The following is a 72,089-nucleotide window of genomic DNA, read 5'->3' as shown; positions in this document are numbered from 1 at the left end:
CATGACCCTTTTCTGAGGTCTAATTTTCACATGTATCAGCATTTTATCTTACCAACACTGTATTTTAATTGACTATTTACATGTTTGTCTTTCTCTACAATAAATTCCTTGAGGACAAGTAGAGACTGTGCTTTCATCAGCAACTTGTAGTACTTGAAATATACATGGCCACAAATTAATTGTTTTTAATGAAATTGAAATTGAATTAGATATTCATCCCTAACCCCATAGCCTTGACATAAACTCAAAGGAACCAGTAAGAACATGCTTTTAGTTAACAATTTCTTTGTATGTTTTGATGACTAATACCTGATGAGTTTAAATGTCTAGGACCTAATTCAGTAATGACAGAAATGTGTAGACAAATAAAATGTAATGCTTGTCTCTCGACAAAGAAAGATAAAATAATTCACATTCAAAAGTCATGTATTTAATTGTAGAATTTATAACTAAAGGATTTGTTATGATTTTGATGTTAGGTTTTCTTTTCGGAAATAAAAAAACTGTTTAATATTATTTCAAACCAGATATAGAATTTCTGACTGTCTAATTAAAGAAAGATGATTTACTGCAACACCTATTTAGTTTTTCAGTTACTTTGCATTTAGTTGTCTGAGTATATTATGTTGCTCTTTGATGTCACCTCATGATAAAAGTTGATACTTCCTTTATGGAAAGAAAGGGATCAAAATTAAAATAGATTTCTTGCCCACAAACCTTCTCAAATATATAGGGTATAGAGAGTGTTATTAAGTCTCCCCAGATTTTTTTTTGTATGTGTGTATGTGTGACAGGCAGGGGTGGGGTGATAGAGAAAACGGGAGTACTGAGGGGAAAAAGATGGTACTTTGTAGTTTTCCTTAGTCCTTTTATTAATATTGTTTGGTCACTACAACTATTCCCCAAGTGAAAAATTAAAATATTTCCATCTGGAGTCATCAGAGAACAGTTAAATCTATAAAGTAAGACTTTGCACCTTTTAAAGACTTCATGTATGTCACAAAAAGGTGTTTGGAGTTAAAATAAATCCCAAAGTCTGGATTTGCTCTTAGATTTTAACAGTTGAGTCAGCATCCTTGAAAACTTCTTAGGTTTTTACCTCCTCCTACTGGCACTAAAGGGAATATCACTGTTAACACCATCAGAAATTTAAAAACAGGAATTTTTTTTTCTTTGAATATTTAGTAGACCTCATCTATAAAACCATCTTAATCTGATATGTATTTTCTGTAAATTAGTAAATTGCTAATTAAATTTCTTTGGAGGCTCTAGCATTATTTAATTACTAATTAAATTATTAAATTTCTTAATTGTTATGGCCTTATAGTATTCAATAACTATTAAAGAAATGTAATCAAAACATAGCATTTATAGTTATTTATTTATATTTATTATTGAGTAGAGTTATATTTTATCCAGAATAGCTCCATTTCATCTATGTTTAGTGTATTGGCAAAAGAGAATTCTTCAATATCTCTCAACCATTTCTTTGTATAAATCACTGATTCTCATTCTAGTATTATTTACATACACCATAGTATTGCTCAATCTATTTTATCTGAATTTCCTCAATTCCAATTCTTATTTCAAAAAATATCACTTTTTCTTCTCCAAGAGTTCTTTTATTTTCTGCTCTTGTGTTTAATGTTGAGCTTTGCATACTTTGAGTGTCTGAAACATTATTTTTTCTAATTTTTAGACACATTATCTCATTTTTTAAATAAACGTTTTATTTTAGAACAGTTCTATATGTACAAAAAATTAGCGAAGATAGCACAGAGAGTTTCCATATATCATCTATATCCAGCTTTTCCTGTTACTAACACCTTAGTGTAGTATATTTGTTACAATTGGTGAACCAGTATTGATATGTTATTAAAGGCCTTGATCACCTTTTAGTCCCAGGAGTGCAAACTAGCAGTTGAAACAAACTTCATACAATTTGTGAAAAAAAATTCTTTTTTTTATTATTATTATACTTTAGGTTTTAGGGTACATGTGCACAATGTGCAGGTTTGTTACATATGGATCCATGTGCCATGTTGATGTGCTGCCCCCATTAACTCGTCATTTAGCATTAGGTATATCTCTTAATGCTGTCCCTCCCCCCTCCCCCCCACCCCACAACAGTCCCCGGAGTGTGATGTTCCCCTTCCTGTGTCCATGTGTTCTCATTGTTCAATTCCCACCTATGAGTGAGAACATGCGGTGTTTGGTTTTTTGTCCTTGCGATAGTTTACTGAGAATGATGTTTTCCAGTTTCATCCATGTCCCTACAAAGGACATGAACTCATCACTTTTTATGGATGCATAGTATTTCATGGCTCAAATTCCTGAGCTCAAGTGATTTTTCCACCTTGGCCTGCCAAAGTGCTGAGATTACAAGCATGAATTACCTCAGACTTATTTTATAGGTGAGAAAATTAGATGCAGATGTATTAAATGATTAAATGACCATGCCGATGTCTTGATCTTGAACTTCTCAGCCTCCAGGACTGGGAGAAAGAAGTTTTTGTTATTTAAAAATTACCTAGTATTAGATATTTCATTATAATAGCACAAACAGAATAAGACAATCACATTTTTACAAAAATAATGACAAGAAATATTTTATGAAAACAAAAAATGGAAGCAGAAAAGTCAGTTTTAACTTAGATTTCTAATACATTAGTAACTACATTCATTCTACAAATCACGTTATTCCTCTCCCATGTCTACTTTTGATAAAATATAGACATGGCTCTGAACACGGTAAATGTAATTCTTACATTTTAAATCATTTTTAAACAAAAGAAAACAATTCAAATTTCTTTTTAGAGACAGGATCTCCTGTATTGCCACTGGAGTGCAGTGGCTATTCACAGGTGCAATCACGGCACACTGCAGTCTAGAACTCCCAGACTAAGTGATCCTCCAACTTTAGCCTCCCAAAGAGTTGGAATTACAGGTGAACACCCCAGCACCAGCCAAATTTAAGTTTACATTTCTACATAAGTTTGTATCACATTAAGGTTATTTTAGGCTGGATATGGTGCTCATGCTTATAAGCTGTATCACATTAAAGTTATTTTAGGCTGAATGTGGTGGCTCATGCTTATTTAGGCTGGATGTGGTGGCTCATTCCAGCACTTAGGGAGGCTGAGGTGGGAGCATCACTTGAGGTCAGGAGTTCGAGACCAGCCTGGACAACAAAGCAAGACCCTGTCTGTATTTATTTGTCCTTGCATTGCTATAAAGAACTACCTGAGACTGGGTAATTTATAAATAAAATAGGTTTAATTGACTGATAGTTCCATAGGTTGTATAGGAAGCATGACTGAGGAAGCCTCTGGAAACTTAACAATCATGGAGAAGGTGAAGGAGAAACAGGTGCATCCTACATGGCTGGAGCAGGAGGAAAAGAGTGAAGGGGAAAGTGCCATATACTTTTAAACAACCAGGTCTCATGAGAACTCACTATCACAAGAAAAGCAAAGGGGAAATACGCCCCCATGATCCAATCACCTCCCACCAGGCTATTCCTCCAACACTGGGGATTAAAATCTAACATGAGTTTTGGGTGGGGACATAAATCCAAACCATATCACTTTCTCTACAAAAAAAGATTTTTAGAAATTAGATGTGTTGGCATGCACCTGTAGTCTCAGCTACACAGGAGGCTGAGGCAAGAGGATCACCTGACCCCAGAAATTCAAGGGTAACAGCAAGCTATGATCATACCACTGCACTGCAGCCTAGGTAACAGGGCTAGATCCTGTCTCTAAAATACTACTACTACTACTGCTACTACTACTACTAATATTTTTAAAATAGTTACTTTACATGAAAGAACTAGTTTTATCATGCCATAATGCCTTTGGAAAACTTTTATCATCATATATCTATGTTAATGAATATTTTACAGTTTGCTTACATAAATCTAGTATAGATCAAACTTTCCAACAAGATAAAACAATTAATATAAATATTTTTCTGAGAGCAAAGATATTCAATACTTATTATTGCTACATTTGCAAAATGACTTTCAAAAACAAAATAGTCACCTGACAAAGGACTAATATCCAGAATCTCTACGGAACACAAATATCTCAATAACAACAACAGCAAAACCAATGAATACTATGTAGCCATAAAAAAGAATGGTATCATGTCCTTTGCAGAAATATTGATAGAGCTGGAGGCCATTATCCTTAGCAAACTAACAGAGGAACAGAAAATAAAATAACACATGTTCTCACTTAGTATTCCATGATGTGCATGTGTGTGTGTATAGTGTGTGTAATACACCATGGAATACTACTTAACCATAAAAAGTGATGTGTGTGTGTTCATGTGTATAGACATAAGTACATCTATTTACACATATATATACACATATACAAACCATGAAAATGTGTTGTGTGTATGTCTATATATACACACAAAACATGGAATATTACTCAACCATAAAAAGTAGTGTGTGTGTTTATGTGTATAGACATATGTATATATATTTACATGCATATATACACATATACAAATCATGAAAGTTCCATACACACACACACACACACACAAACACACACCATGGAATACTACTCAACCATAAAAAAGAATGAAATCATGTTTTTTGTAACAACATGGATGGAGCTAAAAACCATTATCTTAAGTGAAAAGTGAAATACCTCAAAGACAAAAAGTCAAATACCACATATTCTCACTTATAAATAGGAGCTAAATGATGCATATACATGAACATAGGGATTGAAATAATCGTGGAGACTTGAAAAGGTGAGAGAGAAGTGAGGAATGAGAATTTACTTAATGAATACAATGTATACTCTTTGGGTGCCGGCTACACTAAAAGCCCAGACCTCACTGCTAGGCAGTGTATTCATGTAGCAAAACTACCACTTGTACCACTTAAATTTATAAAATAAAATTTTAAAAATAATTACCCACAATAGTTGGTAGTACCATTTGAGCAATATCTGAAAACTCACCATTTGTGATTGAATCTCTACTGACTACTTTTTTGTTGTTGGTTTATTTATTTAATGAACTTAATTTTTTAAGAATATTTTTGGTTTTACAGGAAAATTGCCAGAAATGATGATGAATTCCCATGTACCTTTCCTTCTCCCATAGTTTCCAGTTTCCCCTATTATTAACATAATGCATTAGTAGAGTACATGAGTTACAACCAATGAACTAATATTGATACATTATCATTAACTAAATGTATAGTTTACATTAAGGATGACTCTTTGTCTTGTAAAATTACATGGGTTTTGATAAATGCATGATGTCATATTTCCACCATTATTTTATCATGCAGAATAGTTTTACTGTCCTAAAAATGTCCTCTGCTCCACCTATTCATCTCTCCTCCATTTCTCAAACCTTGATCTTTTTACTGTCTGCATAGCTTTGTCTTTTTGCCTATAGTCGCATCCATTTCAGACTGGCTTCTTTCTATTACCAATATGCATTAAATGATTTTCTCTGGCTGGATAACTCATTTTTTATTGCTGAATAATATTTATTGTATAAATATGCTACAGTTTTTCTATTAAAGGACATCTTCATTGTCTCTAACTTTTGGCAATTATGAATAAAGCTTCTGTAAACATTCAGTGCAGGCTTTGTATAGACATATATTTTTAACCCACTTTGGTAAATACCTAGGAGCATGATTGGCATATCGCATGGTAAAACTATGTTTAGTTTTGTAAAAAATTGCCAAATTATCTTTCAAATGACTGCAACCATTTATATTCCTGCCAGCAATAATGCAAATTCCTATTGCTTCATATCTTTATTAGCATTTGGTGTTGGCATTATTTTGGATTTTAGCCACTTTAATAGGTGCATAGTCATATCTTATTATTGTTCTGATTTGCAGTTTCCTAATGTCATATGATGGTGAGATCATTTCACATACTTATTTACCATCCGCACATCCTGTTTGCTGAGGGGTCGTCAGATCTCTTGTCCATTTAAAAATCAGATTTATGAAAAAAAGAATAGTGTTTAAATTTATTAAAAATCATGATTACAATGAAAAAGTTTGGAATAACAACATGAAGCCAATAGAAACACCTTGAAATTAGTTCTACTTCCAAATAATACTTCAAAATTCTTTCAAAAAGACTAATTATCTGACCTCAGACTAATGCTTTTTTCTCTATATTTTCTAAACAACTTTTGGAATAAAAATATAGTAAGTACTTTTGATTATTGATAAATAAATAAATGGGGGAGGGAAGGAGAATGAACTAAAATACTAGAGATTTCTGTGATGTGATAAATATCCAGCAAAATGTTCCATCCAAATATTAAAGTCACATTTTATATATTCTTCGGCAGTTTGTTACAAAGCGTGGGGGTGATTTTGTTTTTAGTCATGGTAAAAAAATCTATTTCATAAATTTATGTGTTATAAAAGCCACTATTACGAGGTAATGCTATGAACAATATTAAGGGATTAACTGCAATATAATCTTTTTGGAATTTCATGGTGGCCATAAACACACTTTATTTGTTTCACTAATCGTAAGGTACTTCAGATTCTGGTAGAAGAGTTTCTAATTCCATTTGCCAGTGATTTACATTGAATACATACTGTCTGAGCTATTACTCTGACAACACATCACCACAAATATTTCCTACATAATTGTGTTCCCCTTTTACCTGGACTACTGGTACCCTAACCATAGCAGCAGGGTAAGTGCAGGTAACTGCTGTCATACCTTCTGTGGATCTAGTTAATATGTGCATATGACCAGATATCCTCAGTTCCGTAGCAGTTAACATTTTATAATACTCAAATGCTACAAACTGGGTTGCACTGTAAGAAAATATTTGAATCATAGTTGTCTCATTATCTTTATACAATCCAAGGTCCTATCTTTTGAGGGTAGGACAAAATGCAGAAGATGTCATTTCTTAGTTTAATGACTTCTGGTGAACCAGGCTTTTTATCTCTTTTAAAATAGGATCCAGAGTGTGTATTGTTAAAATAAACACAGTTTCTGGAAAATGACTCTTCAAACAAAATGATAGACAGAGTTATCCACAACATATTATTCAAGCTGATGAAAGACAATCCACATAAAAAGTTAAATAACATGAGAATCCCCTGCACTGGACTATACAGTTCCCCATATATGAGAAAGGGTGAATTCTAATGTATAGCATTCGTGCCACAGAGAAAGTGCAGTGCTAAGACTAAAATTTAAAGCAGGGTGCTTGGGTGGGGAGGAGTTGTTTTAAATGTTGTGGTCAGGAAAGTCCTTTCTGAGGAAGTGGCATGTGAGTAGAAATCTGAGTAAGATAAATGAGCTAGTCATAGAAGTATTTTGAGGAAGAGCGTTTCTGAAAAGAGGGCATAGCAGTTGCAAATGTCCCAAATCAAAGGCTTGTCTTGAGTGTTTGGGAAGAGAAGGAGGCTGGTCTAGATGGAGGAGAGAAAGAGGGAGAGTAGGAGGAGATAAGGCAAGTAAGGGGAGCCAGATCAACACATTTATCTTCAGGCCACTGGAACTTACTTGGCTTTTCTTGGAAAACTCATCACAGGGTTCTGAGCAGAGGAATAAGAGATCTGACTTTTATTTTTTATTAAAAGATTTATCTTGGCAGCTGTGTTGAAAATAAAGATGGGATTGGAGATATAAATAAGAATAAAAGCAGAAAGAATAATTAGCAGCTCTTACAACTAATATCCAGGCAATGGCTAATGCTGATTTGGACAAAAGTGAAAATGATGGATTTAAGAAGAAGGGTCACAGAGCAGACAGGATTCGCTTATATGTTAGAAATGGTAAATGAGAGAGAAAAGCAAAGGATGACTCCAAGATTTTGGGGCTGAGCAAGCCAAAGAATATTTCAGTTAAAATGTACCCACTTGCCCTTCCACCTTCCACCTTGATATTGGACTTCCCAGCCTCCAGAACTCAAAGAAATATATTTCTTTTCTTTATAAATTAACCAATCTGTGTTACTTTGTTACAGCAACACACAACTGGTTATGACAGGGGCTATTAAGCAGAAGGAATTTTATGAGTGTTCTGGGTGAGTGTTATAAAGACAAAGTGCTTCCTGATATCTGGTGTTCCTCCTTTTCTTGGGCGTTTGGAAGACTTAGCCACCTTAGAGTTAAGTGGAGTCTTGGGACTTTCAGACCAATATGCTATAATCCCAAATGAAATGACAGGATGTGACTCCTCTCATTTCTCCTGTCATTCTCTCTTCCTCTACTATAAGCAAACAAACAAAAGCATTTCTTCAGAGATTCTTAATCTGGGATCTGTGAAGAGAATCAGAGCCTGTGAACTCAAATGAGAAAAAAATAATTACCCCTTTATTTTCAATAACCTCTAAATTAAAATTAGCACTTTTTAAAAATTATGAAGATGGCAATAAATGACAATAATATTAGCAGTATAGATAACCTTGTAACGATTGGAAATTAGATCTGTCTTCATGTCATGTGAGATATGACTTTCCTTATATTTCTACATTATAAATATAAAAATATTAAAAGTATATTACAGCAGTAAAAGCTTTTTATTGAAAAACCTAACATCATTGTTACCTTTTTTATATATGTTTGTGTGTGTATACATGTTTATGTTTATACTTTTTTTGACCAATGTTTATTTAAGGAAAATTGTTTACATACCCCAAATTAAGACAACTCTTTTAGAAAATTATGCCCTGAAAAAATATTGAGATATTTTCCAAACAAAATTGATTATCATTAGAATAAAATATACCTTGTTTAAAAAAATTTTAGAATGGTTTATTACACAGTACTAGCTAACTGATAGTTATCAACTAGTACCATAAATGAATATTCAACTTTCTTTTTTTTTTTTTATACTTTAAGTTTTAGGGTACATGTGCACAATGTGCAGGTTTTTTACATATGTAAACATGTGCCATATTGGTGTGCTGCCCCCATTAACTCGTCATTTAACATTAAGTATATCTCCTAATGCTATCCCTCACCCCTCACCCCAACCCCCAACAGGCCCCAGAGTGTGATGTTCCCCTTCCTGTGTCCATGTGTTCTCATTGTTCAATTCCCACCTATGAGTGAGAACATGCAGTGTTTGGTTTTCTGTCCTGGAGATAGTTTACTGAGAATGATGGTTTCCAGTTTCATCCATGTCCCTACAAAGGATACGAACCCATCCTTTTTTATGGCTGCATAGTATTCCATGGTGTATATGTGCCACATTTTCTTAATCCAGTCTATCATTGTTGGACATTTGGGTTGGTTCCAAGTCTTTGCTATTGTGAATAGGGCCGCAGTAAACATACGTGTGCATGTGTCTTTATAGCAGCATGATTTATAATACTTTGGGTATATACCCAGTAATGGGATGGCTGGGTCAAATGGTATTTCTAGTTCTAAATCCCTGAGGAATCGCCACACTGACTTCCACAATGGTTGAACTAGTTTACAGTCCCACCAGCAGTGGAAAAGTGTTCCTATTTCTCCACATCCTCCCCAGCACCTGTTGTTTCCTGACTTTTTAATGATGGCCATTCTAACTGGTGTGAGATGGTATCTCATTGTGGTTTTGATTTGCATTTCTCTGATGGCCAGTCATGATGAGCATTTTTTCACGTGTCTTTTGGGAACCAAAACAGCATGGTACTGGTACCAAAACAGAGATATAGACCAATGGAAGAGAACAGAGCCCTCAGAAATAATGCCACATATCTACAACCATCTGATCTTTGACAAACCTGACAAAAACAAGAAATGGGGAAATGATTCTCTATTTAATAAATGATGCTGGGAAAACTGGCTAGCCATATGTAGAAAGCTGAAACTGGATCCCTTCCTTACACCTTATACAAAAATTAATTCAAGATGGATTAAAGACTTATATGTTAGACCTAAAACCATAAAAACCCTAGAAGAAAACCTAGGCAATACCATTCAGGGCATAGGCATGGGCAAGGACTTCATGTCTAAAACACCAAAAGCAATGGCAACAAAAGCCAAAATCGACAAATGGGATCTAATTAAACTAAAGAGCTTCTGCATAGCAAAAGAAATTACCATCAGAGTGAACAGGCAACCTACAGAATGGGAGAAAATTTTTTCAATCTACCCATCTGACAAAGGGCTAATATCCAGAATCTACAATGAACTCAAACAAATTTACAAGAAAAAAACAAACAACCTCATCAAAAAGTGGGTGAAGTATATGAACAGACACTTCTCAAAAAAAAAAAAAACACCTGTTTTGAAGTTAATAAAGGGATGGTGTGTGGGGGCCGTTGTTTGAACTAAGGCATTACTGCAAAGCATTTGTTTGTTAGTAACCATATTAATTGCTCTGTGATTAGGAATAATATTTTAAGCACTTACATATTTTAATTTTATATTAATTTTATATTTTAATATATATATAACTTCAATTGTTTTTCACATTAAGCAGATGTCTTTAGATAAATTTTTGAACTAAGGAATAAATACAGCTATTTAAAGTAAACCAATGTTTATTGGATTATATACCTAATTTACAAAATTTACATCAGTAGAAATAAATATGCAGTACTACAACATGTCTCTTTTGCTATTATCAAATAATATGTTGAGGTAGATGAAGTATAAGAGACAATATGTCATACTGTACATGCATAAAAATGGTATAATATAACACAAATAATTTTAATAACAGCAAAACCGAGAAAGAACTTACTATGGCCAGGAATGGGTTATTTTATGTAATCCTAACAGCCAGTACGTATCAAGTCTCTTTAAGCTTGGGAGACCACATCCATAAAATGAGAATAATATAACTATGTAGGATTTATGTTAAAGTCTTACGACTTGTGAGACATCTAAGACACAGTTTGTTAGTTGCACACTAAAAATTTGGGGTAGTTTTGAAGCTCAGTTTATGGATGTGGGTTGTTTCCCTGGGATTGAACATTCTAAATGTTTTACATGTTATTTTTTTCTATTGTCTGACTTATCTCAATAGATTGTGATGATTGAGGCTTATTTTTTTCCTATTTAGTAGGCTGTACTTGGGTGCCTACTAGGCCCTCAATAAATATGTGTGAAATAAATAAATATAATGTCATTTAATCTGTGTTCTGAAATGATGGGATTAAAAAAAATCCGAGGAAACACCCAACACCAACCCTGCAACCTAGCCACAAAAGTATGATTCTCAATGAAATTGAGTATTGGTGCAATGGTACATTTTTAATATTTATATTTGTTTATGTTATCTGAAAGTGAACATGAACCTTGTGGAGCAGGGATTAGAGATATTATTAGTTAGAATAATAACCTTATCACTCTTCGTTTGCCTTAATTCTTTCTCCTTCTGAAGAAATGTGATAAGAAACAAATGGGCAGAAGTAAAAGTAGCAAGTTAGTTACTACACTATAAAAGAGAAAACACCCAAAATATGAATTTGGGAGTTTATATAAATGTTATCCTGAGAGAGAGAGAGAGAGAGAGAGAGACCTATCTCCCTAATATAAGCAAATCATAATTGTTTTGTGAGAAAGAGAGGGTCCTGAGTTCTTAACCTTTGGAATGTTAAAAAATGTCTTTAGGTAGAACATAAGCCAAGTGCCTGTAGCTCAGAAAAGCCTGACATTTCATTGATTCTTGATTTTATTCCTCTCTGAAATGTAAACACATGCCTCTGAGAGAGTAAATTTCAGTTCCCACTGTCTGTTCATACACAGTTTAATTGCCAAGGCTTGTTTGTGAACTTAGATCACAGATTTCTTTGCTCAGAAAGCCTTAGCAATACAAAAATTTTAAAATATTTTCTTCTATAGTCCTACTGTCCAGCCGTCCTTTGACCTATGCTCTTTTCAAACATAGTATAGTTTTAGTCTTTTCTCTTTACAAGTAGTTTTCAATTCACCAAGTAATACACAGACAAGCACACACACACAATCCTATACATTATATAATTTTAAACAATTAGATTAAGCATAGTCACTCATTGGTGTCACTCAATTTCACATTCTTGTTCTGAGATACTTCCAGATCCATTTGTAAGCATTTGCCTTATATATCCATACACTAAAATATATACACATATATTAAGACACAAAAATATTGAGGTTTATATATAGACATGTATAATATATCTAAGATGTTCTTGAATGACACAAGCTGGAGGAAAAACAATGAATAGAGTGTGAGCTCCTTAATGTAAAATACAAAAAACAAAACTATTTTATTATTAAATGGTTTGATACTGATATAGTTAGGGTTTGTGTCCCCACCCAAATCTCATTTTGAATTATAATCCCCATAATCCCCACATGTCAAGGGAGAGGGCAGGTGGAGATAATTGGATCATGGGGGCAGTTCTTCCATGTTGTTCTCATGATGCTGAATGAGTTCTTATGAGGTCTGATGGTTTTATAATTATTTGATTCCTCCTGTGTTCACTCTCCTTCCTGCCACCTTTTGAAGAAGATGATTTGTTTCCCCTTCACCTTCCTCTGTGATTCTAAGTTTCCTGAGGCCTACACAGCCATGTGAAACTCTGAGTCAATTAAACCTCTTTCCTTTATAAATTACCCAGTATCAGGTGGTCCTTTCTAGCAGTGTGAAAATAGACTAATACAGTTAATTAGTACCAGATGTGGGGTATTGCTATAAAAATACCCAAAAAGGTGGAAGGAAATTTGGACCTGGGTAACAGACAAAGGTTGGAATAATTTGGAGGGCTCAAAAGACAGGAAGATGTGGGAAAGTTTGGAACTTCCTATAGACTTGGTGAATGGCTTTGACCAAAATGCTAATAGTGATATGAACAATGAAGTTCAGGCTAAGGTTGTCTCAGATGGAGTGAAGGAACTTGTTGGGAACTGAAATAAAGGTGATGCTTTCTACGCTTTAGCAAAGAGACTGGTGGCATTTTGTCATTGTCCTAAAGATCTGTGGAACTTTCAGCTTGAAAGAGAGGATTTAGGGTATCTGGGAGAAGAAATTTCTAAACAGCAAACCATTCAAGATGTGACCTGGGTGCTTTTAAAAGTATTCAATTCATGCATTAACAATGAGATGGTTTGGAATTGCAACTTACGTTTTAAAGGGAAGCAGAGCATAAAAGTTTGGAAAATTTGCAGACTGATGATGCAATCGAAAAGAGAAATCCATTTTCTGGGGAGAAATTCAAGCTGGCTGCAGAAATTTGCATGAGTAATGATTAACCAAAAGTTAATCACCAAGAGAATGGAGAAAATGTCCCCAGGGCATGTCAGAGGTCTTTACTGCATCCCTTCCCATCACAGGTCTGGAGGCCTAGGAGGAGAAAATGTCTTTTTGAGCCAGACCCAGGGCCTTGCTGGTCTGTAGAGTTTCAGAACTTGGTATCCTGTGTCCCAACTATGGCTAAAAGTGGCCAATGTAGAGCTCAGGGCATTGATTCTGAGGGGGCAAGTCCCAAGCCTTGGTGGCTTACACATGGTGTTGGGCTTGTGGGTATACAGAAGTCAATAATTGAGGTTTGGAAACCTCCCCCTAGATTTTAGAAGATGTATAGAAATGCCTGGGTGTCCAGGGAGAAGTTTGCTCCAAATGTGGAGCCCTCATGGAGAACCTCTGCTAGGGCAGTGCAAAAGGGAAATGTGGGGTTGGAGCTGCCACAAAGAGTCCCCACAAGGACATTGCCTAGTGAAGTTGTGAGAAGATGGCTATGATCCTCCAGAACCCAGAATGGTAGATCCACTGACAGCTTGCACTGTGCACATAGAGAAGCTGCAGACACTCAACGTGAGCCCATGAAAGCAGCCACAGGGGCTGTATCCTGCATAGCCACAAACTGCCCAAGGCCATGGGAGCCCACCTCTTGCATCAGCGTGCCGTGAATGCGAGAAATGGAGTCAAAGGAGATCATTTTGGAACTGACCAAATAACTGACCAGCCAGAATTGGACTTGTATTCGACCTGTAGTCCCTTTGTTTTGGCCAATTTTTCCAATTTGAAACAGGAATATTTACCCAATGCCTGTATCTCCATTGTATCTTGGAAGGAACTAACTTGCCTTTGACTTTACAGGCTCCTAGGTTGAAGGGACTTTCCTTGTCTCAGATGAGACTTGGACTTTTGGGTTAACACTGGAATGAGTTAAGAATTTGAACTTTTAAGTTAATGCTGGAATGAGTTAATACATTTCAAAACCAATCATATCTTCCCAAAAGGGGTGTCTTAATTTTAGGGAAGTTAAGCCTTTCCAAAAGGGGACTCTTTATTTCCCTTTTGGGAAGGCATGATTGGCTTTGAAATGTGAAAGGGACATAAGATTTGTGAGGGGCCAGGAGTGGAACAATATGGTTAGGCTTTATGTACCCCCAAATCTCATCTTGAATTATAATCCCCTTAATCCCTACATGTCAAGGGAGAGACCAGGTGGAGGTAATTGGATCATGGGGGCAGTTTCCCCCATGCTGTTCTCAGGATAGTGGGTGAGTTCTTACAAGATATGATGGTTTTATAAGTGTTTGATAGTTCCTCCTGCATTTGTTCTTCTTCCTGCCACCTTGTGAAGAAGTTGTCTTGTTTCCCCTTGAACTTCCACCTTGATTGTAAGTTTTCTGAGGCCTCCCTAGCCATGCAGAACTGTGAGTCAATTAAACCTCTTTCCTTTATAAATTACCCAGTCTTGGGCAGTTCTTTATAGCAGTGTGAAAACGGACTAATGCAGATACCGTTACCTGATTTTTTCCCTAAATAGAACGTTGTTTCTTCCTTTGTGCTTTCTTCTTTTGAGAAATCTGAGCTGTCATTTAAAATTCAGCTCAAATATTGTCTTTTTCATGGACCCTTTCCTCACTCTTCAGGCTTAGCCATTTTTCTGCTCTAAGGACCAGGGAGACTGGAAGGAAGAGGAGTGAGTCAGTATTGAGGGAACTAAGCCATCTGTAGAGCTTACCCTTCCTGCATGAGTGTTCACAAATAAAAGTACAAATTCCATTGTGGAGTGTGACAACCTGGAGGTTGTCAGTTATTTGGTCAGTTCCATTGTGGATGGTATTCATGTCCATTGGAGAAAAAAGGTTTTAGGTAGAAAGTCTCTTATAATGGGGATATTTGTAAATCAGTGGGTAGGAGTGAGAAGGCACTGTGTTAGGGTTCCAGATTTCTTTGGTTTTTGAAATAGGATTTTCTCCAGTAATTAGAATGACCAGGAAAAATATCTGATCGTAAAGAAGATACAATTGGAGCACACATGAGGTTCTCCTCCAATTAGTACAAAGTAGCACAAAATCCCAGTCGAGGTTAGGGACAAGGAGTTGCTTCGTGTGGATTAGCACACTTTTGAAGTTAATTGAAAAGACTAGAGCATAGTGAATTAAGTGACATTTTGAGGAAATGGTCTTAAAATGAGAAAACTAATTAAAAACCCTATTCTCTTCTACCAAGCTGTCAAGTTTACATCAAGTACTAGAGGAAATAACACCATTGTAAATTAAGGTCTTCTATCTGAAATTGATCAAGAATGGGGACTGTGAAGACATTTATTTTTCCTTTTTGTTCTTTCTTTGTACTGTGCTGTTATATTCAGTATGACACATTATGGTAGTGTTATTATTATGCGACCTTCTTCAAAATAAAGGTCTACCTTTTACTGAACTGGGTTTTCACTGGCTAGCATAATGTCTGGCACTTAGCTAATGCTAATAAAATGTTTCTTGAATTAATTTTTAAAGAGTCTTATATATTTAATTGAAAAACTATTTGAATTGAACAAAAAAAAGATACTCAGACTCATTCACTCTTACAGAACTTGATAAAACACCAGCAGATTAATAGCTTTGACTATCTCTAAACTTTTGGATCATTTTTTATTTTTCCTTTGCTCCAAGCCAGAAATTCAAAAACAAAATAACATTGCCTAGTCAATCTAGCTGCAGATATTGAAATGTGCCACTAGAGAGCAGCAGGATACTGTGTTGCCAGCATAGTCTGAACCCTCAGTCTATTCTGGGGTTGATCAGACGACACCAAGTCTTCAACAGAAAATTATTCTACTGATTTAGATAGATGAAAAATTATTTATACAATTAAATTATATGATTTTTGCCTCTAAGGAGTCCATTTTTATATAATTGGTTATTGGTAGGTGGTTTATTTTTATTTTTGTACTGACATGGCATCAGTTTTGTTCAGCTGTTTGGAAAAAAATACATAGACCATGAAAGGAAAAAATAATAATTAAGTGATTAAGAAGTGGAAGGGATCTTTTTATTTCTCATATTACAGTAATATTTTTGGCTTCTATGTTCTTTTTTATTTTTCTACAGTGACAGCATATGTATTTTGTAATTAAAATGTAAATATCAGGGAAATAATTAAGATATTTTGGTGTCACTTTGCTTGCACTGGTTGAGATTGGCCAAATCTGATAGCAAAGAAATGAAGAGAAGAAGGGCAGAAAGAGAACTCACTAATGAACAATGTCACCTGAGTTCCTGCAGTTGCAAAGCTCACATTGAAATGGAACTGCTAGTGCAAGAGCTTTCAATCAATCATGGAACCACCTGACAGAACAAATGCTGGACAAAAACCAACCATTTGTAAAAGCAATACGACAACAACAATAATGACAAAAGATAAAATACCCTTCCCCATATAGCTAGGATCATATAAGACTTTTCTGAAAAAAAAAATGAAGCCTACAGAAGGATGAAAACTAAGCCTTGAACAGTTGAGAGGTATGATGATTGTATATAGGAAGAAATAAAATACAGATAACAAGTCTTCCTAAATTAATTAATAAAACAAAAGCAATAAAAATAAAAGATTTGTTTTATATATATTAATTAGACATGCTGATTCCAAGTTCATACAGAAAAATCAACAAGAATAGCTACACTTAAACTCTTTCAAGGAGGCCTCTAATTCAGGTCTCACATGGTTGCAGGCACATCTTGTCTTCTTACCCCTTCAGGCCAGGAGTGGTGATGGCTTCCTACCAAAGCCAGTCCCTGGGGTTCTTAGCACTTCTCACCACTTTCTTTATCTTGTCTGTACTTGCATGAATAGTTCCTTCATTAAACTATCTTCAACCAGATCCTGTTTAGTGAAATTATATTCCTGCTTGGCCACAATCAAGTTTTTTGTTTATTTATTTGTTTTGTTTTGGTGAACTTGGAGTAGGGAAGGCTTTTCTATTCAGAGCTCAAAATCAGACACCACATAAGAACCTTAGGTAAGATTAACTACATAAGATCAAAACATTTCACAATGTTTGAACTAATGTACACCCCACCAACCGTATATAAGCATTCCCTTTTCCCTACAACCTTACCAGCACCTGTTATTTTTCGACTTTTTAATAATAGCCATTTTGACTGGTGTGAGATGGTATTGCATTGTAGTTTTGATTTGCATTTCTCTAGTGATCAGTGATATTGAACTTTTTAGACAGTGTAGCAGTTCCTCAAAGACCTAAAGACACAGACACTATTTGACCCTGCAATCCCATTACTGGGTATATACCCAAAAGAATATATATTGTTATATTATAAAGACACATGCACTTATATGTTCATTGCAGCAACAGCAAAGACATGGAATCAACCCAAGTGCCCATCAGTGATAGATTGGATAAAGAAAATGTGGCACATATACACCATGGAATATTATGCAGCCATTAAAAAAGAATGAGATCTTGTCCTTTGCAGGAACATAGATGGAGCTGGAGGCGATTATTCTTAGCTAACTAATGCAGGAACAGAAAATCAAATACCACATGTTCCCATTTATAAGTGGAAGCTAATGATGAGAACACATGGACACATAGAGGGGAACAACATACACTGGGGCCTGTTGGAGGGCAGAAGGTAAGAGGAGGGAAAGGATCAGGAAAAATAACTAATGGATACTAGGCTTAATACCTGGGTGCTGAAATAATCTGTACAACAAAACCCCAAGACACACGTTTATCTATGTAACAAACCTGCACATCCTGCACATGTACCCGTGAATTTAAAATAAAAGTTTAAAAAATAAAAAATAAAAAAAATCTGAAGGACAAAAACTGAAATTAAATCAAAGCATATTTTTCATTGTAAAAAATCTATTCAAAAGTAAAAAGATATGTGATAAATGAGACTAAATATTTGTAACTCTTAATATGGAGTAAGGGGGTCATGCTTCTAGTATATAACATAGCTACAAAAAATCAATTAGGAAAAGACAAAAACTAAAGAGAAATCTGAAAAAGAATGTAAAAAAAATGTAGAGAAAAAGAAAGACAGATGGATTTTAAACATATGAATACACATTCAACCTCACACATAGTAAAATAAATGTTAGTTAAAACTATGCTAGGTAACATTTTTCTAACAGATTGTCAAAAAATTAAACAATAATAACACTTTATTACAACTCCTATAAAAGACAATTGATCAATATATAGAAAAATTACAACTAATAAATATTTTGAGCCAACAATTCTAGTTATGAGAAATTAACTTACAGATATACTTGCAAACATGCAGAATAATACATTTATAAGATTATTAGTATCAGTATTGCTTATATTAATAAAAGATAAGAAATAATATAGTTAGTAAAGTCCAGTAAATACATCACAGTAGAAATCCTTTCAGAAATAAGGAAACATGGCTGGGTACAGTGGCTCACACCTGTAATCTCAGCACTTTGGGAAGCTGAGACAGGAGGATTGCTTGATTGCAGGAGTTAAGACTACCCCCTTTGATCAGTGAGACCTCATCTCTACTGCAAATTTAAAAATTGGCCAGATGTGGTGGGGCATGCCTGTGGTCTCAACTACATGAGAGGCTAAGGTGGGAGGACAGCTTGAGCTGGAAGGTCGAAGATGGAGTGAGCAGTGATTGCACCACTGCATTCCAGCCTGGGTAGCGAAGTCAGAGATCCTGTCTCAAAAAAAGAAAAAATAAAAAGAGAGAAAGTTTTATATGTGTTGCTATAGAAACACCTGTTATAGTTAAAGAGCAAGATACAAAACAGGCATTATTTGTATAAAAACAATGTGGAACTAAGCATTTAAAAAATATTAGGAAGGATATACAAACCCTAATAATAGTGGTTAGCTAATGGGGGTGAAAAATGAGAATGAGTCAGATAGATAGAAAACAAGGGTGGGAGAGATTCTTTATAATATATCATTTTATACATTTATATTTTGGGTGACAGGTTTTGCTATGTTGCCCAGGCTGGAGTGTAGTGGCCATTTGCATGCACAATCACCGCACACTATAGCCCGGAATTTCTGGGTTCAAGCAATCTTCTTGCCTCAGCCTTCCAAGCATCTGGCACTAGAGGCATGTGCCGTGGTACATGGCTTCTCTTTTACATTTAATTTTATTGTGATACAATTTGAAATTTTTATTCTAAAAATGAAAAAGATGAATAAAGTTTATGTAATAGAAATATATGGCTTCTAAAACTAGACATATAGTTTCCCCTTGATGCTGTTCTTGGATCCAAAAGGTGCAGCTTTAGGAAAGAACTGCAATTCCCCGTGAAAAGTTGTCAGAAACCTATTTTTCTTAAATCCAGTCTCCCTCTTCTCCTTAATTCACATTGCAAATAAAATTTGGCTCCTCTGGTGCCAAATGCGTTGACTTGCATATTCAAGAGACCAACCCAAAAGGATCTTGATCGTCTAGATACAGATTTCTTATTCCCAATATGATAGCCTTAATTCAGAGAATGCCTACTTCCTTCTTGGTCATCTGTGGTCAAAAAGAAAGGATCACTGTTACAAACTTGATTGTTGAGTTTCTAAGTTGTAACGTTCAGAACTTTACCTTTTTAGCTGGAAAGAAACCCCGAAAGAAGTTTATTATCTCCAGGAGTTGTGATAACATTTTTGAATATATAATTTCACATAGCCTTCCAGAAAATCTATGAGGAAGTTATATGAACTGCATCTACAGATAGTGCTCAAGGAGGTTAAATAAATTGCTTAAGGTCACAGCAATTAAGCGACAGAACTAGGATTCAACTTCAATGTGCCCTAAGTCTAGATTCAGGGCTCTAAACCCTTTCACTGTACTCTTCCCTGAAGGCTAGGCTCAATAAAAGTTACTCTATGAGGAGACAAAACAGTTCAGTCTAATTCTATAGCTCTTTGATGGCCTGGCTTTAACCCAGGATAACATCTTAAATATCCGGAGGAAGAGATGAAATTTATTCCATTCAAACCACTCTCCATAAATATTGCTTATCATAACCAGGCTTTTAATAAGTACTGGACAGAAGATAATTCAAAGTTATTATCTCTGTCAAGTTATGCTTGACTTGTTCTTTCCTACTTGAGCAAGATACAGAGGCAAGCATGGGGCAGAGGAAGCAGTATGTCCTAACCAAGGAGCAAAGAGAGAACATGGAGCTCTTCTTGTCCCCTCACACCTCTGTGCTCACTCATTTGTTCAGCAAGTGTTCATTTTGCACATATTAAAATAACACGTGTGATGGTTTTCAGTTTACAAAGCATGCTTACTAATATTTTCATATTTTGCCTGTTCCATTTAATGAAAGAGAAGTGTTGTTATCTTTTATATTAAAAATAGTAGTTAAAATAATTACCCTGCATTGCTTAATTCATGACAAACAGACAAGGCAGACTCACCTTCATGTCTGTCCTCATTACTACCCTGTATTGTTCAGCAGTCTATGGAAGGCACCTTGAACTTCCAGGAGACCAGATGATTAACATTGGATTTCTCATCTCAGTGTATTCACAATTTTGTAGCATTACTGGTAATGTAAACTTTATTTGAGCCCTGAGCTCCTGGAAAACAGTGAAAGTTAAATAAATCTCTTCACTGTTTTGTGTTCGAGAAGATGTATCACTGCAAATATATACCCTTCCCCATAGCCATAGATATGACTCATGCATGGCTCCCTTTACCTATGACAAGGGCAGAAACACACCCTCCACATTCCCATCCTTTGCCTAGTAAATAATTAGCTGAACTGTTTAACCTCATTGATCAGTGGAAAAAAATGTTGTTAACTAAACTGTGGTTAAAATTTTCTCCTTTCCTCAAGACTTCGACCCACCCTAAGCTTGATCAGCAAACAACCTCTCTGTAATATCCCATCCTGAGAGTAGGCTGGCCTTAAGGTAAAACATTCTCTGATTTACACTTCTATCAAGACACCCTTTCATTCTACTTCTCCACACGTTTCTTTCCAGTCTAGTCAACTCCTATGCATGAAAGAAAATTCTTTCTACCAAACTCTTAAGACATTTGCTGATCTTGCGGTCAGAACATTCTCCCTGTTGCAATAGCCCACCTTCCTGTATTACAATAGTCACTCTATCCTCTGCCCCCTTGAAACTATCCTTTCAAATAAAGTCCTTCTTAAATACTGATTTGTTTTGTATTTAATATTACAATATTACAATTTAGAAGAAACATCCTCCGTATCATTGCCAGAGCAAATGTTGTTTTGAAACATTAACCTGACCTTGTTATTCCCATGTTCTAAACTCTAAGCTTGTGATTAATTACCCAGTTCCACCTCATAATACCAGCTCTGAATGTTTACAGACTTATTTCTCACTTCTAATTGCACATGGCTTATGTCCTAGATAAAATGAGAGACTTTTATTGTCCTATAAAACCATATTTTTTTCTTCAATCCATGCAAAGGAACATAACTGCTAGATTACTTTAGTGTCCTTTGTACTGTACTTTTAAAATTCAGTGTTATTTTCTTAGTCTATATATCACCACATAAGTTAATGTAACAATTATTTAATGTCCATTATCAGCAATAGTCTAAAGATTCATAAAGGCAAGAATCTGTGCATCTTCTCTAGTATTGGTAACGCAGCAACTTGGAACATGTTTAGCATATGATAGACATTGAATAAGTATTTCTTTCATTTACTGAGTGAATATACAAGTGTAATATACTACAGGGTGGATAGATTTAATAAGATGTTTATAAAATGTGCACCAAGTTTTGAAAGGAGAGAATTATTTCCTAACAAGGTTTGAAATAGGGTATATCTAACAGGTGACCTTGAATAATTCAGGGTTAGATTTGTAACTACAGATAAGAAAATGGCACTTGGCTATTGCAGATAAAAAGAAGAGCAGAGAAGTGAAGATGATAAGAAATGGTTTAGAAAAAGCATTTTTTTTAATTTTTATTATTATACTTTAGGTTTTAGGGTACATGTGCAAAATGTGCAGGTTTGTTACATATGTATCCATGTGCCATGTTGATTTACTGCACCCATTAACTCGTCATTTAGCATTAGGTATATCTCCTAATGCTGTCCCTCCCCGCTCCCGCAACCCCACAACAGTCCCCAGAGTGTGATGTTCCCCTTCCTGTGTCCATGAGTTCTCATTGTTTGATTCCCACCTATGAGTGAGAACATGCGGTGTTTGGTTTTTTGTCCTTGCGATAGTTTACTGAGAATGATGTTTTCCAATTTCATCCATATCCCTACAAAGGACATGGACTCATCATTTTTTATGGCTGCATAGTATTCCATGGTGTATATGTGCCACATCTTCTTAATCCAGTCTATCGTTGTTGGACATTTGGGTTGGTTCCAACTCTTTGCTATTATGAATAGTGCCACAATAAACATACGTGTGCATGTGTCTTTCTAGCAGCATGATTTATAGTCCTTTGGGTATATACCCGGTAATGGGATGGCTGGGTCAAATGGTATTTCTAGTTGTAGATCCCTGAGGAATCGCCACACTGACTTCCACAATGGTTGAACTAGTTTACAGTCCCACCAACAGTGTAAAAGTGTTCCTATTTCTCCACATCCTCTCCAGCACCTGTTGTTTCCTGATTTTTTAATGATGGCCATTCTAACTGGTGTGAGATGGTATCTCACTGTGGTTTTGATTTGCATTTCTCTGATGGCCAGTGATGACAAGCATTTCTTCATGTGTTTTTTGGCTGCATAAATGTCTTCTTTTGAGAAGTGTCTGTTCATGTCCTTTGCCCACTTTTTGATGGGGTTGTTTGTTCTTTTCTTTTAAATTTGTTTGAGTTCATTGTAGATTCTGGATATTAGCCCTTTGTCAGATGAGTAGATTGCAAAAATTTCCTCCCATTCTGTAGGTTGCCTGTTCACTCTGATGGTAGTTTCTTTTGCTGTGCAGAAGCTCTTTAGTTTAATTAGATCCCATTTGTCAATTTTGTCTTTTGTTGCCATTGCTTTTGGTGTTTTAGACATGAAGTCCTTGCCCACGCCTATGTCCTGAATGGTATTGCCTAGGTTTTCTTGTAGGATTTTAATGGTTTTAGGTCTAACATTGAAGTCTTTAATCCATCTTGAATTAATTTTTGTATAAGGTGTAAGGAAGGGATCCAGACAGGGATGCCCTCTCTCACCACGCCTATTCAACATAGTGTTGGAAGTTCTGGCCAGGGCAATCAGGCAGGAGAAGGAAATAAAGGATATTCAATTTGGAAAAGAGGAAGTCAAATTGTCCCTGTTTGCAGATGACATGATTGTATATCTAGAAAACACCATCGTCTCAGCCCAAAATCTCCTTAAGCTGGTTAGCAACTTCAGCAAAGTCTCAGGATACAAAATCAATATACAAAAATCACAAGCATTCTTGTACACCAATAACAGACAAACAGAGAGCCAAATCATGAGTGAACTCCCATTCACAATTGCTTCAAAGAGAATAAAATACCTAGGAATCCAACTTACAAGGGATGTGAAAGACCTCTTCAAGGAGAACTACAAACCACTTCTCAGTGAAATAAAAGAGGATACAAACAAATGGAAGAACATTCCATGCTCATGGGTTGGAAGAATCAATATCGTGAAAATGGCCATACTGCCCTAGGTAACTTGTAGATTCAATGCCATTCCCATCAAGCTACCAATGACTTTCTTCACAGAATTGGAAAAAACTACTTTAAAGTTCATATGGAACCAAAAAAGAGCCCGCATCGCCAAGTCAATCCTAAGCCAAAAGAACAAAGCTGGAGGCATCACGCTACCTGACTTCAAACAATACTACAAGGCTACAGTAACCAAAACAGCATGGTACTGGTACCACAACAGAGACATAGATCAATGGAACAGAACAGAGCCCTCAGAAATGATGCCGCATATCTACAACTATTTGATCTTTGACAAACCTGACAAAAACAAGAAATGGGGAAAGGATTCCCTATTTAATAAATGGTGCTGGGAAAACTGGCTAGCCATATGTAGAAAGCTGAAACTGGATCCCTTCCTTACACTTTATAGAAAAAGCATTTTTGGCAAAAGTGTGGGATATATATATATATATATATATATATATATATATAATAATGGATGATAAATGAGTAATTAATGGCAGAGAGCCTATAAAAAGCCAAGACCACCATTTCTATATACAGTATCCTTGTGCAAAGCAAAAAGAGGTAATCTTTACTCAGGAAAACTTATTTCCATCTCTTTGAAAGTTGCAATAATGTACCCATTTTTTGAAAAACAAGGCACTTTACTGATTTACAAAATTAGTGTAATCAATTATGTAGAAAATATTCAAACCCACTGTAGGTATGATAGTAATGATGCCCTGTTAAATTCCTGTACTCAACTTGCACAGTAGTACTGCTGGCCTGTGACTCATTTTTGACCAATAGAATAGAGAAATGACACTGCGCCTCCAAGGCTATGTCATAATAAGTGTAGTAGCTTATTTCTAGGATTATTGACACATTCATCCTGGAGGAAGTCAATTTTCATACATGAAATCTGAGTTCATCTTACTAACTGATTTCATCTTACTCTGAGGAAACTCAAGTGAATCACACAAAGAGGCCACATGGAAAGAGAGTGATGCTGGCTATCTCTCAGTTGTTTTAGACATCTTAAGTCAGGGTGGACCATGTAAACAATAAAAGTGAATCTTGATTTTTTCAGCTCTAGTAGACATAAGAAGAACTAAAATCCCAGATACATTGTTCCCATCAAGCACTTTTTTAGTCAAATTTCCAGCCATTTGAGCCACCCTAACAGAGGCTTCAGACATCATAGAAATACCTCATCTGTATTCTACCCTGAACACATTACTAACTCTCAGAAATTATAAGCATAATAAAATAATTGTTGTTTAATACTAATAAGTGTTAAGAGTTGTTTATTAGTTTGACAAGCAAAATGGAGGATGTCATCATTGTCAGATAATGCTATGGTCTTCTAGTAACTACATTACAATGAATCCTTTTAGAAAGTATTAAGAGGTAATTAGCATGCTTATAAATCTTGTATTTTTATTCTGATTGTGTCCTCTGAAATTACAAGGAACAAAAGCAGGTGATGAGGCTAGCCAGTTGGGGTAAAGTAGACTGGCCTGAAAACAATTCAATTAAATTACCATGCACTACATGGCATGGGGACGAACGACATAACCAAGCTTAGGCACAATTCAGAAAGCATCTCTGTGGATCTATATGGATTATTGGAAGTCTGCAAGTGATTCTGAGCTAGTTTTAATTTGGAAATTGGGTATGTTAATTTGGAGAGATATGGTCTTATTTTCTAGGACCCCTTCTGTTTTAGTCAGCATTTACTGAAAGAACAGACAACTGCAAAACATCTGAGATTTACAAGGAGAAATTTATTTCCTGCTCACACTGCTATGGCTCAGCTAGACTCTGCTGAACTGCATGTGTCTTCTAATTCAAGAACCAATACCCATGTCACCTCAGCTGATGTTATGGAAAGTGACATCATCTTCTCTTCAGCCTCCAGTGCTATTTTCAGTTGAACACAACTGATATTCTAGGTACTTCTAATGTGAAAACCATGAAAGAAATAAAACAAATAAAAGTATAGCATTTTTATTCTTGCCACGAGATTTTCAGCAAACTATTTTTCCGGAGCTATCATAGGCAAGATCAGGGATTTTCCCAGGAATATCCCCAACTTTGGTGAACAAGTTATTCTCTTTACTCTCAATAACCAATGCTAAGAAATGCTGAAAATCAAAGTGAAAAATAAAATCTCATGAGGCTATAAACTCCTTTTGCTATGTTTCTCTAACTATGGTTATTTTTAAAAATTAAGGTATCTTTTCCACTCCTCCATAGAAAAGGGTCTTCTTGTTAACTTAACATTGACTATACGTCCTTGGTTTTGAGGTGTGAACCCTGAATATCTGAGACAGGTGTCAGGTAATTTAGAAAGTTTATATTGCCAAGGTTAGGATGTGCACCCATGACTTTGCCTCAGGAGGGCCTGATGACAGGTGCTCAAGGTGGCTGCAGCACAGTTTGGTTTTATACATTTTAGGGAGAAGTGAGACATCAATCAATATATGCAAGATGTACATTGGTTCTGCCTGGAAAGGTGGGCCAACTCAAGCAGGGAGCGGGCTTCCAGGTCATGGGTTACTGAAAGACAAAAGGTTGCATTTTTTGAGTTTCTGATTAGCATTTCCAAAGGAGGCAATTACATATGCATTTATCTCAGTGAGCATACGGATGACTTTGAATAGAATGAGGGACAGATTTGCCCAGGCAGTTCTCAGCTTGACTTTTCCCTTTAGTTTAGCTATTTTGGGGGTCCCATTATTTATTTTCCTTTCACATTTCCCCCCTTTTATTTTTTGAAAATCTTTTGGAGAAAGCATTTTAGAAGAAAAGGAGTCTCTGATCTCAGGTTTTGTCTGATCTTTCATGTCTGTCAGGGTTTATTCCTAACAGGTAGGTCCTGAGTTATTAGGAAAGCTAATTTTTAGCAGGTTAAGAAGTCTCATGTCCTATGAAGAGAAAAGTGGGAGAGAAAGGGAGAAAAACAACAACAAACAAACAAAAATCCTGGAGAATCAATATAGGCCACATTACTCTGAAGTTCATACATCAGTAGGGAGGTATGAAAAGGATTTCTGTATGTAAATATGTTGTTGTTTTTTTTTCTGAAGTTTAAGTTGTCTAGATTCAGTTTGCAGGGCTTTAGAAAAGCACAGGTTAGTTTTCAGTGATGTTAAATTGGGAAAATGAAGGAAAAAAAGAAAGAAGAAAAAAATGGAAAACTCTTATGGCTACTTGTAGCCAGGAAAAATTAGAATTCAGTCCAAAATGTAAGAAAATAAGAAACATAGAAAAATATTAGACAAGACTAGAATCAAAAAACAGGTGTACTATAGTTTTTGAAACATAATTTTTCTCTCTTCAGTTTCCAACTTTTACTAAAGACTAATCTTGGTAGGACTGATTTACTTTATTATTCTTGTCCAGATTATTTGTATACAGTGCAACAAGAAAAATTATTTTTCACATAGGCTTTCTAAATTGGCTTTGAAGGAACTTTCTTCCCTAGAAGGAATCTCAGATAAGACATTTTTTCAAGTTAAGACCAGCCATAGATTTTTACCATCGAATACCTATGAGTTGGGTGAATTCTTCTCCTCTTGAGGTTCCAAGATAACTTGGGGATCCTGGACCCATCAGAAAGTGTCATTCTTTACTTACCACTGGTCAGGAGCCCTGTACAGGGTCTGTGTAGTCAAGGTATGAGGCCAGTTTTTTCAAATGGCTTTTATTGGTTCTATAAGTCAAATTTGATTCCTTAGAGAAAAGCACACCCTTCCAGTCAAAACCTGGATAAAATAAACAGTTTCTCCAATTGTGTCCTGTTACAAATGAAAACAGATTCTTATTGCATTTATGCAAATAGTTGTACTGCCATAAATTAGGAATATTCACAAATAGTTTCCAAACTCTGGAGAAGTCAGGTGAAGAATAACAAATATGCTTCAAATTGTGTTCATAGTTCATAGGCATACACTTAATTGTTAAAAGCCATCAATAGCTCAAAAGAAAAGTTTTCTTGACTCTGAAAAACAAAGCAAAGGATCAGCAACATTTAAGGGAAAAGTAAAAAAGATTATTTCAGTCTTCTATGACTATGACAGCAAAAAAAATCAGATAGCAAAATTTACATATCAAGTTACAGAGAGAAAAAGTCTGGTAGTTCTAGAGGGAAATTAAAGACGGATGCCAAATCAAACATAAAATTACAGAAAGTTATCATAGGATCATATGAAGAGACCAATTTTATTTAAATAGGAGCTACCTATATTTTAACTGGATCCCTGGGCTCTGGGCAGAACCCATACTGAATCCTGGGTCTCCAAAGAGGGAGAATTATTATGAGCTTAGACCACATGATGCTTTTACAGTGCACTTAAAAAAATTTGTTTTAAACAAAGACATTTCTAAGTGCCTAAACTATACTTTTCCTTATAAACCCATGAGTAGCCTCAGTTGCAATAACTATTTTAGTAAACAGATAATAAATCTACCTTCAGGTGATGTTTGCATATTATACAGTAGTGTCTATAAACTAGGCCAAAGTTTTCTCTTCCCTGTCAACTGATTGTAGAGAATCCCCCATGAGGCCATAAATACAGTCTGGGAGAGAGAAGACAGTGTAGCAGTAGCAGGAGCCATGGACATTTGAGCTACTTCTTTATGTAACTTACTTGTGCCCGGTCACATTTACACCACTTCCATTTGGTGATGAAGTATTGCTGCACACACCTAAATTCATAGCTTGGTGGGTCAGGTAACATCCAGTTAATAACAGGCAGCTCAGATTGCATGATAACTTGGTGGTACCCGATCAGGCATTCAGTTTCTACTGAGACTCAGTAGCAGTCCAAGATCTGTCTCTCAAAAGGAGAGTAGTTATCTGCAGATGATGGCAAGGCCTCTGCTGCAATTAAATTTTGGGCTCCAGAGAGCATCTCTGTCTATCACATGCAGGTAAGTCCTGTTCTGCTTGATATTCATGAACATTTCAGCCCTCCATGAGTCCTGAAAGGTTTTCCTCTACTCTGATGTTATAATCTCCAAAGTTATCAGAAACTTATATTCAAGAGCACCTATTAGAGTTTTATAGCTGATTATAAACCCACTTTTTAAAGAGGACCAAAACAAGACAACAATTGTCCCTGGATTACAAAAAGTTTTAGGGCAGCCACAGTCAAAGACATAATTGAAAACAAAACCTGTTACCTCTGTGGCACAGAATGATTTAACATAACAAGTATAATTATTACTGATAACATACACTAAGGCATATCAGAATTGTAGGAGTTTCCCATAATTTTGGAACACATTCCAATAACTTATTTATACAAATACAGTGCAAAGAATACCAAACACCATTTTCTGTTTGGTAATGCTTCCTGTATAATTTTTTATACAAATTAACCAAATATGTAGTTTTTGGACTTTAAGGATTGAAAGGATTAATATCTTAAGTGATTAATTAGGCCAGAAAAAGACATAATTAATAATTTGATTTTGGACAGTTTGTCAAATATCAAAGGTTTAAAACACTTGATATCACAAAATAGGATCACAGGTCATTTTAAATTAGTTATTTATTTAATCAAAGTGATAACCCAAGGATTTCATAAAAAGGTGAATACCTTCATTCTTTGAGAGAGGAGTTAATTTTCCAAACAATAAGTTGTAATGAAAACAGCATGAAGCCAATTAAATTTGTTTTTCAAAATTTTATAAACAACTTATAAAATCTTGACCATAAGATAAAACTTTCATAAGCCTTTTATAACCTTTATTAAGGAGTCAGTTAATGCTTCAAGGAAACCTTGTTAATCTGACATAGGGGCCCATATACTGCTCTTGCATCAATGTGCCTTTGACATTAATGGTTAATTTATAGAGAAACTGAACTTATTTTATCTCTCAAAATTGGCCCTTAAAGTCTCACTCGCCCACCTATTCTGCAATAGTCCCTGGGTCTTGAGGAGTTGAATACCTTAATTTCTGGTCCTGTGTCTCAGCAATGCAGTTTATTTTGATTGGCATTGTATTAGTTAGGGTTCTCTAGAGGGACAGAACTATATATATGGGAGTTTATTAAGGAGTATTAAATTCACATGATCACAGGGTCCCACAATAGGCCATCCACAGGCTGAGGAGAAAGGAAACCAGTCCAAGTCTCAAAGCTGAAGAACTTGAAGTCCAACGTTCTGGGGCAGGAAGAGGCTGGGAGGCTAAGCCAGTCTAGTCTTTGCCTGCTTTTATTCTAGCTGTGCTGGTAGCTGATTAGATTGTGCCCACCCAAATCAAGAGTAGGTGTGCCTTTCCAAGGTCTTGACTCAAATGTTAATCTCCTTTGGCAACACCCTCACAGACACACCCAGGATCAATACTTTGCATCCTTCAATCCAATCAAGTTGACAGTCAGTATTAACCATCACAGGCATCTTCTATCAGGCCTGAAAATGAGACCTTAATTGCTGTCAGTGTTTTAGATTTATCAGAACTTGGTGTCCTTTTTAGCCCATAAGTCAAAGACTTAAAACTCTATGTCACAAGTACTTTAAAAGCACATACAGAAAGACATACAAATGTAATAACCTTAATTAAAAATAATTTAATCTGTTTTTTTAAGCAAACTAAAACTTAATAATAACGATATAGGAATTGTTTTGATAAACTGTAAAATCTGTTAGGCCGGTTACCAAAATGCAAAAGAAAAGACCTTCTGCAGTGCATAGAATATTACTTTGGAAGAAATTATTTCCTACAGACTTTAAGAAAGCATTGTTAGCACCAGGCCACAACAAACAGAACTTGAGGGAAAAAAAACTTAAATGAGCTGAAAATGAGTTGAAGGAGAGTGCTGCTATATCACTTCTTTTAAAAGGAGAGAGAAAACTGAAAATGGCAAGATGTAATAGAAGTTGAGCTTTGTGTTAAAAAATTAAAGTCACTTATAATTTATTAATATATGTAGCTATTTTCATTAAGCCAATATAAATAACTTAATTATTAAAAATTACAAAAGCAAAGATAATTCTGTTTTCGGCTGGAATTAGTTTTGTAATCCCTATGCCAAATTTTGACAGCTTATAGTATTTGGCAGGGATAAGCATAAAATTGCTTGATTAATAAATGGAAACAAAAAGGTATGCTGGCAATTATTAAAGCATTTCTAATATTACTTTACCAATAATTTTAAACCTAGCTGTTTTATTAAAGATTTTACTTAAGTCTCGTAAACGTGAAAAAGCGTTTGGCTAGTCTTTCCTCTTTTCTCATAAAATATTTGATTCAAGCACTTTTATTTTTCTTTAAGCCAATTAATTCGAGCTCTTTTATATATTTTTAGTAGTCAAACATTGTGTATACAACACATAAATACATAGATGTATTAGGCATAGCAATAGAAGTACATCTCATAGATTCCTAAGACGTCCTTTTTTTTTTTTTTCCAATTAGACTGCAAACTCAATAATCTGTTTCATTATCCTGGCAGTTGTCAGCTAAATAGCCCTAAATCTGTATATTCAAAAGAAACAACTCTTAGATAAAAAAATCAGATAGCAAAATTTACATATCAAGTTACAGAGAGAAAAAGTCTGGTAGTTCTAGAGTGAAATTAAAGATGGATGCCAAATCAAACATAAAATTACAGAAAGTTATCATAGGATCGTATGAAGAGACCAATTTTATTTAAATAGGAGCTACCTATATTTTAACTGGATCCCTGGGCTCTGGGCAGAACCCATACTGAATCCTGGGTCTCCAAAGAGGGAGAATTATTATGAGCTTAGACCACATGATGCTTTTACAGTGCACTTAAAAAAATTTGTTTTAAACAAAGACATTTCTAAGTGCCTAAACTATACTCTTCCTTATAAACCCATGAGTAGCCTCAGTTGCAATAACTATTTTAGTAAACAAATCAGATAATAAATCTACCTTCAGGTGATGTTTGCATATTATACAGTAGTGTCTATAAACTAGGCCAAAGTTTTCTCTTCCCTGTCAACTGATTGTAGAGAATTCCCCATGAGGCCATAAATACAGGCTGGGAGAGAGAAGACAGTGTAGCAGTAGCAGGAGCCATGGACATTTGAGCTACTTCTTTATGTAACTTACTTGTGCCCGGTCACATTTATACCACTTCCATTTGGTGATGAAGTATTGCTGCACACACCTAAATTCATAGCTTGGTGGGTCAGGTAACATCCAGTTAATAACAGGCAGCTCAGATTGCATGATAACTTGGTGGTACCCGATCAGGCATTCAGTTTCTACTGAGACTCAGTAGCAGTCCAAGATCTGTCTCTCAAAAGGAGAGTAGTTATCTGCAGATGATGGCAAGGCCTCTGCTGCAATTAAATTTTGGGCTCCAGAGAGCATCTCTATCTATCACTGATACTGCAAGCACTATGAATCTGCTGGATCATAAGGCGTAAGTGGCAAAGCAGCTTACACAATAACCTAGATCTCTTTTGCAGAGCCTTCTCTTAATCTGGACACCACTCCAAACTAGCAGCTCTCTGTTTTTATAATTTTTTTTTCACTTAACCTGGAAGTTTTCTTCTTATACAGGTAAAGTAAAAATTTGGTAGGCCTCCTGTCTATTTCACTTCTGGAATACCATAATTAACTAGCCAATGTTGTAGGCCTATGTGATTCTGATTGCTAGTTTGGCTGTGCTCTCCATTATGGTAACCATACCCTACCTTCCCTTTGGTGGTTGAGTACCACCACTTAGCTGTTGCCACCCTGGGACTTTATTACACCTGTTGCATTCAAGTTTTTCATTTGAGTGACTGTGATTCCCACTGAAAGGCCTGAAGTACAGAGAAGGGCAATCACAGAGCTCTTCAAGGATGTTGGAGCTCCCCTCATAAATTAAAAGTTATATTTTTGGTAAGATAGTACTAAAAGTCTATCTTCTGGATCCTCCCAGGATGAGGTCTTAAATAAAAAATATATTATTAATATTCCAATCTCCCTAGCCTTTGAATCCCTTTCTATACATTATACCAAGGCAGATTGGACATTTCCAATTCAACCATGGTGGCTCTTCTTTTAATCCATGTTTTAGCCTACCAAACAAACAATATGTTAGAGCTCCTTCTATCTCCCAGAGCTGCAATAGTAAATGTAGAACCTGTTTCAGCCAACCAGATTTTTAGAGTTCTTTCTGTCTACTTGAGCTGCAATATTAATGAGGCTTAATGAGGCTGTATTAATAAATTTGGCCTGATATAACTGTATGCTCCTTCCACCATTATTCCACATTGTTATTATCCATTTCCAAATATGTTCCCCATGTTTCTTCTTGCATAAATTAGAAAACTCAATTAGCTCTTTAGAGCTCTACCTGGCCTTTAGAGGTCTTCTAAGACTTAAGTCTAGAAGCAAAGGAGGTTGTAGAGTGGGTCCTGAGGAGAGTTATCATTGTCTTGCCTGGCAACTGTCTCAGGAGAGGCCATTACAGCTTCCTTGGGCAATTCTGGGATAATCTCATCAGACAGAAGTGGAAAGGCTGATACCACTGTAGATGGGAAGCTGTTACCACCTGGGTTGGGAATGTCACTTCCACCGGGGGGTAGAGAGACAACTTCTGCTGGGCAGGATGGAAGATTGTGATGAGGGTAGAGAGACTTCTTTTACTGGAAAAAATACATCAGAATTTAGGGGCTCAATGTCCCCAGCTTCATCAGCTTTCTACATATCAGTTTTCCCAACTCACAGGATGCCAATTCTTTCCCAATCAATGCCCTTGCTTTAACAGTAGATACCCTGCAAAGCTGGGAGTTCAACTTGGGTTGCAATTTAGTCTACCCAACTTGGATTGTAGTTTTGTTGCAAGATGAAATCCTGCATTTGATTTTCAGCAATTTCAGCCCTATTGTTACAGGAGATATGGCTTTCCCTCAGGGCACACCTAGAAGCTCTTATATCATTTATTCATCACTAAAACTGAAAATTGAATCTGTGAGCTCATCCTTTTATTTCACCATTTTGTCCAGTGACATTAGAAGGAACCACCTAATGTTAAATTCTTGAGTTTAAAAAAAGTTCAAAATTATTATATATAGAGTCACTTTGTTCCTTGCTTCCTATAATTGGTTGATTCAGAATATCCAGTACAGATATTTTGAGTATCTCTATGAATAGATCATACCATAGACTATTAGTGCTCTCTTTACTACTGGAAATAGAGTCATTAGTGTCTTTAAATCTAATCAGATTAGCCAATTCCAGAAACCCCAGAACTGATTCAGAAAATTAATTCTTACAATTGTGTTCATCCAGAACTACTCTCAGTGCTGAATACTGTATTAGTCAAAGTTTGTCTCAGTCGATTTGTGTTACTATAAAGGACTACCTGAAGCTGGGTTATTTATAAAGAAAAGAGGATTATTTGGCCCATGGTTATGGTGAGTGAGAAAGGAGTAAAAAATCTCCTTTTTTTACTCCTTCACACAGCAAGAAAGGAGTAAAAAGAGAGGGTAGGGAGGTTTATTTGTTAGTTTTTTTTCAGTTTTTTATAAACATTATTTTTATTAGATCTTGTGGGAACTAATAGAGCAATAAGTCATTTGTTTCTGTGAAGATAGAACCAATCCTTTCATGAAGGATCTGCCTCTATGTCTCAAACACCTCTCACCAGGCCCCACCTCTATCACTGGGGATCAAATTTCACCATGAGATTTGGAGGGAACAAATATACAAATTATATCATGGTTCTTAAGAGAAACATAACAAATAGAATATATATATATATATATGTATATAAAAGAGGAGATTTAATATGGGATGATTTGGCTCATGTGATTATGGAGGCTGAGAAGTCCCACTTCTGCTGTCTGGAAGTGACGTAACCAGGAAGGTTGGTGATGTTACTCAGTTTAAGTTTGAAGATCTGAGAACAAGAGGGATGTAGGAGGATGGTTGCTGGTATAAGTCCTGGAGTCTGAAGACCTGAGAACCAGGAACTCCTATGTCCAAGAGCAAGAGAAGATGGATGTGAAAGGAGAAAGAGAGAGAGAAATGCCCCTTCATCTACCTTTTTGTTCTATTCTAGCCCTCAGTGGATTAGATGATACCCAACTACATTGGTGAGTGCAGATTTTCTTTAATCAGTTTATTAATTTAAATGCTAATCTCTTCCAGAAACACTCTCACAGACATGCCCAGAAATAATATTTTACAGGTTGAGTATCCCTTATCCAAAATCCTTGAGACCAGAAGTGTTTTAGATATCAGATTTTTCTAAATTTTGGAATATTTTCATTATACATATGAGCTGAGCATCCCAAATTCAAAACTCTAATATCTGAAACACTGCAGTGAACATTCCCTTTTAGTGTCATGCCAGTGCTCAAAAAGTTTTGGATTTTAGAGCATTTTGGATTTGGGGATTTGGGACACTCAACCTGTATGAGCTACCTGGGCATCCCTTAATCCAATTAAGTTACATAAAATAAACCATCACAAAAAGAAAGGTAATCAAAACAATAAGAGAAAAATAAAATTTCCCAATCTTCTGACCAGCTGATACTAGCTTAAATTCAAGGGAAAAATCCACAAAGTAGATAAGTCCACACAAATATGAACCATAGTATGAGGATTTTCAAAAGTATGTGCAAAACTAGCAATGACATTTTACAAAGTACAGAAGTATGCATCTGCAGTAATTATGTGATTACCTATGTAGTAAAGTAATATGAATTCTAATCTATTTTACATTGGTTGATTATTTTAAAATATGCCAGTTTGTCAAAATGATTAGATGAGGCTAATTTGGTGTTAACAGTAAAACTTATATATCAGTGAGTATGGTTTGGAGTTTTAAAACCAACTCTAACAATTGGATGGCAGAAATATATCTGATAGGAATGACAATAAACAGACTACCAAATTTGTAGTTGACAATATCTGAACTTTCTTTTACTACAATTAAACAAAGATGATAAGTTTTGACTTTTTTTTTTTTTGAAACGGAGTCTCGCTCTTGTTGCCCAGGCTGGAGTGCAGTGGTGCAGTCTCAGCTCACTGCAACCTCAGCCTCCCGGGTTCAAGCGATTCTTCTGCCTCAGCCTCCTGAGTAGCTGGGACTACAGGCACCCGCCACCACTCCTGGCTAATTTTATATTTTTAGTAGAGATGGGTGGTTTCACCATGTTGGCCAGGCTGGTCTCGAAATCCTGACTTCAGGTGATCCGCCCACCTTGGCCTCCCAAAGTTTTGAATTTTTTAAAAACTTGACATTTAAGATACCTGAAATTTCCTAATATCTATGTGCTTAAATAAATACTACTAAAAAGTTAATTATGTCTTTTTTTTCTAACAAGACTTTCGTGGAACTCCATGAGAGACAGAAGACTGTGTAGTCAATTTTTAGGCTCATGGAATATTAAAAACTGAAGCCACACAGATGCATTAACGTACAGTGAGACTTGCAGTTTCATGTCTGACATATAAAGAGAATGTGAGTTGTCACTCTTATCCTTACAACAAGAAGAAAGCTGAACAAAATGAGAATCAATGAATCTTCTTAGATCCATCAGAGAATTGAGGTCACAGTGTGAACTACAGCCCCTAAAACTGCAGACACAGTGAAATACATAGAATGAGAACAGAGAGCAGAAGCCACTGGAGCCAGTAATTGGTAGAAACAATTAAATAGTAATTGATGAAATAAATACTAGAGGCTAAGTGGGGATTCACTTGAGAGTTAAAAACTCTTGGTAGTCCAGTCCTAGAGATGCCTCACATTTTTTGTGAGCTTTACTTCCCGGACTCTCATCAGGTAATCACAGTGAAGAACAGAGAAATATCCTCTTGTGCTTCAGGGAAAAGGAGAGGCAAAATAACCCTTTTGAAATAAACCTAGAGTATTCTTCACAGCAAAAACCTGGGCGTGCATGTGCACGCACACACATGCACAACATTACCAGAGGGCTTTTCTGACACCTGGGAGAAGGGAAGCACCCAAATAAAGGCCAATCTAGACTTCTTGTTCGACATAAAGCCTTGGTGGCTGGCTGAGAAGCACTTGTGAGGGTCACAGCCCCATGAAAGGCTGAGACCTGATAACAGGATTTTAGAACCTCCACCCCCAATACATGTCTGGTAGATCAATAAGGGTCCTATACAATAATAGTGGCTTACAACTAAAAGAACTACAAAGATTAGACTTTATTTAAGAAGGCATTTCTAGGGAAACTGGAAGACAACAGAAGAGACAAATAAAAGGAAATTAAAGGAATGGAAAGCCGGTGACGCTAGAACTATAGCAAATGTTAATCACAGCCTAACATTCAGATAATATCCAAAAATCTAACCATACCAAATGCTGGCAAGAATGGGAAGCAACAGGCACTCATGTTCATAGCTGGTAGGAAAGCAAAATGGTGCAGCCACTTTGGAAGACATTTTGGCATTTTTTTTAACATCGTTTTACCATACCATCTAGCGATCACACACTTAGATATTTACTCAAATGAGGTATAAACTTGTGTCCACACAAAAACCTGCACATAATTGTTTTTAGCCATTTTATTCCTAATTGCCAAAAATTGGAGATAACCAAGATGTCCTCTAATAGTTGAATGGATAAACAAAGTATGGTATATCCACAGAATAGGGTACTGCTTAGCAGTTTAAAAAAAGTTATTAAGTCACCAAAAAAACATGGAGAAATCTTGAATACATATAGTTAGGCCAAAGAAGCTAATCTGAAAACGTTGCATACTGTTTGACTCCACCTACATGACATTGTGGAAAAGGCAAAACTACAGACAATAAAAAGATCAGTCATTGCTAGGATTTCAGAGTAGGGAAGGCAGGATGAATAGATTTAGAAAAAGGGATTTTTAGGGCAGTGAAACTGTTCTGTATGATATTGTATTGACAAACATGTGGCAATATGCATTGATCAAAAGCTATAGAATTGTATACAACAGAGAGTAAATCCTAATGTAAACTATGGACTTTAGTTAATGCTGATGTATCAATACTGTTTTTTTTGTTTTGTTTTGTTTTTTGAGAATTAGTCTGGCTCTGTTGCCCAGGATGGAGGGCAGTGGCACCATCTCGATTCACTGCAACCTCTGCGTCCTGGGTTCAAGAGATTCTCCTTACTCAGCTTCCCAAGTAATGGGGATTACAGGTTAACTCTGAAAAAGGCTCAGTTAAACATGCAACTTGTTTTCACATTATTCATGTTAAAATCTTGCTATTTATAAAACAGACTCTATAGGACCTTTAATCTTGATCCAGAGAAAGTGTTTGCTACAGAAAAAGCCCAGTAGTCACAAATAAGCAACAGTAATTGTTTCGGGAACTCTTTGTCACACAGAAGTGCCAGCTTTACACTTGTTTTCAGTGTTTCAGAGTATAACAGCAGTATGTCTGTCTGCATATCTGCCCACATTCTTTTTGTTTGACATTATTATAATACTTAATATATGTACATATTTTCTTTTTTTTATTATTATACTTTAGGTTTTAGGGTACATGTGCACAATGTTCAGGTTTGTTACATATGTATACATGTGCCATGTTGATTTCCTGCACCCATTAACTCGTCATTTAGCATTAGGTATATCTCCTAATGCTGTCCCTCCCTCCTCCCCCAACCCCACAACAGTCCCCGGAGTGTGATGTTCCCCTTCCTGTGTCCATGAGTTCTCATTGTTCAATTCCCACCTATGAGTGAGAACATGTGGTGTTTGGTTTTTTGTCCTTGCGATAGTTTACCGAGAATGATGTTTTCCAGTTTCATCCATGTCCCTACAAAGGACATGAACTCATCCTTTTTTATGGCTGCATAGTATTCCATGGTGTATATGTGCCACATTTTCTTAATCCAGTCTATCATTGTTGGACATTTGGGTTGGTTCCAACTCTTTGCTATTGTGAATAGTGCCGCAATAAACATATGTGTGCATGTGTCTTTCTAGCAGCATGATTTATAGTCCTTTGGGTATATACCCAGGAATGGGATGGCTGGGTCAAATGGTATTTCTAGTTCTAGATCCCTGAGGAATCACCACACTGACTTCCACAATGGTTGAACTAGTTTACAGTCCCACCAACAGTGTAAAAGTGTTCCTATTTCTCCACATCCTCTCCAGCACCTGTTGTTTCCTGATTTTTTAATGATGGCCATTCTAACTGGTGTGAAATGGTATCTCACTGTGGTTTTGATTTGCATTTCTCTGATGGCCAGTGATGACAAGCATTTCTTCATGTGTTTTTTGGCTGCATAAATGTCTTCTTTTGAGAAGTGTCTGTTCATGTCCTTTGCCCACTTTTTGATGGGGTTGTTTGTTTTTTTCTTGTAAATTTGTTTGAGTTCATTGTAGATTCTGGATATTAGCCCTTTGTCAGATGAGTAGGTTGTGAAAATTTTCTCCCATTCTGTAGGTTGCCTGTTCACTCTGATGGTAGTTTCTTTTGCTGTGCAGAAACTCTTTAGTTTAATTGGATCCCATTTGTCAATTTTGGCTTTCGTTGCCATTGCTTTTGGTGTTTTAGACATGAAGTCCTTGCCCACTCCTATGTCCTGAATGGTATTGCCTAGGTTTTCTTGTAGGATTTTAATGGTTTTAGGTCTAACATTGAAGTCTTTAATCCATCTTGAATTAATTTTTGTATAAGGTGTAAGGAAGGGATCCAGTTTCAGCTTTCTACATATGGCTAGCCAGTTTTCCCAGCACCATTTATTAAATAGGGAATCCTTTCCCCATTTCTTGTTTTTGTCAGGTTTGTCAAAGATCAGATAGTTATAGATATACGATATCATTTCTGAGGGCTCTGTTCTGTTCCATTGATCTATGTCTCTGTTGTGGTACCAGTACCACACTGTTTTGGTTACTGTAGCCTTGTAGTATAGTTTGAAGTCAGGTAGAGTGATGCCTCCAGCTTTGTTCTTTTGGCTTAAGATTGACTTGGCCATGTGGGCTCTTTTTTGGTTCCATATGAACTTTAAAGTAGTTTTTTTCCAATTCTGTGAAGAAAGTCACTGGTAGCTTGATGGGGATGGCATTGAATCTATAAATTACCTTGGGCAGTATGGCCATTTTCATGATATTGATTCTTCCAACCCATGAGCATGGAATGTTCTTCCATTTGTTTGTATCCTCTTTTATTTCATTGAGCAGTGGTTTGTAGTTCTCCTTGAAGAGGTCCTTCACATCCCTTGTAAGTTGGATTCCTAGGTATTTTCTTCTCTTTGAAGCAATTGTGAATGGGAGTTCACTCATGATTTGGCTCTCTGTTTGTCTGTGATTGGTGTACAAGAATGCTTGTGATTTTTGTATATTGATTTTGTATCCTGAGACTTTGCTGAAGTTGCTAATCAGCTTAAGGAGATTTTGGGCTGAGACAATGGGGTTTTCTAGATATACAATCATGTCATCTGCAAACAGGGACAATTTGACTTCCTCTTTTCCTAATTGAATACCCTTTATTTCCTTCTCCTGCCTGATTGCTCTGGCCAGAACTTCCAGCACTATGTTGAATAGGAGCGGTGAGGGAGGACATCCCTGTCTTGTGCCAGTTTTCAGAGGGAATGCTTCCAGTTTTTGCCCATTCGGTATGATATTGGCTGTGGGTTTGTCATAGATAGGATATTTTCAAGATATCTGCCCAAATTCTGAGGGTCAAGATAAACATTAAAAAACTGGTCCTTATCTGAGATCCATTTTTTTTTTTTTTTTGACATTGACTCAAACTTTTTGTAACTCAGTCTGTACCCATTACTCATGGAGAAGAATGAGGTTTCAGGGCCATCTTGCCTATTGTTTTGCTCTTATCAGTAAGTGAATTCTTAACATTAGAAAGATTTTCTAAGAATAAATGTGTATTGAACATCTGTGGTTGCCAGAATTACATGAGTTAGGAGCATTTGTGACATCCCTGCAACCAATTGTTTACAAGTGAAAAACAGACAGATGTATTGAGGTTAAATCTGTTTATATTAGCTTGCGCTCATTTTTTGATTTTTTTGGACTAAAGAATGTTTTCGCTAAACAATAAAAGAAACTTCATAGATTCTTGTCATTAAAAAAATAAAGTGAAGCCATGTTGCAAGGTTAAAAATTATATTCTGTATTAAATTTGTATATATATACTTAATTTTTAAAGGTACATAGTAGGCATATGAATGAGTAAATTTGTACATTTAATGATTAAGTGTTTTTTATCACACATTTTATTTAACTCAAATAATATAACAGACTGCATAAAACAAAGTAAAATGAAAATCAAAATTTGGGTCCCTGGTGACTCCTTTTCTAACTTGATTTTCTGTTATGAAAAGCCCCATTTTTCAGAAACCACTTAACACCTCTTATTTTGCATAAGGCTAGATATTGCTTTCTATAACAACTATGGCCCCCTTAACTTCTTATATTTCTTGAATAAATCAGCCACTTTTATTCAGTAAATACATATTCAACGCCTAGCCTACTAGATGCCAGAAAAAAATGCTAATTACAGAGTAGGACCCTATTTTCAAGCTATTTATAATTTAAAAAGTACTCTGGACAAGCAAACATTGATTTACAACACAGTAAAATAAATACTAGTTAGGAGAAAGTTCAAAGTTTAAAAGTCACTAAGAGAAACATACAGTCTTGTAAGAGTGAGTCTCTCAAAGGAAATGTAATCTAACAGTAATTAATAGAGAAATAAGAAATAACAGGGTTGGAGGTGTTGATGGGGTGGAGCAAAGGATAATTTTCTTAAGTGACAGAGTAGGTGCAGAAAAATGAAAAGAAAGGTCATGTATTTGTGGATTCCACAAACCCTTGGCCATTTATTTTTCTAATTCTCTTGTGTAAATTCCAAGCTGTGTCAGAAACTTGAAATAAGCTAAGTCTGGCAGTGTTGGTAGCTATCGTTACCTGAAAAAGTCACAGTATGCTATTTTGTGATTGGGAGCAGAGAGAAGTCAGGTTTCTAAAATGATAATCGAAAGGTGAGTGATGTTTACATTCTTTCTTTAGCTGTCATCTGCTTTTTAAATTTTTCAGGTCTGCTTAAGAGTTAAAGGCAAAGAGTTTAAATAGGTGTTTTCCAGTTGACATGTTAGCATACAACCCAATGACTTCTATGGCAGGTCTTAGTAAACTGAGCAAAGTCTGATTGAGGGTCCTTGCTGTCTTATTTCTTTCCTTATTGACTTCTCTTTCTTCACTCCAATAAGTTTATTCTTTTGAAAGTTAACCATAGTCATGTTATTATTTGTCAGTGAGTGAATAAGGGATTCTACCTTCCCAGTCTCTCTTCCCAGGCCTCTTCTTTCTCATCTTTTCCTTAACTTTTCTCCCTCCTTTTTCCCCAACCCCTGACGGCAGACTTAGGAATTTGAATATGAGCCAAATAATTTAAAAAATAACAACAGGATATTTCTACATCTCTATGAATGAACATGACTCTTTGTGGTTACTGCAGCTGCAGGTATGTATTTATATCTACATTAATTATTGCATCATGAACTTCATGAAACCAAGCCCCCAAATTAATCTCCACCTCCTTCTCTGGCATTCAGGATATAAACTCACCAGAAACATTCCAAATGCAGAAGTGGTTCTCATCTTTTTTTGCAGCTTAAGATCTGCCTTTGTATTTGAAGAGATCTAAACTAGATCAACTTCTTTCACAGGATCAGCTAAACAGGTTGTACATTTTTATTATTAATATCAATACTTAGATTTTAGATATATAAAATACAGAATGCAAATTATATACTACAAAGCTGTTAAAAATAAAATATACAAAGACAAAAGTCTTCATTGATACTTTAATTAATGATGTAAAGCATTTAAAACCTTTTAAAATAATTTGTTGTTAAAAATAATATTTTACATTTATGTAGTATTTTGTTGCATATTGCTTTAGTGTAAAATTACAGTAGCATTGCTATCTTAAAAGTGCTGAATGCTGGACATGTTCTCCATTTTACCAATGAGAAAATAAAGCAAGCAGGGTAGAAGGAGGTAGAATAGAGATTGACTTTTAGTTTTGTGCTCCTGTGATAAGGGGTCTTGCAAATAGGGGCTTTACTTTCATGTAAGAAACTTCAGATAAATATGACAGAAATCCAAAGTCCTTGGTAAATAATTAATATGTAGGTCATTGACATATATTGCCTTTTGAATCTGTGAATCCTTACTTAGTAGAAACTAGAGAGTTCCTTGATCTAATAATTGAACTTAACAAATATTTCTGAACATCTGCTTTGTGTCATAGTGCTGGACACTGGGATAGAAAGATGTACAAAAGTCACTTTGCCCTCATACAGGTAAATCTAAGAGAGTAGGGACTATGAGAACCCTATGTATCTGCATCCACCATAGTATTCTAGCACTGACTACACAGCCTAGGAACAGGGTAAGCATTCACACAGGGAGTATTTGCTGGATAAAAGGCAGGTTGGAAGATGCAGGAGGGGAGTATGCAGAAAGGAAGGAAGAAAGAGAGGAAGGAGAGAGGGAAGGAAAAACACTTTCTGAGTTTAATTGAATTTATAAATCATATTTTTAACAATTTTTATTGATGTTTATTTCTGAACAACTGACCTACATACTCAGGATACAAAATTGACAATTTCTAACTGAAATAGATCTTTTGAGAGAATGGGGATCACATAGGAAGTAAATCCATACATTGTAATATGAGACAATTTACCAAAAGGAATAGAATGAGAAAAGATATTTTACTACATGCCACCTACTTTGCCTCTCAGACCAAAATTGACTATGAAGGGGTAGCTGGAAGTCAGCCAACTACTTAATGATAAATCTACCACTCCCAGCTGACTATAAGCCAATTCTTACAAACTTGGCTGAACACCAAGAAAGTAATTCACATGAGTAAGCAAACCAATAGGCAGGATAAGCCTTGGTGCATTTTATACACATTTCTTCTAGTGAAAGATCTGTTTTTTGAGACTAAGGAGAAGGCCTGGGGAACAAGTGATTTATTGATAAGGCTAATTTGCATTTTGGAAATAGAAATCTCATATTTTGGTGACATTACATCTGATATGCTGTAGAGGAAGGTTTTTTAAAAGTTGAGATTGTCCTAAGGGCTGGGGCAATTTGTGTGTGTAGAACTTATCAGGCAGGTTTTTGGGCAAACATGAACAGGAGGACGATCTAGAAAGGCTAATGTCAGGAAAGACAAAATGTGTTGGGAAGCTACGTCAGAAACTTGAAATAAGCTAAGTTTGGCAGTTGAAAAAACAAGATACTAAAGGAATTTGAAAGCTAATGAAAGAAAGTATGCCTAATTAAAAATTCTGTTAGTACCCTTGAACATGAAATAGATTGTCATGGGATCAGGAGATGAATTAGGAAATGATAACCATCTTGCTTAACCTTATCATTTTTTAGCCAAGCCATTCATTGGGAGTATCCACTACCTTATTGATCAAATGGGGAAAAAAGTAATTTTAAAGGTCACAGAGGAATCCTTTATACCTCAAGATTCCATTTCTTTGATATAACCATTACAGTGTCATTAATTTCATCTTCTTTTCTTTTAAATACATTCACCAAGCATTTGGTTTATTTTTAAAAAATGATACATATTCAGGAAATCAAAAATTTCTGACTTAGATACCCGGCAATAATAATCAAATGTAATGATCTTTATTGTTATTTGACATATACATAATTGGATAAGTTGCTAAAATATTGTAATTCTGGACCTCTTTGTCTTTTTATATGCCCTAGCAATTCTGAAAGAAATTGAAGGCTCTGTGGTTTTTATTTATCACAGAATAAATATAATTGAGTATATCCACATTTTTATTTAGTTTTAAGCATTTTACTTCATAATCACTTGTGCTTTCCTATCATTTTATGTGTTAGACATCTTTCTAATACAGTTAAAACCTCTCTATATAGCAAAACTATTTAATACGCAACTTTACTATGTTTTTGCCCCATATGTGCAACAACTAAGAAGTGCTAGAGATGTCGGAGGGTCCGTTATATACACAGTTGTTAATGGTGAAATGTTGTTAAGTACGTACAAAGAATAAAGCAGAGTTTTTTTTTTCAGTGTACCACAATGAATTCTGAACTTGACTATTATGAAAACTTTGAAGAAGTCCATGGGATTCTAATGTATAAAGATTTTGTCAAATATTGGGATAATGTGGAAGCATTCCAGGCAAGACCAGATGATCTTGTCATTGCCACCTACCCTAAATCTGGTAAATCTCTTTGTTGTTCTTTTTTCACCTAAAAATAATAAACACACTGTAAATGGTAAATATTAAGGTGTTCGTGTTGTACACCCTCATTCTCTATATTAAGAACAGATGCGGTAGTTTTGATATAGACATAGAAAAGGTAGCTCTATTCCATGACCACAATTTTTACCTATAACTTGAATAGCACATTGACAAATGGATGTTGTTGAGCACAGTTAGAAACTTACATAATATATACTAATGAACCTGTATTCATCCCATAATAAAAATTTAAAACTACCAACTGTTTACCTTATGTCATTAATGTTGTTGTATATACGGAGTATGACCACCACTTTTTACAGATACTCTAAAACTCTCTTTCAGCTCACCAGCTCTTTAAGTCTATCTACAAAACTCCAGTTTTAAGCATAGTTCTGGAGTTTTACAACTATAGACTTAGAAATTAGTCCGAATTCATATTTCTTCATCTGGTTGTTCCATTTACCACTTAAAAATAAAGCCAAACACACTAAGTATGCCCGTGGTTATATTGACCCTAAATCTGCTTCTTTATTTTCTTCCCTATTGGAATAAATGGCAGCACAATACCAGTCATCTGAAGAGGAAACCCGTGAGCTATTCCAGTTTCAATCCCTCTGGCTTATTCATCTGGCATTTGGAATCAGTCAAAATGTTTTGGTCATTTAGTCTGGTAGATAGGTCTCACAGTCGGCCTCTTAACAGGTCTCTTGTCTCCCTTTCTATTGATCCCTCCTCCACTACTGTGTTTATTCTGGCACTAGAGAAATTCTTCTAAAACACAATCCTGATAATCTTGCTCTTCTGCTTAATATAATATATGTCAGTACCTTTCCGTGATTTTTATAAAAATAACTCGGACTCTTTAGTATGAACTACAAGGCTTGCTATCTGCTTGCCTGAGCCCCAACTCCTCTCTTCAGGTAGACCCTTTGATTTAGGTCTTATAGTCTATTTCCAATTATCTTCCTAACCACTATACCATTCTTAAGTACCAACTTTAGATTAAAAAGAGAGACTGGGCTTCTGCCTGGTAGAACTTTTTTTTTACCTCCCCCAAGTGGTGAATTTATGCCAGTAATTCTTAAGGCTAAGCTGGAGGATCACATCCTCTCAAAGGCATTTCTTGTCAAAATATCATGTCAGCAGCAACAACAGTAGCAGCAGAACACTGTGTTATAGATTTCTTCTTTGCAGTTATTTAAATCTCTGTGCCATATTATACAATAGTATCTTAATAAAAACAAAATTTATTGTAGCTATTGAACAATGTCACTGACTTCAAAAGGCCTTTAGCTCCCTAAGGACAGGATCCAGATTTATCCTTTGCTAAGTTTTCTGACCTAGGACCCAACGTGAGACATAATATACCATCAGTAGAGTTTTTGATGGGAAGCATGCTTATTCAAGTCTTCTTACTTTTTAGATGTAAAAATTAAAGTCCAAAACTGTTATCAGTTTGCACAATGTCATAATTCATCACGAACAAATTTGGACACAGGTCTCAGGTGTGTTTTACTATAACATTTATCTTTATCTCTTGAGGTTATTTTTGTGTCCTAAACATAAAATATTATACAAAATATTTCCTGAGTCTGTGGCTATTCAGACACCTTTTAAATAGTATTGCATTGGTATCTTCCAACTTTTTCCATCCGTAAATCCAGCACTAATGTCATCAACTCTACATGGTCAGCAGGAGACTCAGGTTTATTTAATTTTTACAGGTACAACCTGGGTTAGTGAAATTGTGTATATGATCTATAAAGAGGGTGATGTGGAAAAGTGCAAAGAAGACGTAATTTTTAATCGAATACCTTTCCTGGAATGCAGAAAAGAAAACCTCGTGAATGGTAACATTCAAGTTGATTTTAAAAACTATTTGCACATATTCTAAGATGTGTATGTATACAGTACAAGCAACGAGATTATAAGCAAGAATGGCAATTAGTATCAGGTCTTCTACATAAGACAGCATATAAATTTAAATTTAAATTTAAATTTAAATCTTGACAGGCTTTGCAGTATAGCATGTGTACAGCAAGTGTCTGGAATAGAGTGAATAAGGACAATTCTTATATGCCTTCAGCAGAGTTTAGTAGTATGTAAACATTTATTTATCTGTGGACTAAATGAGATGATATTTTAAATACTGAGAAAAATACCCATAAATTTTTCAATGATATATGCAAAAGTATATTTACCACAGATTCTTTTAATATTGTGGAAAATTGGAAACAACCTAAATGCTAATCAACAAAAGAATAGTTAAAGGTTGTATAATAACACTATAAAATCATTAAAATTTTTTGGAAGTTTCTTGAAATTGCAGTTTAAATATAATATTTTGAGAGAAAAAGACAATTAGAAGCTATCAAAATGTTCATCTGTGTGCATGGTAGTGGGATGGCTATAAATTTGAGAATATAAGTAGATTTGTATAGAAGGTTGCTTGCCAAAATATTAATGATTTCTCTCAGGTGATGAAATTTTATTTCATTTTATATTTTTCTATGTAATTTTCTCTATCTATATTTCTTTCATGGTAAGTATTATTATGAACACAATATAGAATCTTTTTTAATTTTTAATTTTTGTGAATATATATTAGATGTAAATATTAATGGGGTGCATGAGATGTTTTGATATAGGCATGCAATGCATAATAATTACACCACAGAAAATGCAGTGTCCATTCCCTCAAGAATTTATACTTCATGTTACATACAATCTAATTACAATATAGAATCTTAGAGTTACTTCTATTTTATAAATATCTATATAAATCCACATAAATAGTTATAATTTTTGAAGTTGCCTAACCTTTACTTTTTTAAAAATCAGGAGTAAAACAATTAGATGAGATGAATTCTCCTAGAATTGTGAAGACTCATTTGCCACCTGAACTTCTTCCTGCCTCATTTTGGGAAAAGAATTGTAAGGTAACCAGAGTCAAGTGTTCTCAAAACTTCATCCAACTCCAAGAAATGATAGAATGATCTCATCAGTTATACACACTTGTTTATTTATTCTTTCATTGAATCTATAGACATTTAACAAAGGTGGAATAAATACAGTCATTGTCAGAGAGCCTATGTTTTAATTCCAACTCTGTCTTTTGCCAGATGTGGTTCTAAAAAGTCCAGTTAGACTCCCTAAGCCTAAGTTTTTATATCTGTAGAAGAAAGATAATAACAACATCTTTTTCATGGAATTGTTATAAGGATTACATGATAATGCTTATAAAGTGCTTCACATAATTCCTAGCATATTGTAAACAATAAATAGTAGCTACTTTTGTATTTGTTGTTGTTACTAATTGTATTGAATCTCCTCCCTTTGCAAAATACTGTGCTTGGTGTTGTTAGGCATACAAATGAACCACAAAAAGGATAGGTCAGATAACTGTCGTATAATAACTATGTATTGAGTGCCTATTATGTGTTAGGGACATAACAGTAAGACACATGCAAGCTTGTCTTCATGGACACATAGTCCATTTGAGAAAAAGGACAGGTTAACAGACAAGACAAAAAGTATCATAGGTCAAGTAAGAGAGAGAATTCTAACTCAGACACTGGGGGTAGGCAAGGCATCCAGGAGCAACATATCAGCTGATATTTGAATGATGTGTAGGAGTGATGACAATTCAGGGATGATCTGAGGGGGCATCTGAAATCAGTTCAGTTTAGCTGGAAGATTAAGTGTACATATTGGCTAAATAAGTAAAGGGAGATTAGCTAGGAATGGATTGTAAGAAATACTGAAAGTCAAGTTAAGATGTTTGGACTCTGCCATTTTAATGGTAATGTGGAGTAATAGACATATTAAGCTGATGGTTTACACTATCAGTTTTGCTCTTTAAAAATAATATTATACATGACCTCAAAATACAGGGAAAACATGAAATCTGAGACCACCAATTCTGTTCTTCAAGACCTTTCCCTCACCAGTGCTGTTCTTCAAGATCTTATAGTATTATTTGCAGTCATCACTAACAAAAAGGGGATATATCCCAGTCATTAAATACTTCCATTTTGTAATCTGTTACATGGCATATTTGACATTTCCTGGAGATCTACAGACAAAAATCAAAGATTGCCAGGTTAGTTTGTTTTTATCATTAGCAATCCTAGATAGACCATATATGTCCTGCTGAAGTCATTCCATGCATAAGGGCTGTCTCATTAATAAAGACCAGTTATGTACTTTCCAGGAGATGTGTCATTATTATTTTTTAAGAGATTTGACCAAGACACTTTTTTCCTTTGGAGGATAGTGGTGGACTTGCTGTTAACTCCTTACTTCTCAAATGGAGTACATACATTTATAATAGTCCAAGCCTTCACAAAGCTGCTTATTTTTCAGAGTTTATTAAAGACTAGGAGATAGTTGGAGGGATTCATGTTTGGAGTTATTTCCAGGGTGATTTACAGAGAAACAACAACAACAAAATAAAACAAATAGATAGAGGATATTTGTAAATATCCTTTATGCAAATAGATACAGGATATTTGGAATGATGGAGTAGAAACTATAAGTGATAAAGAGAAGAAAGTGAAAAAAAATAACAGGCTAGTAGATAATATAAATAACTGAGGCCAGTGGATTTGAGCCATTGGTGTGATTGTAGGAGAGGTATGTGGAATAACTGATGGGGAAGAAGGAAGAAGCGGGATTTCTTGGAAGAAAAGATTATGGCTCAGGATAATTCTTCAAAAGTGAAACCTTTATGGTGAAGGCAAGATTCAGTATTTGGTTACAAAAGTGGTTACAAAAGTCTGAAGTAACAGAAGTAATGATCAATGACTACATGAACTTAGAGAATCAAGTAGATCACACATACCAACAATAAAATTACACAGAATGATAAAAGAATTTGAATGGAGAGTGAAACCATGAGGCAGGTGTTCAAATCTTCAGTTAAAGCAAGGGAATGGCCACAAGCTTAGAAATGGCATCAGATAGGAGAGGTGTAAATTAGTTAGTTAAGTATCATAGGAATAGCATAGGGGTTTTTTTTTTATTATACTTCAAGTTTTAGGTTACATGTGCACAATGTGCAGGTTTGTTACATATGTATCCATGTGCCATGTTAGTGTGCTGCACCTATTAACTTGTCATTTACATTAGGTATATCTCCTAATGCTATCCCTCCCCGCTCCCCTACCCCACAACAGGCCCTGGTGTGTGATGTTCCCCTTCTTGTGTCCAAGTGTTCTCATTGTTCAATTCCCACCTATGAGTGAGAACATGCAGTGTTTGGTTTTTTGTCCTTGAGATAGTTTGCTGAGAATGATGGTTTCCAGTTTCATCCATGTCCCTACAAAGGACATGAACTCATTCTTTTTTATGGCTGCATAGTATTCCACGGTGTATATATGCCACATTTTCTTAATCCAGTCTATCATTGATGGACATTTGGGTTGGTTCCAAGTCTTTGCTATTGTGAATAGTGATGCAATAAACATACGTGTGCATGTGTCTTTATAGCAGCATGGTTTATAATCCTTTGGGTATATACCCAGTAATGGGATGGCTGGGTCAAATGATATTTCTAGTTCTAGATCCCTGAGGAATCGCCACACTGACTTCTACAATGATTGAACTAGTTTACAGTCCCACCAACAGTGTAAAAGAGTTCCTATTTCTCCACATCCTCTCCAGCACCTGTTGTTTCCTGACTTTTTAATGATTGCCATTCTAACTGGTGTGAGATGGTATCTCATTGCAGTTTTGATTTGGATTTCTCTGATGCCCAGTGATGCTGAGCATTTTTTCATGTGTCTTTTGGCTGCATAAATGTCTTCTCTTGAGAAGTGTCTGTTCATGTCCTTCGCCCACTTTCTGATGGGGTTGTTTGTTTTTTTCTTGTAAATTTGTTTGAGTTTTTTGTAGATTCTGGATATTAGCCCTTTGTCAGATGAGTAGATTGCAAAAATTTTCTCCCATTCTGTAGGTTGCCTGTTCACTCTGATGGTAGTTTCTTTTTCTGTGCAGAAGCTCTTTAGTTTAATTAGATGCCATTCGTCAATTTTGGCTTTGCAAGGACTTCATGCCTAAAACACCAAAAGCAATGGCAACAAAAAGAATAGGGGTCTTTAAAATGCAGAATTTTTAAGATCGATTACAATCACAAGTGAATCATTGGGAAACTGGTAACTTTGACTCAAGAGAGTTGCAGTGCAAGTCATATCTTCAGGAAAGAGCTAGATTTCTCTTGAGGACAGAAAAATGAGCATGTACAGTAAAAACTTTGGGATATTGTTGAATAAGATCTGCCAAAATAAAGAATATAAACTAATAGAAGTTTAGGGAAAGAGAAGTCACTCTTTTTTTCTATCTGGGAAAATAAAAAGCCTCATGGAGGACCTGAAGGCAAGCTATAAAATATGGATAGCATTTCGAGAAACAGAAAACATTCAAGAAAGAGAGACTAGAACAAAGAAGACAAGGGGTGAAAATTCTGAAGTAAATTAATGCATACAGTGGCAAAGGGTTCCATTCAGCTAATAGATGAAAAGAACTAGGAAGAGTTATAAGTAAGATTGGAAAAGTTCAATATGGCTGATGATGGATTTTATATAAAAAATGTTCACTTTTATTCTGCAGTTTTTAGAGGCTTTTACAAGAGGGCTATAAAATGAGAGCTATACATCTTAGAATAAGCTAGATTTCTACAAAATTGTTAGAAAATGTCATCAGTAAGACAATTTAGTAGCTTTAGTCGTATTCTATAAACAGTGGATACTCAACAGCATCCTTTCATTACATTGCTTAGGTGCCTGAGGGCCTAAGTAGAAGCCCATAAGGATACTGGACTTTACTTTCACAGATCTTTTCGTGTAACATTGAGTATCAGACCTAGAGTAGGCCACAGATGATCTAACACAAATCATTTGTTTAGTAAAGAAAATATTTAGGTCAAAAATTACTGGTACTGTTTATTCTTCATGCCAAAACTAGAAACTAAAACCACAGTTTTCTGAAAACTAATTAATCGGTATTTCTTCTGCATGTAAAATGGAAACTAACAAGGTGTTGGCAGAGATTATATTTTCAATGAGATCAATGTGCATCTAAACAGAACCTCATAAACATGTTTTTTTTTCCTGTAATATTGAAAGTGAAGAGACCTCAGAACTATTTTTTTAATTATGTAGAGTGATGGTGTAGTATAAAGACCAGAGCACTGTATAGTTGACTGAATGATATGCCAAATGGTTTACTCTCATTGATTTACTCTCAATGCTATATTACTACTAAATTTCAGCTTAATCTCTTCACTAATACATTGAGACTAATAAATAATGTAACCGGCTTAATTTATACTGATAAAATTTACAATACTCAAATGAGGTATTATGTGTGAAAATGGCATAATAATGTTATTCTGCTTGTAGTGAGAACAAACAGAACAACACTACAAAAACCACAGTCACCTCAGGTTATTGAAGACGTCTTTATAAATAATTGTACGTTTTATGTATTTTGTAAAATTAATATGTATTATGTTTATATTTGAAAACATAAATCCTTTTTTAAAAAATCTTGATGAGACTGTTTGAAAAAAATGTTAAGTGGTTTAATATACAATTTCATCCTCTTAGGTAATCTATGTTTGCCGGAATGCAAAGGATGTGGCCGTTTCCTTTTATTATTTCTTTCTAATGGTGGCTGGTCATCCAAATCCTGGATCCTTTCCAGAGTTTGTGGAGAAATTCATGCAAGGAGAGGGTAGGAGCAGCTTCTTTACACTGAATTTTTCTCAAGGTGATATAAGACAAATGCCATCTCCAAGTAAAAGTTTTTATCTGTTCTGGTATGCTTTCTTCCCTGATTCATAGTTAAAACACAGAAATTCTAAAGGCGCCTGGAGGTTTAGAGCAAGCATACTGTGTCCAGATGTAGATGGCAAATTGCAGAATCTGAGCACTCTGGTCCAACACCTAAAAATAAATATATAGAAGTATGTCTGGGGGCTGGGGGTAGTAATTTTACTCTCCAAGATTGAGACTCAGTGTCTGATTTTCTGCCTTGTCTCTTTTTAGTAGAAAACAATGTTTTACACCTAATTATTACAACTCTATTGAACAATGGGTTGGGGAGAGATTAGAGAAGAGAGAATGTTCACTTATTTCCAATAAAATTGCCAGGTTCTATATGAATATGGATTTCGCAAAGAAGTTTAACTATCTGCAAAACTCTTCCTCATTCTACCTAGAGTGCGATCTGAATATTTTAACCAGATTTCTCAAATTTGTTGAGAGTTCCTTGAGCAGATATTCTGGAAAATTTTTCGTTTTTATTAAACACTTTGACTAAAGTGTTTAGATTTGAGGAAGAAAGGGCGCCGGATAGTCTAGTATTCACTAAAGAAGGCCATTCTGATCATGTAGTAACAATTACAAAGAAAAATAATAATGTGTTTTCATATCCACTGATGATAATATTGACTCAAGACAAGTAGGGTATATGTGCTTTGTGTTTGTTGCTACATTTTGGGAAAATTTTTGCTAAAGCATAATGAGTAAAATATATACCTTAAGATTGTCAAGACCTCCACTGTAGGGCAGAGAAATATAATTTTCTATCACTACAAAGGGAGAAATAAGATCACTATAAATTTCACTGTATAACATTTTCCGTAAAGAAAAATTCCCTAATGGAGTCGAAGAACAGAGGAGGTATACAATGACTTCAGGCAAAGCAGAACCTTTTGACTCACACAACATTATATTATTTTGTCAGCTTTATATTTTATGAAACATTTTTAGTATGAGTGAGGGAAGAGAAAGAAAAAGGAAGAGACAGCATTTGGTTATATTACATCAATCATTTCTAAAATCTAATTTCCTGGAGTGAGAATGACACTAAGGATACCTAGGAGAACACTCCTTCCCATGTAAACTAATAGTGTAATAAATATTCATATAGTTACTAGTTTTAGTTGCCAAATCTAGTTTGTAAATGGTAAATGTGAGACCGGAACTATATTCTTCTGATTATCAGACCACTGATAGTTTCACTAGTTCAACTCCCTCCACTAACAATTTGATTTTACACACACACATACACACACACACACACACCAGTTTCAACAATTTTCTCATAAGCTTTAAATCAAATTGATGAGAGAACTTTCCCTGTTTTTCTGTCATAAACTATGTTATATGATGAAATTCACACTATTTTGACATACATAGATTATCTAACACACTTTGCCTCTCTTGCTGCAGAGAACTTTGCTTAAGATATACAGCTGATCTATTCTAATTTCATGATCATCTATTTATATTTATTTGTTGCTATTTTTGCTTGAACACTAGTTTTCAAGCAGTTTTAGAGATGACACCATTTTTACACTGTTTTTCTCTCTAATTTTAGTTCCTTACGGTTCCTGGTATAAACATGTAAAATCTTGGTGGGAAAAGGGAAAGAGTTCACGTGTACTATTTCTTTTCTATGAAGACCTGAAAGAGGTAAGGAACTGGGAACACATAAGCAACTTGGTAATTTCTAAGATGTTAGCATTTGAAAATACTCTGGATACAAAAATATTCCTTTAAATAAATGATGACAGCCATCTCATAAATTTTTAAAAGGAAAGGACCAAAATAACACAGATACTTTAGCATAGATTTGAAGCTAACAAATAAAAATATTCTGAAAATAAATACATTTTAAACCAGAAGTCTCAAAAATTTCAAAGAAAAAATTTGAAAGAACTTGACTTCATGAAACAATAACACACGCACACAGACACACACACACAGACACACACATTCACACACAAGGAATCAACATGGGCAAGCAATTAACTGGTCTTCAAATGTGGAGATGTTGCAATTGTTAGATGGGTCCTATAAAATAACCATGCTTAATATGTTTAAATAAATAAAAGATGAAATTTTTAAAAATACAAAGAAACAAAAGCTATTAAAATTGACAGAGCAGATTTGAAAAAAATAGCCAAATAGAATTTCTAAAAATAATTAAAAAATAAATATGAAAAATTAAGAGATGGGTTCAATAATAGATTAGACATGGCTACATAGTGAATTATTGAAGCAAAAGATGGAGCTAAGGAAATTCTATAGAATGTAGCACAGTGAGATGAATAGGCTATTTGATGAAAAGTAATGGTTCTTACTAAGTATTAGCATTTAAAAAATAAAAATGTTTTTGGTATATAAGATATAGTGATAATGTCTCACATATATCAACTCAAACTTCCAGAAGAAGAGTGTAAAGAGAATGCTAAAATATCAATACACAAAATTTTTATGGCCTTAAAATTTTCTCATAATCTAATTTTTCCTCAGCTTTATTGTTAGTGTAATTCCAAATAAAAATCACTATGCGATACCTGTTTTATACCCACTACACAGATAACAATTTAAATATCTGACAATAACAAATATTAGAATGTGAATCAGTGAAAAGTAACACACTGTTGATCATAGTGTAGAAAGATACAAACACTGGAAACAACTTGTCATTATCTAGCAAAGGCAAACATGCACATAATTTAAGACCCTGAAATTCTACTCTTAGACATATACTCTAGAAAAACTCTGACTTGTGTACATTAGGTTAGAAATTCAATAATTTTCATAGTAGCATTCTTAATAACTGCAAAAATTGAAAACAACCCAGATATACATATACCAAAGAATCCATATATAATGTATTTTATTGTATTACAATTAGATATTATACTATAATGAAAGGAAATACACTTTAAAAACACACATCAGTTAGGTAAAATCAAACTATACGTTGTCCAGAGATTCATACCTAAGTTTGAAAACTATAAAGTAGAGCAGATAATAATTTGAAATTAGCAGTTTTTTTCCTTTTCTTTTCTTTCTTTCTTCTTTTTCTCCTTTTTTTTTTGATTGTTTTGTTTTTGTAGGATGGGAAGAGAGGTGAACGGAACTCAAAAGAAAAAAAAAAACTAAGAAAACTGTGAATGTTCTATTCCATAAGTTAAGTAGTAGGTAATAGGTGCTGCATATAGTTTTCCTCCTTAAATGAGATATATACATATAGCTCATAATTTTTAAAACATAGTAAACATAATCAGTTTCTTTATTAAGAGGTGAGAAATTTCCTCTATTTTCTTATCCTTTGCTATCACCAAAAAAGCAATGGATATCCATGTCTTATTCATATATTTGAATAAACATTAAAATCCTTTATGGTATTTCAGTAATTTTAGAGTTGTTTTTGGTGAACAATTATTTAAAATAAAATCATAAATAATATTTTATAAATTAAATTAGGTATTTATAGAATTTAACACTAGATCAAATTTGAATAAGAAAAGCAGTCATGATCTACAGTTTATTATATTATCCAATACTGTGTTCTGTAATTAGACTATGAATGACAGTGAATTTGAAGTACACAAACAAAGTTAGTTACTCCAACTGTCTTCCTCCACTTCAAATTGTCCATGTCTACTTACTCCCGATTTTGGCCAATAATAGCCATGTTTAGGTTTCCTCTATATTTGAATTAATAAGGCTAAGAATATACAAATTAATTTTTATTTGTTTCTACAATGTAACCAGTAGAAAGAAAACAAGACATTATCACTATATATATATATATACACACATATCTGTACATATAAAATAAAATTTTGTGTATATATTATATATATACACATACATGTGAGATGCCTATTTTACACCCATATATACACATAATCTTTTTTCTTGTGTCTTGAAACATCATCTTTCTTTAATTTTAATTTTTAATTTTTATGGGTACATAGTAGGTGTGTATATTTATGGGGTACATGACATATTTTTATATAGGCCACCATCTGTAATAATCACATCAGGGTAAATGAGGTGTTCATCGCCTAAAGCATTTATCATTTCTTCGTGTTACAAACATTCCAATGATAGTTTTTAATTATTTTAAAATGTACAATAAATTATTGTCGACTGTAGTCACCATGATATGGTATCAAATACTAAATCATTCTATCTAGCTCTATTTTTGTAATTATTAACAATCCCCACTTCTCTTTTGAGTAAGATAGACAAGTAAATAAAACATTACAAAAATACACGTGGCAAATTAGATTCATTTAAACAATTATGGGAGCAAAACAGGGTCATCTACCCAAAATTAGAATAGCCAAAGATATTATCCCAAATAAATTGGCAGATAAGCTGAAATCGAAAAGGCAAACTACAATTTATTGAGCAGAGAATTTAGAAACAGCATTTGATTGGCATAGAGAGAAATGTGCACTTGAATACACGTTGGGGTTAGTATTGCAAATAGTTGCACTGAGTGATATAGCTGAATAATGGGGTATATTATAGTAGTGGCACAGATATGGGGATGTTTGTAGCTATGGTGTATAGAGAACTGATGTTGCATTGTATTTGACCTTTTACACCTTTTCTTAATCTTTCTTGTTTCTTTGTTTCTCACTAATTACACCAATAAATTAGGAGAGAAATGAAAATTGCCTGTATATTTTTATCCCCCAAACTTGATTTTTCACAGGGGACTTTAGGTTTTGAGTATGATGTTTGTTTTCATAGATAACATCTATTAAGTGTGTTTATGCATCAAGGACTACAATAAGCATTCACAAACATCTCATTTAGTTTTTTGAATAATCTTAAAGTATCTTTTATAAACATTTTACGGATGAGGAAAATTATACCTAAAACAGCTTTTATAAAATTCCCCAAAAGTGTTTTTTTTTTCTCATTAGAAATCTAATTCTAATATCAGTAGGAGAAGAGAGAAAGGTTTGTTTTTTCTCTTTCGTTTAGATAGTGATTTATTCAGTTTTAGCAATTTTAGCAATTTAGTTCTCAAAACATTTTCTCTCCCTAGGATATCAGAAAAGAGGTGATAAAATTGATACATTTCCTGGAGAGGAAGCCATCAGAGGAGCTTGTGGACAAGATTATACATCATACTTCGTTCCAGGAGATGAAGAACAATCCATCCACGAATTACACAACACTGCCAGACGAAATTATGAACCAGAAAGTGTCGCCCTTCATGAGAAAGGGTGAGAAAAATGTGGTTTGCCTCGATACTAGAGGAAGTCACAAGGTGACATGGTTATAGGCAAAAATCTAGTGAGGTATTTTAATGCCTATGAACCCAGCTTAAGTTTTCTTCATCAGTCTCTCATATTTAAATACACTCTTTAAGTTACACTTCTATTATATTGCAATTACCTGTTGATTATTTAGTATATGCATCATATTATGTTAAAATAACTAGCAGACATCTCAATCTCAGCATTGGAAATAATATCACACCCTACTAGCTGTAATTTACCAAGCCTATGTGCCTCAGTGTTACAACATATATCATATAGTTCCTTTAAATTCTAACCAGAAATTCCGCAGAAAGATTTTATTCCTCTCTCTTTTTGAGTTGAAGAAATAAGTTTAGAATAGTTCGTCAACTTTTTTTTTAACAAGTAGCAAACACCTTTCAAGCGTAAATGGCAAAAAATAGAAATCCAAATATAGCTCTGTTTAGCAAAAAATATCAACATATAAGAAGAAAAAAATTCTATTTGGGGGGAGACACAGCCTGATGAGATATAGCCAGTTAACAAATTTAAAGGCATGTGAGATATTCAGATATTCAGAGCACTGGGACACCAGTCTATTTATATGTGAGGAAGCAGAAACAAACAGAATAGAATCAAATCTTGCTCTTTGAACCATACTGTCAGTGAGAGAGTCAGGGAATTTGTAAAATAACAAATCTGGCACTGGGGAAAGAAACAAAACAGAACAGAGATCCACTGAAAAGAGATTCAGTTCTCAAACTATATTTTAATTATGTACTCTTTTGATTATATGTTTCCTTTTTCAAAATTCCACATATAAATATTACAGAGGACTTAAAACAGTTGTCTTACTTGCAAACGATGACTTGCTGCTGTACCCTCAGAACCTATCTGATTTTTTTAGGACACACATTTTCTGTCTTCTGGTTTTTGGGTTATTTCAGTAGGAAAGTTTAGAGCTCCTTGAGCAAGAGGGCAAGTGAACTCTTGAATAGTTTAAAAAAGAAGGTGGGCCGGGCTTGGTGGCTCACACCTGTAATCTCAGCACTTTGGGAGGCCGAGATGGGCGGATCATGAGGTCAGGAGATTGAGACCATCCTGGCTAACACAGTGAAACCCCGTCTCTACTAAAAATACAAAAAATTAGCCGGGTGTGGTGGCGGGCACCTGTAGCCCCAGCTACTCGGGAGGTTGAGGCAGGAGAATGGTGTGAACCTGGGAGGTGGAGCTTGCAGTGAGCCGAGATAGCTGCACTGAACTCCAGCCTGGGCCACAGAGCGAGACTCTGTCTCAAAAAAAAAAAAAAGAAGAAAAAAACAAAAGAGAAGATGAATTCCTTCTGCAAGGTGAGTGTTGGAAGTATGTTGGAAAGCAAAACAGGAAAAGCCTGCTGGACTATTGTAATTACCCAGATGAGAAACACTCTCCGGCTGGCAGTAGCAGAAGTGTTTAAGAGGCAGTAGATATAAAGAAAGCCTGAATATAAATAATGAATTAGATGTGTGGTTAAGAGAATAACGTCCAGGCTTATGTGTAGATATCTGGTGTTGACACTACACAGGTCATTAAAATGTAAATGGAGAAAACACAATATGCTAAGGAATAAAATGAATTTATTTTTGAACTAATTGAATTTGAAAATTTGGACATTTTTCAGGTGGCAAAGTCATGTAGGCAGTTGTATATAAAGCATAAGTCTGGATTTTAGTGCTATCAGCATTAAGATGATATTTAACACCTTGAGAGTGGGTAAAACATGGATCTTATCCTGGGAGCCCCAACAACTGAGATGAAACTTGAGAAGAAAAATAAAGTAAACGGCCTAAGAAGAAAGAATCAGAGAATTAAATGTGTTGTTTTTTAAACCAATTAGGACAAATCCATCTTTGTAAGCCCAAAAAAGTATACATTAATGGGATACATTTCATTCCTAAAATTGAGAATTACAAGTATAATATTTGATTAGGTGTTAATGAAAGTGATGAAATTAGCAAACCTAATGATTCTTTTTTGAAGACTTAATATTTATTGCACTTTCTTTTTTGTTACAGGAATTATAGGAGACTGGAAAAATCACTTTACAGTAGCCCTGAATGAAAAATTTGATAAACATTATGAGCAGCAAATGAAGGAATCTACACTGAAGTTTCGAACTGAGATCTAAGAAGGGCTTTCTTTACTTAACATATCTGATATTAAAGATTTCTTTTCATTATTCTCCACTTTTTCTTATTTTAGATTGCTAGAAAAGACATAATCACGGATTATGTTGACATTTTCTTTTTAAATTTTTGTTTAACATTTTTTTTTTTTTTTTGAGACAGAGTCTCACTCTGTTGCCTAGGCTGGAGGACAGTGTCACAGTCATGGCTGATTGCAGCCTTGACCTCCTTGACTCAAGTGATCCTCCCACCTCAGCCTCCCAAGTAGCTAGGACTACAACCATGTGCAACCATGCTTGGCTAATTTTTTTTATGTTTTATTGTAGAGATGAGGTCTTACTATATTGTCCAGGCTGGTCTTGAATTCCTGGGCTCAAGCCTCCCAAGTAGCTGCAACAACAGGCACACACCACCATGATCAACTAATCTTATTTTTATTTTTTATATAGACAGGGGCTTGCTATAGTGTCCAGGCTGGTCTGAAACCCTTGAGCTCAAGTGATCTCCCCACACCAGCTTCCCGAAATACTGGGATTACAGGCGTGAGCCACCATGCCTGGCCCAGGTAACATGTTTATTGAGCTGTACATATATATGAGAAATAAGAAACTTTTTTTTTTCCTACTATCATCTCTTAAATTTTGTTTTCTTTTTCTTTTGCTTCCTCTTCTTCTTTTCTATTTTTTATAAATATCATGCACAACTATAACCTATGGGAATGATGTAGTAACACAGATTATTCATCTTATTAAAGTTGTATTAAAAATAAACATGCATTTCAAATTATTTTTGTGATTGATTTTCCATTTAGTAGGACATTAGTACATAATAAAAATGGTGCATGATCTTTGAAGACTCTAGAAGGAAGAATGAAATAATATATAAATAGGGGGCATAACTATAGCTATGATTTCCTGATTTCCTTCCTTATTTTCTTTTACTTTCTTTTTTTTTTTTTTTTCGAGACGGAGTCTCACTTTGTCTCCCAGGCTGGAGTGCAGTGGAAGGATCTCTGCTCACTGCAAGCTCCACCTCCCAGGTTCATGCCATTCTCCTGCCTCAGCCTTCTGAGTAGCTGGGACTACAGGCGGCCGCCACCACGCCCGGCTAAGTTTTTGTATTTTTGGTAGAGACAGGGTTTCACAGTGTTAGCCAGGATGGTCTCGATCTCCTGACCTCGTGATCCACCCGCCTCGGCCTCCCAAAGTGCTGGGATTACAGGTGTGAGCCACCGCGCCTGGCCCATTTTCTTTTACTTTCTACAAAATGAGTTAATTTTAAATTTACCTTAGTCTAACTGCAATTTTTCAACATAACACAACTGATTTCCAAACATCCAAAAATAATTCCAATGAGTGTTATTTATTTTCAGCTAGTTTGAAATATTTGTGCTTTAGGGTTCCTTCTGTCCTATATGCAATCCAACAAATGTAAATGTTGTAAAATAAGTTTTAAAGAATAAGATATTTGGCAGTAAAATATAACAAAAACAGAAGAAAAAAAGAATTAAAAATTTTTATTGTTTTTTATTTAAAACGTCTTCTATTTTTAAAATTGTATTCTTTTTCTGTACTATGTCTAGTCAATGCTTCCTTTCACTAACACAGAGGAGACACAAGATCATTAAATATTTACCTTGGGTCTTCAGTAGAACCCTTATCTAGACTACAATAGACTAAAAGGCCAAATCTGGGGAGAAATCCAGATGATTTATTTTCTTACTTTTTGGAGAAAAGTCCATGGATTTCTGAGCACCCTGCTCAATAGTTATAGTTTTTCAGAATCAAAGCTTTTTTTTTTTAATGTTTAACATAGTTATTCATTAAACAAAAATTGGAGAGTCTTGAAAAATATGAAGATATTGTTGAGGACAGTGTTTACCAGGGGAATCAGAATCAATCCCTGAAAACAACAATTTTTATACATTTTTTATGTGCCCATTTAGTCATAATTTTTAAAATTTCACATTATAATATCCAATAACTTTTTTAGCATGCATCTTGTAAGACTCATAGTTGATGTTGCCCACATTATAATTGATGTAAGTAAGCAATAATAAACCTATGTATCTTTCTGACATCAGTCCTTAGTGGCACAACATATTCCAGTTTAGCCTGAATAAAATTTGGACCAATTACATCTTTCCAAAGCTTGCCCAGAAACTTCTGTATCTTCTTTGGAGAAGTAATAGGGCTGGGATCTAGCTTCAATTTCACATAGAAACTTCAACCCCTTTAGATTCTTGGCATCTTCCTGCAGCTGGGCTTACAGTCCACATGGACTGGAGACAATGAAAACCTTGGACGGCATTATGTGGTAAAATACATGGGGGTGGCCAATGTAGCTTTGGTTCTGTGCTTCCAAGAAAGCTACAGAATTTTTTACCTCATTGCTTAATATTTCCTAATAATTATATCTCTAGAACAATGCCTTCAGGCCCAGATAAATTCACAGAAATACTTTTTAAAAGTTTGTTGACTGACTGATTAATACCATGGGTTATTATTTGAATGTGTTCCCCAAAAGTTTACGTATTGAAAACTCAATTAATCTGCCCTCATAAATGGATTAATTGATTAATAACAGCTCTGCACTCATGAATGGATTGGTGTCATTATCCCAGGAGTGAATTCATTATTGCCAGAGAGACTTTGTTACAAAAGTGAGTCCTCTCTGGCTCTTATTGTCTCACATGTGATGCCTTTTATGTTATGTTGCAGCAAAAAGGCCCTCACCAGTTGCCAGTGGCATGCTCTTGGACTTTTCAGTATCCCAAACTGAGCCTAACAAACTTCTGGATTTTATAAATCCCAGTTTATGGTGTTCTGTTATAGTGACAGAAAATAGACATTCTGTCAACACTAGGAAGTACTCAGTTAGCACTTATGGGTGTGGTAATTGCTCATAATTGGAGCCATCCCATAAAGTTCATTTATATGGTTAAAATACATAAGAATTCAACTTGAGCAACGAATAAATAAAGTAGTATGTGACTATACCTGACAGCATAAAATAAACAAGCATCCATGTTGATATAAATAAATGATTAAATAACTAAATGTGGTAAATTAATATACCATACGGAAGAATTTCACCTACTTATTTATAGTTCTCCGTGCCATTCCTTAAGTGTGAGATTCATATCTGGACTTTCTTATAAAGGGCAATGAGTACAGTATGAGGGGAAGAGTAACTTTGGAGTGGAGAAACCCTACCGCAGCCAGGTAATTCCCCTTTTGTATATAACTAATTACCTGATCAGGCGGATCACCTTCTACGTCCTGCTTCCTATCAGACCTCTGATCTTACTGCCACTTTCACATTCCCAGGCATGCTACTGTCTGCTAGGCCTCTGAAACTCCTTAGCCCCTTGTCATGCTACCATTTTCAAGGGAACAAATGAACACAAAAAGAAAAGAGAAAAGAAATTGTCACTTATTTTTAGGTCTAATGTCTTCAGGGTCCAGTAAAAGTACAGCATCATAAAAGACCTCCTTCTGCTCCCTTTGCTGACACCTACCTTTGCCTCGTAAGCCAGAAGACTTGGAAAGGTTCTGGTCCACGTCTCAGGTAACTTCTGAGAAATCAAGAAATGTCTTCATTGGAATAGCAAAGTTTAACTCTCTTGAATTCTGTTCTTTCTGGATTTTGGCCCAATATTTAAAAATTTTCTTCTCAGTTCAGCAAAATGAAATAAGCTTAAAGTAAGCAGAATAAAGTAAAAAATAAAAATAAAAACAATTAAATTAAACTGGATACAGGAAAACAATGGGGAAAATTAATGAAAGCAAAAGCTAGTTCTCAAAAAAAGATTAATAACACTAATAAACCTCTACAAAGACTGACAAAGATGGGAAAACAAAGGACCTACATCGCTAAAATCAGCAATAAAATAAGAAATATAACCACAGATTCTACAACCAGTGAAATCATAAAAAGAAAAGTCTGTAAACTTTATGCTAGTAAATTTGACAATTTAGAAAGAATGGCCAGTTCCTTAAAAACCACATACTACCAAACTGATACAAAATGAAATAAAATACCTGAATAGTCCTATAACCATTACACATATAATAAAATACTCTTGAAAGAGAATTCACAAAGCCTAGATGAATTCAGTGAATTTTATGAAATGTTAAAAAAAGACACCTAGCAATGGTAATGATACCTGTCTTAAAATATTAAAAACTGGCCAGGAGCAGTGGCTTACACCTGTAATCCCAGCACTTTGGGAGGTCGAGGTGGGAAGTCCGCTTCAACCTAGGAGTTTAAAACTAGCTTGGGCAACATAGTGAGACCCCATCTCTACTATATATGTATAACTGGTTTGAGATTCTTGTAATTTTTCATATAACCAACATATTTTCTATTATGTGGTTCTTTTTTGTCTTTAGGGTTTGAATCATGATGCTGAGAAGTGGCAAAGTTTTTAAATTTTCAAGTTTATCAATCTGTACAATAATGGAATTTAAAGTTGAAGTTTTAACCTCTCATTTAACAAAATGTGAAGATACAGTTATATCTTCATCCTTTCTGAACATCCCAAACAAACACTTTCTTTGACTCCATAAAAAGATCTTGATTAATATTTTTTTCTTATCTTTCAGGGAAAAAGCCAAATAAACCTTAATAATAATAATAATAATAATTGTTAATATTTTATTGATCATTGCTATGTGTCATGGATTATTCCAAATGTTTTACTCATTTCATTGTCACAACTCTTCAATAAAATGGAAAGTAAAATTATTCCCATTTTAATGATAATGACATTATGGCAAAGAAAATCTATACAATCTACAAAAATTATCCAAAAATCACACATGGAAAGTCCTTGTGAAAACCTGCTCCAAGATCCATAGTAGATGCTCAATAAATGGTAATTTCTGCATCTATGTAACCCCTACTTACATTTTTTTTTTTTTTTTGAGACAGGGAGGGTCTCGCTCTGTCATGCAGGCTACAGTGCAGTGGCACAATCATAGCTCACTGCAGCCTCAAACTCCTGGGCTTATTTCATCTTCCCACCTCAGCCTCCCAAGTAGCTGAGACTATAGGCACATGCTACCATGTTTGGTTCAACCCTGACCTACTTGTTATTCTACAAAATAGAAAACTTTTTGCTAATTGTTTTATAACAGTTAGATATTGTCGATATTTCAATCTCCAATTTAAAATTTCAGAGAAAACCATATCATCATGATAAAAGCATGATGACAGGAACACAGTATTATTACAGAAACAAAGACAAAATAAATTAATACAGATACACAAACACATGTATACAAAATTATATTTTTAACAAAGATATATGTTTTACTTTTGAAATATGTTTCATTTAGACTGCAAAACAAGCAAGAAGATTTATTATGAATCAGAGTTGTTTGTGCTCTCAGGAAGGAAGATAATATCTAACCAATCTCTTTCACTGAGAACTGTTTTCTGAATATTATAAGGCCCCAGGGATTCCAGATGGCATAGAGTATAATTAACTCTTCACCGCCAAATACCTATGTTAGAAGACCGTGAGAATAAATGATTGTCTAGTAGCAAATGGCATCCTACTTTTTGACTACACTTGCACCTGAGGATACAAAAGGACAAGGTGTATTTAACCTTAGAATGTCTCTATAAGATGAAAACAAAAAAGTGCAATTATCTCCACTTAAAGTCTAAAGTTGGCAAACACTTATGAGATAAATGACTTACTCAAGACTGACTAGGAGGAAGAGTTTTACTATAAAAACTTAAACTCATTATCTATTTTTTACGTGGGACTGAATGGAGGATTGAGAATGGCTCTCTATGTGGAAGATAATATGTTTAATTTATTTTCTTTTGTTTTAAGGCAGTATTGAAATGAAAAAAGAATAAACTTTTAGAATCTGATAGTATACATGGTGATAATGTAATAATTTTAGTAATAATTAAGCTATATTGGGTAATTTTTGCATGCCAAACAGCATATTGCATATTTACACATGTTAAATCATTCCTTTTATGAAATTTTAACAATGGCAATGACATAATAGCAATGATTCTATGAAGAATCTGCTAAGATAAAGAATCCTAGGCCAGGAACTGTGGCTCATGTCTGTAACCTCAGCACACTGGGATGCCAAGGAGGGAGAATAGCTTGAGGCCAGGAGTTTGAGACCAGCCTGGGAAAAACAGCCTAGTTTCTAAAAAACAACCCAGTCTCTACAAAAATAAAAATAACATAAATAAATAAATAATCCTCTACTCAATAACAAAGTTCATTTGCCCAAAGATACATATTTGGTAACTGAACATTTCTAATGATAATATGGATTTCAAAACTATTATTATCAGGTTGAAATGTTAGCATATGATATAGAAATCATACCTATCAATCAGTATTCAGTAAATATTTATCTTCTACATTTATTTTCTTTAATAATATGCCTTGGTCACTATTAATGTTTATTATTACACCTTTATCTTCCTTACATTCCCAGTCATAGCCTTTCTATCACCACTTATCATAAATTCAGCTTGAATCTTTCGGTTTTCCAAATAGACATAATGGCTATCTTTCTCTGTTTCTAACACTTTTGTAACTGTTCAAGTTATTCTCTCTGTTTAAGATCCAGCGGTGACAAAGTGTTAAGTGCTGAGCATGCAAAGACAGTAAGACATGCATGGTCCTACTTTTATGGAATTTATAATGTAATGCCACATAAATTAAACAATCAACTCTAATATTAGTCATATGCATTTAGCGTGACAACAGGATGCTTTGGAAACACATAAAGGATACATACCCAAATAATGGAAAGTTTCTTAGGGAAAGTGATATGGAAACTGAAGGACAGTTAGCAATCAGCTGGGCAATAATGAAGCATGATGTTCTGGGCAGAGGGAAAAATATGTGTGAAGGACTAGGTAAAAGAGTTTAGGGTAATATAATTCAGAATATGTGATGCAGAAAGTAAGAGGTGAGGATGGAGTTATGCATATGCCTGATAGAAAAGAAACTTGAGAGCATTAATAAAGAATATAAAATTTTTGCCTTTTTGATATCGTAACAATTCTTCAGCAGCTTTGTAACCAGAAGATTCAGTGGAGTATCATGATAAGTTTAGGGAGAGGATCCATGTTGGCAGAAAATGAGAGGCGAAATAGAAATGAGGAAATAGAAACAGTGATTTTCCCTGTGACTGCAAGATATTTATTGGGGAATTTACATAAATTTTATGATCCTACTATTAATAGTACCACTGGATTAGATTTATAATAAGGATATATTTCTGCTGTTTTTCCTTCTATACTTTCTTCTCCTGCTGATGCTACTGTTACTACTACAACTGTGATAGACACCTTTTTTTAAGCACTTCAGAGGAATAAAACAGATGAATTAACTCATTGGTTCTCACAAACTGGTGATTTACCAAGATCACTCTGGCTTAAGGGTGGACCATTTATTAGAAGAAATGGATAAAGCAGTTAAGAAGCTGTTGTTATCCAATTGAAAGAAGACAGCAGCTTGAGATGAACACTGAATATAAGAAGTGGGCAATTGAAGAGATGGTTTACATGAATAGATCAGAAAATGTCATGGTGACTAATTGAGGCAACATGAAGGAAGTGAGAGAAGACAAGGTTATAGTTTATAATATTGCCTGACTGTCATTGACAAAAATAGCAAAATAGAAGTCTTTTCCTCCCTTTGTTTGAGGCAGGGTATGGATACAATGATGAATTCAATTTTGAATGTGTTAAATTTGAAATGTTATGAGATATCTAAGGAAGATGTCCAGTAAGCAGCTTACTGTACAAACCTGAAGCTCAGGAGACTTAAATATAGAAGTGGACATAGGAGATTTCCCGAGGGAGAAAGTGTGGCATTATCAGAAAAGAAGGCTTGTAGCTTGGAAGGAGTAGGATCTGGATAATTACCAATATGTAGGGAATGGGCAGAAGAAAATGAGGTCACTAATAACCAACCCCCCAAAACAAAATGTTTCAAGATAAAGGAGGAAAACCAGAAGAAACTAGTACAAATAAAGCTAAGCTACAAAGAACATTTCAAAGGATGGAGTGGTCAAATGGTCAAATGCTATAGGGAAGGTAGATACAATTAAAAAGAAAGTATTTGCTTTAAATTTAACAACAAATGTGATTATTCTTTGATGGCTTTTAACATAGAATTATTTGCAAATGATAGTGGAGTAGTCAGATAGTGGGAGAAGAATCAATGTTTCCATGGGTTAGTGCCATGAAATGGAGGAAAAGCAATAGAAACAGCAGGAATATAAGTTCCTACAAGTAGATTGACTGTGAAAGTGTGAAAGAGTGGAGAGAACTGGTAGTACTTTGCCTATGGTTAATATTCAGTAAATTATTAGTGGAAAATGGCATGAAGAGGCATGTGCTACTTAAGCTTATAATCTATTTTGATCTTCTTCACTGTCCCTTTACTTGTTGGCAAAGCTTCTCAACTTACCTCTTGGCACAGTGTAAATTGCATAAGACACTACTCAGAATTTCAGATTGATACTTGCCTTCAATTGTTTATGAAGGAACCAGACAGTAAGTTCCTTAGCAATTTCAGTCATGCATGGAAATTCTACCTAAGTTATCTGTACAAGTAAGAAGTCTGTTATTAGGAAATTACATTATATTCCAAAAGCATGCCTTTTCTGGCCACTCTATTGTAATACTAGAGATACTTTCTAGGCCTGAAAACAATTTTCATGCTAAGATGTTGAGTGTACACCATGTAGCCACATGAAACTAGGTATTTTACATATTGTTACATTTTAATCCTCATATCAACAATGTTGACTGGTATCATATCCCTCATCTAAAACATCGTAAATATGTTTTAGATGAGGAAACCAAGTATCATGCTTAGGGTTCCATATAAATTGCAGACCCATAATTTGTACTTAGGCACAGATAGTGAGGCAGGATATTAAAGAAAGAAAAGCAAAATAAAAATTAAAAGAAAAAAATAAAACAAGCTGCCTGTGTTAGGCAGACTCATTTCAAAGGCAGTAACAGGCAAAGTTTTGATAATGTTATCTAAGGGCCAGAGCTCAAAGGGATGTGCTCTGAAGACTCTCCCAGCACTCCCTCAATATAGAGATGTGAGGAGATAAGTTCTCCTATCTCTCCTTTAGTGTAAGTAAACTTCCCCCTCGAATCCCATCCCGCCTGCTATGTAACTATATCTTGCTCCTTGCTCTGTAAGTGTTATGAGTTCTTGTTTTCCCTATAGTTAATGATTGTAGGTTCCTGCTTTTTCATTTAAGCAGTATAACAAAGGTCGCCAGACATGCCTGAGCAGGTCTAGCTTACAGCCAGCTGGACGCCATGGTGGGGGGTCGCAAGATGAGTCTTTGTGAAACTCCTTTGAACTTTGAACTAACACAGATAACGATCATCTGGGCTGCATAGTAAGGGGTATACTAAACCTGAGTTATAAGCCTGGCATAGCCTGATTAATTGTCTTTGTCTTGCTTCTGTACATTTGTTTTCGCACCAGTTAGGAGTAGTTATATGAGCAAGACCTTGTCTTTGTTCGGGGCCCAGTCTTTGGACATTGAATCTGCTGTGTCTGAGTGCACTCAATAAAGATTCTCCGGCTTTACCCTGAGGTCTCTCTTGCCTTCCTGATTTTTCTGCAACATTTCTGGTGAGCCAGCCAGGAGGGAGAGATGACAGATTGTCTCCTTTGCCTGTGGGTCTGGGGCTCCCAGCCATGGGAGATCAGTTACCCCAAGCATGCCACTGGGAGAAAACCTCAACCTGAAGGGGAGATCAGCTCTCCCAAGTCTCCAGCACCCCTCCCCTAACAGTGCAACAGAACCTGCAAGGGGTTACAGGACAATCCCAGAAGCAGCACTACTGAACTGTGGTAAGGTTTTGGGGCCCAAGGCAGGAGCTGTCCCATAAGGACAGAAGAGGAGCTTGATCATCTCCCGGGGTATAACTACTAATTTGACCCAGAGAGGCTGGAGGCGGTGAGAGTGGCTCTCCAATTCGGATGAAACTTACACCCCAACTGGCATGGTATGTGAGAGAGCCTCGCTAAGTCAGTTAGAAAAGGGAACTGGGAGAGGGGAAGTGTGTGAAACTGTGTGAGAGATGGTTCTGGGAGGGACTAATGCAGGAAGGAATGTGGGGAAGCACAGATCTCTTAGTGTGGACTGTATGCTCCGAGCGAAGTGTGGGGCTGACCTGGGCTAGTGACAATCCACATCTGGCTAATAGGAGCTGCCCCCTGGCTGCAGCATCCGTGGTGGGAATAAGGAACTCTCCTAGCTAAGCAGGGTCTCAAAACTCCCGTAATAGGAGATGGTCTAGTCAGTCGGAAATGAAAGTCAGAGCGAGTCCACATCGTAAAGGGAGGAAATGGGGGGAAAGTCATTGAAACCCACTCCTTTGGAATGTATGTTAAATAATTTTAAGAAAGTTTTTTCAGGGGATTATGGAATGAATCTGACTCCCCAAAGGTTGAGAACTCTCTGTGAATTAGAATAGCCCTCTTTTGGTGTCAGTTGGCTGGCCATGGATATTATAGATAGGGAGACAATAGGCTGGGCATTTAAGGTGGTGACCAGGGTCAGGGGACAGCAAGGGTAACCAGACCAATTCCCCTGTATCAATTCATGGCTCAATATTATACAAAACTGACCAGCATGGTTGCAACCCTGTTTGGCAGCATATTGTAAGACACTTGTGGCCCAAGCAGCTGAATCCAAAATGAAAGTAAAATCAGCCATGCTGGCAGCTGCAGAGAAAAAGAAAAAGCTAGAGGAAAGGCAAGATAAACCAGTTTTACAGGCACCTCAGGAGGAAACAGAATTTCCTCATCCTCCTTAGGTTCCAATCAACCTCCCTTTACCAAGATCAACTGCTTTTGCTGCTGGTTCGTCTGTGAGGCCAACTGCCCCAGCTGCCCACGAGGAGTTAAATCCATGTGGGTAAATGCCCCCACCCTCACCTGAGAAGGAGGAATCAGAGCTACAGAAAGTTAGAGTGGAAAGCCTAGAAAGTCAGGTAGGCTGTCTCAGGTCTGGCCATACCCAAGTCATGCAAATGGCTCTCCAGGAAATGAGAGGACCTGTCTATTTTCATGAGCATGGCCACATCCACAGGGGAGAGTGAGCTTTTGTTTACCAGCCCTTTTCAACCACTGATCTTGTGAACTAGAAGCATCATACTCCCTCCTACACAGAGAAGCCACAGGCTCTCATAGACTTGATGCAGTCCATTTTTCAGACACACAATCCAACCTGGCCAGATTGCAAGCAGCTTCTTCCGACATTGTTTAATATGGAAGAGCGCCAGAGACTGACACAGGCAGCCCTCCAGTGGCTAGAAGCAAATGCTCCTGCAGACACAGTTAATGCCCAGGCATATGCATAGGGCCAGTTCCCTGAATCAGACCCCATTTGGGACCCAAATGACGCATCCCAGCTGCAGCATCTGCAGCAGTACCAAGAGGCAATCCTGCATGGGCTAAAAAATGGTGGGAGAAAAGCAGTCAATATAGGAAAAATCTCAGAGGTTCTTCAAGGAGCAGAAGAAAGTCCAAGCCAGGTTTATGAAAGACTTTGTGAGGCATTTTGGTTGCACACCCCGTTCAACCCTGAGGCTACTCAAAATCAGCATATGGTAAATACATCATTTGTAGGGCAGGCCCAGGGCAATATTAGGTGAACATTGCAGAAGATGGAAGATTTCATGGGCATGAATGCTACTCAGCTTATTGAGGTAGCCACCAAGGTGTACATTAACCAAAATCAGGAGGCAAAGACGGAGGCTAATTGAAGGCTTAAGAAAAAGGCTGATTTGCTGGA

General features: G+C 35.4%; 1 protein-coding gene across 1 annotated transcript; it reads left to right on the top strand.

Annotated features, from left to right (window-relative positions):
• The first annotated feature begins 42,354 nt into the window (after nucleotides 1-42,354).
• SULT1E1 (sulfotransferase family 1E member 1) lies at nucleotides 42,355-61,044 on the top strand. Its single transcript, XM_003265694.2, has 8 exons — nucleotides 42,355-42,458; nucleotides 44,850-45,003; nucleotides 46,752-46,877; nucleotides 47,869-47,966; nucleotides 52,635-52,761; nucleotides 54,412-54,506; nucleotides 57,898-58,078; nucleotides 60,148-61,044. The coding sequence occupies exons 2-8, from the start codon at nucleotides 44,859-44,861 to the stop codon at nucleotides 60,258-60,260; spliced, it is 885 nt and encodes a 294-aa protein (XP_003265742.1). The 5' UTR covers nucleotides 42,355-42,458; nucleotides 44,850-44,858; the 3' UTR covers nucleotides 60,261-61,044.
• The last annotated feature ends 11,045 nt before the right edge of the window (nucleotides 61,045-72,089 follow it).

The sequence above is a fragment of the Nomascus leucogenys genome, chromosome 9 (genome assembly GCF_006542625.1).
Source record: "Nomascus leucogenys isolate Asia chromosome 9, Asia_NLE_v1, whole genome shotgun sequence".
NCBI lineage: Eukaryota > Metazoa > Chordata > Mammalia > Primates > Hylobatidae > Nomascus > Nomascus leucogenys.
Note: the sequence above shows the minus strand (reverse complement) of the source record. Positions and strands in the feature narration are given on the sequence as shown.

Bases quoted from the DNA above. Each gene is read 5' to 3' on its own strand.
- SULT1E1 (XM_003265694.2), top strand. From the start codon at position 44,859: ATGAATTCTGAACTTGACTATTATGAAAACTTTGAAGAAGTCCATGGG. The intron at 52,762-54,411 runs GTAGGAGCAGCT...CTCTAATTTTAG, and splicing joins GAAATTCATGCAAGGAGAGG to TTCCTTACGGTTCCTGGTAT. The intron at 54,507-57,897 runs GTAAGGAACTGG...TTCTCTCCCTAG, and splicing joins TCTATGAAGACCTGAAAGAG to GATATCAGAAAAGAGGTGAT.